The 65,889-nt window shown below is 28.3% G+C and overlaps 6 protein-coding genes across 7 annotated transcripts; 3 read left to right on the forward strand and 3 right to left on the reverse strand.

Moving 5' to 3' along the window:
• Nucleotides 1–2,564: 2,564 nt before the first annotated feature.
• Nucleotides 2,565–4,675, forward strand: LOC119681468. Its single transcript, XM_038094671.1, has one exon. The coding sequence runs from the start codon at nucleotides 2,612–2,614 to the stop codon at nucleotides 4,616–4,618; it is 2,007 nt and encodes a 668-aa protein (XP_037950599.1). The 5' UTR covers nucleotides 2,565–2,611; the 3' UTR covers nucleotides 4,619–4,675.
• A 4,535-nt stretch (nucleotides 4,676–9,210) lies between these two features.
• On the reverse strand, nucleotides 9,211–24,836 carry LOC119678744 (eukaryotic translation initiation factor 2-alpha kinase). The gene is made up of 5 exons (XM_038090759.1): nucleotides 24,183–24,836; nucleotides 12,845–13,550; nucleotides 12,092–12,271; nucleotides 11,094–12,032; nucleotides 9,211–11,017 (listed from the first exon to the last, which is right to left on the reverse strand). Exons 1-5 carry the CDS (start codon nucleotides 24,392–24,394, stop codon nucleotides 9,635–9,637), a joined length of 3,420 nt encoding a protein of 1,139 aa, XP_037946687.1. The 5' UTR covers nucleotides 24,395–24,836; the 3' UTR covers nucleotides 9,211–9,634.
• A 2,093-nt stretch (nucleotides 24,837–26,929) lies between these two features.
• Nucleotides 26,930–40,869, reverse strand: LOC119680764 (E3 SUMO-protein ligase RanBP2-like). 2 transcript variants are annotated; one of them, XM_038093731.1, is made up of 8 exons: nucleotides 40,521–40,592; nucleotides 36,271–37,308; nucleotides 34,288–36,196; nucleotides 30,289–33,485; nucleotides 29,191–30,184; nucleotides 28,703–29,128; nucleotides 27,500–28,651; nucleotides 26,930–27,434 (listed from the first exon to the last, which is right to left on the reverse strand). In XM_038093731.1, exons 1-8 carry the CDS (start codon nucleotides 40,590–40,592, stop codon nucleotides 27,142–27,144), a joined length of 9,081 nt encoding a protein of 3,026 aa, XP_037949659.1. In that variant the 3' UTR covers nucleotides 26,930–27,141. The 2 variants fall into 2 exon arrangements, with proteins under 2 accessions (XP_037949659.1, XP_037949658.1); XM_038093730.1 differs by having other exon boundaries at nucleotides 27,500–29,128; nucleotides 40,521–40,869.
• A 1,940-nt stretch (nucleotides 40,870–42,809) lies between these two features.
• LOC119684568 (40S ribosomal protein S27) lies at nucleotides 42,810–43,784 on the forward strand. The gene is made up of 3 exons (XM_038098631.1): nucleotides 42,810–42,914; nucleotides 43,402–43,621; nucleotides 43,685–43,784. Exons 1-3 carry the CDS (start codon nucleotides 42,909–42,911, stop codon nucleotides 43,711–43,713), a joined length of 255 nt encoding a protein of 84 aa, XP_037954559.1. The 5' UTR covers nucleotides 42,810–42,908; the 3' UTR covers nucleotides 43,714–43,784.
• Nucleotides 43,785–48,340: 4,556 nt separating this feature from the next.
• On the forward strand, nucleotides 48,341–51,247 carry LOC119685713. Its single transcript, XM_038100073.1, has 3 exons — nucleotides 48,341–48,848; nucleotides 48,993–49,363; nucleotides 49,444–51,247. Exons 1-3 carry the CDS (start codon nucleotides 48,367–48,369, stop codon nucleotides 51,243–51,245), a joined length of 2,655 nt encoding a protein of 884 aa, XP_037956001.1. The 5' UTR covers nucleotides 48,341–48,366; the 3' UTR covers nucleotides 51,246–51,247.
• A 4,535-nt stretch (nucleotides 51,248–55,782) lies between these two features.
• On the reverse strand, nucleotides 55,783–58,343 carry LOC119682023 (protein takeout-like). Its single transcript, XM_038095355.1, has 4 exons — nucleotides 58,220–58,343; nucleotides 57,846–58,083; nucleotides 56,521–56,660; nucleotides 55,783–56,091 (listed from the first exon to the last, which is right to left on the reverse strand). Exons 1-4 carry the CDS (start codon nucleotides 58,290–58,292, stop codon nucleotides 55,793–55,795), a joined length of 750 nt encoding a protein of 249 aa, XP_037951283.1. The 5' UTR covers nucleotides 58,293–58,343; the 3' UTR covers nucleotides 55,783–55,792.
• Nucleotides 58,344–65,889: the final 7,546 nt, after the last annotated feature.

Genomic DNA, 65,889 nt, shown 5'->3' on the forward strand with positions numbered 1-65,889 from the left:
AGAAACGAAACATTGGGATTTGTGGTAAATGAGGGAAAAACAAAATACTTTCTGCCAACAAACATATTTTGCTGAGCATCTTGAATCACTATCGACAAATAAAATTCGAAGTTTTGGAAGATTATGACTAACAAAAATTACAAACAGACTTCAGACTAATTTTGACAAATAAAAATTAAACTTATTAAATCTCTTCCATACCCGTTATGATGTATGATGCAGAAGGTTTGACAATAACCAAGAGTGATGAGAATGCTTTAGAATCATTCGAGAGAAAAATTCTTCGAAAGATCTATAGCCCCTTACGCGTTGGCAACAAGCTATACATGAGCTATACAGTGACATTGACATAATTAAACTAAGACTAAAGTCCAGGAAAATTATTTGATTCAGTATCCGCTGATGGTAGAAGACTTTGCATCTTCGTTAGAAAAACCAGGTTACCGACGCAAAAATAAACAGCAAAACTTAGAACATGAACTTCTCATAACGGAAATGCACATGCTGTCTGGATCAGTAGAATGAAAATATTGGAAAGGCACAAAACAACTTTACTCGTGCATTTAGCAAAGTTACCCCAATAGGCGTAAAGTTGTAAGATTTCGATATCCGCTGGGATGGCCATGTAATATGAAAAGTGGTGCAGCAAGTTTTATAGACAAAATAGATAGACAGTGCCAGACAGGCCATTGGAAACAAGGAAAATAGAATTACTGCAATGCAATGGAGGACCATAAACGAAGAAAGAATTTGAAGCATTCGACATCGATATTCCACAGGAGTTCTTATCTAAAATAGATGACGCTGAGAAAAACAAGAGAAGAAATTCAATTATTGAGCATTGAAAATATTATACACAAATAACAGAATAAGAGATAATGTTCACCAAATTTGCATATGATCCAATTAGTACCTTGTGATCAAAAACTTATTCACATGAACTGTGATTCCCGCGCTTCTCGTACAATTAGTTTTTGTTTGGCGTCTATACAAAGTAGTCGAAAAATTTTCGTGTGACGATTTTTAGCTGAATTTCATTCAAAAAAAGCGTCGTTGTGATGTGGCCAAAGAGATGATTTCCAACGCAGATAGTGACTCCACATTCATCGAACGCATCGTCTATGAATTTGACATGCCCACCAAACAACAATCGACCGAATGGTGCTTCCAAGGTGAGCCGAAACCGAAAAGAGAACGCCAAAGTCGGTCCAAAATCAAGGATATGCTGACTGTTTTCTTCGATATTCGTGGTGTGGTGCACTATGAATTCCTTCCGGACGGTCAAATGGTCAAACGGTCAATAAGGAGTATTATTTGGCCGTTATGTGTCGATTGCGTGAGGCCTTTCGCAAAAAGAGGGCAGATTTATGGAAGGAAAACTCATGGATTTTACACCACGATAACGCACCGGCTCACACAGCGTTGGTTGTGTCGCAGTTTTTGGCCAAAACCTCCATCAATATCATCAACCAAGCACCGTACTCTCCAGATATGGCCCCGTGTGACTTTTTCCTCTTCTTCCGACTCATTGCCATTGCAAGGAACTTGTTTTGAGACCATAAAGGCTATAAAAGAGAATTTGCTAAAAGCCATACCTTCAGCGGCCTATAAAACTTGTATGGAAAATTGGATCAAACGTTGGCATGCATATATTGCCGCAGGAGGAGAGTACTTTGAAGGCCATAATAAAGAAAATTATTAAAAATTAAAATTTTGCGTTTTTTTTTAACTTCTCGTTCTTTTTTGATCAAATGGTGTTTCATTCTCTTTTATGTAGTCGATTAATTTAATAACTAAGAGCCTTCTTAAAAAGTGGGTGTTATATATGTACCATATAATGCATTTTAGTCTTTCATCAATAAGTTCTATAAACATCTATAAATATAGATTTATATCTATAAGTTCAAATTTCGTATAAACTGTTCACTGTTTACTGAAAGCGAATTTATTGTTAGGATAACCAAATGAGGAGTATGAATACATAAACGCTAATGTATATGATATTCTCTTCAGAAAATATATATAATAATGTTACTAAATTTGATATTAAATAATTGTATTGAAATTTGAATTGCTTGGTAGGTTTCTCTTTAACATGGATTAAATTAAATTGGACATTTCGATGCGTAGGTCGAAATACAAAATTCTAATACGATAGAAGCAAGAGAAGGCATTATTTCCTACTTTTTCAGCACATTGGATATATAATGAATATTAACTCTTTATTTGATGGTAGCTTACAGTAATCAAATTAAAGATATTATTTATTAACACTTTTATTATTAAATGTCTTTCTTATTTTAATTAATATAAATAGTTTTATAGTACGAATATTCAAATAGCTAAACGTAATTATTGGCTAAGGTCAATTCGATTGCTTTAAAGCCTAATCAATTAAGCTTAAGTCTCACAAGTTCAAAAAATACAAATTCTCTAATGAATTAAAAACGAAATTCTTATCAGTTCCTATAGCGGCGCAATTAAACAGCAAATATTTCGTTCAAAGTTGCAAAATAAAATTGTTTAAAAAAACAGTGCGAAACAAATATTGCAAGTGAAAACAACTCAAAGAAATTATTTAAATTTAAAATTTTGTAATTAATTTTAAAAAATGTTTAAAAAATGGGTAGTTTTATTACTACTCCTTCCTCTTAATATGATGTGGATTAAAGCTGAAGAAGAGGACGATGACAGCGGCATTGTGGACTATACTAATTTATATCGACGAAATCTACACCAAATGCTAACACACAGAAATCCAGCAATAGAGCCCTGTGATAATTTTTTTCAACATGCTTGTGGTGGTGTGCAAAATGGAGATCCAAAAACAACCTCCAATGAGGCAGCGTATGATGTGCCACCTTTTCTTTACAATGCACAAGATCGTATGCAATTCTTTAAGAACACGCGAGGAAAATTTAAAACGAAAGCCGGCCTATTACTTCGTAATTTATACAATGCGTGTAAAAATCGTAGTCAAATATATAAAAACAAAAATGGTCAATGGTTACGTATGATAAGTGCAATTGATTTCTTAGCCGATAATGCTTATATATACCGCAATTTTCCATTTCTTTCTTATCAATGGCTTGAGCTAACACCTAATTACACTCCAAACTGGGTAGAGTTGGCTGCCACTATGGCCGCACATGGCATACCGACGTTATTAAACATATTTTTCGCTGAAAATACTATCTATATTGCACCACTAGATATAATATGTCCCGGTTTTACTACAATTAGGGAAAGTTTAAAACCGCTTATGCGAAGTAGAAATGCGCAAATTAAAAATATAATAGCACATGAGATACACATATTCTGCAGAGAATTAACCGGTAAAATGAATACAGATTCCGAGGAAATTTTGCAAAACTCTCAGCCAAGTGATGAAGAAGAAAATACTTCTAGTGAAAAAACTACAAGTATATTGATTGATGAGACAATCACAACATATTTTGAAAACTTCTTCTACATTAATCTCAACTTTACCAAGAAAGAATTTGAATCCGCACGTAAGCTACCCATTGATATAGAACGTTTAAGTGAAATTCTGAATATTATGCGTAATGCCGATACACGTATTATGCACAATTATCTACTCTGGCAAGCCTATGAGCAGCTAAAATATGAAGATTGTTTCCTGTTAACAGAAGAATTCGAACGCATACTATTCTCCGAGTACTGGGAATGGCACGTATTTTCACCTTACTTTGATCGAAATGTAGCCATAGCTTCCTTTCTCCTTCACACCACACGTTTTCAAAAATATCGCCGTGACACCTACATGAGCGGTACATGGGATAAATTTTTATTTAAGAAACTCCGACGTAAAGATTTCAATATTGAACGTGTTATAAAACATCATGTAAGCAAGTATCTGAGTCCTGAACTTGTAGAAAGTGTTTATGTTGATAATACAACCAAGACTAATAGCAATAATTTTTATACAAATTTACTTAATTTACGTAAACGTCAACTACGTAATACATTCTTCACCCATGTCATAGACACGGAGAATCTCAATCATCCAGCATATTTTTTGCAACAATTCCTCTTCTTTTGCATTTTAATGGTTCATCAGCCATTATTTCATTACTACGCTACACAAAGCTTTGATATGTGGTACAATTCGAACATATTGTACAGCTCGGATGGTTATTATTTTGCCTTAGATTGTTTAGTGGAACAAAATACTGTTCAACGCATTTACGAAAATAGCCAAAGTGAAAAAGTTGATTTCAAAAGTGAAGCTTATGATACTAATATCGATTCTGATGACTCCAACAATAGCTTATATAATGATCTCAGCGCTGAAGAGGTTAAATCGATATTTCAGTTTTATGGTGCTTTTGTGGAATCATACCGGGACTATCAATTTTGGTTAGAAGGTGAAACCTTTGCTTTTGCTGAAGATTTTGTATTGGAATACTATCATATTAATTCCATAAGCATTATGTTTTATGCTGTAGCACAACTTTATTGTGGTCGTAATGACGCTTATTATAGCACACTTATCAATCGCAGTTTTATGAATGCACTGGAGTTTCAAGTTGCTTTTAATTGTAGCACTGAAGCACCCATGAATCCCAGAGTGAAATGCATGATAAGAAATTATTAAAAACACAAATACGAAATACAGTTAAGAAACATTTTAAAAAACCCGTCCGTTGTAAAAAATTACCAAAACTTATTTAATATTTAACATTTAATATAATAATATTAAAATAAAAGTTAATTATTAATTTTTACTCTAAAAGAAAAACGGAGTTTATATCAGATGTCGAAGAAAACTAGTACCATTTTAGAATACTCTGTATGGGATTCTTTCCCCAATTGCAATTTATTATTGAAATGGTGTGTGTTTGTCAAATTTATTACTATATCTAATTATTATTGCTATGAAGGCCTTAAGTCTTTTGGTAATCCATCCCTTAAAATTTCATATTTCAGTATGATTTTATCATTAATTTTTCTTTAGCGAAATCTACTGGACTGTGTAAATTTAAATTTACAACAATTTATTTTCAAATGTTCGTTGGCTACTGTCTTATCCGTTCTTTTCAACTGATGATAAATATCTATTTGAAGGTATTATATACTACATGTATTAACTTTTAAATTTTGAGAAATTTAATAATATAAAAATTCGAAAATTCATCTGCCCTTCCCAATGTTATTTTCCTTATTTATTAAATCATAACCTCATTTTCCCTCTAGAAATTTATTAGAAAGCCCATTATAATATCTAATTTAAGTATTGCTTCTTAAGATCACCTGCATTAGTAAAGTAATTTGAAATTGTTGCTGTAAAAATGGAATATAATTATCATGACAAATTAAATGTGCCAAAAGATAATCGAACTTCAAAAATCAGACCCATGCTATCTCTGCATTAAAACTATAAAGATGAAAAATTGGGCAGTAACCCAATTTAATGAAATCTTAATATGTGTACGATTAAGATCTTAGATGTTAAAATATGTAGAAATTTGTAAACGTCTTCTACATCCTTCTCTATATTTTATACAAACATTTTAACTAATGTTAACAAAAAAAAGTAAGATTACGAATGTACCATAACAAAGTCTTGATCACCTATACCAAATATTTCATATGTATAATTTAGCATTCATATTGCTTCAAATATATGAAAAACTAGTCGAAATATTTCCATGTGCTAACAACGTACCATATTAATGTGTTGATATGGAATCGTTATAAATCAAAAGCTTCAATTATGCAACATCATTGCCGTTTGTATAATAAGTTTATCCCATCTAACTCATTACATTGCCTTAAATATCATGAATTAACTGTTTCCATTTTTTTTTTCATGCAGTTCATTTACTAAACAATTAACCCAGTATCAACAAAAACATATCCCAGATTTTCAACATAGCTTCCACGTATGATTTATATATTTTTTGTGACCATTTCTCATTGTTAAATAAAAAATATAATATATAAAAAATGAAAAAAAAAAAATTTTGAAATAAAAACCGTCACACCAATGATTAATTCTCACTAACAGCACCTAACTCCAGTTAGCAAATAACTGATAGTTTGGACACTAAAATATAAAAATTCAGACTAACGCAATCACTAGTAAAAGATACTTATCATATTTTAATTTTTATGAAATAATACCTAAACACTGTTTGGTAGGTCTAAAACCTAATTCCCTCCCAATCACCTCGTGGTCTAACATATGTTCAGAAGGTTTTCAGCCAGCTCATTAGTATGATTAGGATTTCTTCCTATGAAATTTCTTATCATTTGCTAGATTTTCCAATTTCTTATCTTACAAAGAAGCAATTTTCAGAATCTAATGAATTGAGTAGTTTGATACACACCACTGAGCGTTGACAATATTTCCAAGTGTTTTTAATTTAAGTGTTTCTATATAGAAACTACGTACAGCGCCCCTAAATTATAAGGCTTATGTTCAGACAGGTTTAAGCATAACTTTGTATAACAGAATCTTCGTATCCAAACTTAATTAAAAATTTGACACAAGTAGCCAATATATTCTCCTTGTTTTTATTGTCCCTAAAATCTAATAGAGAATATATGACAAACACCGAAGAACTCAACCACGAAACTTAACTTCAAAATATTGCCAATATAGCAGTATATCTTCAACCAATAAATATTGGTACAATTTCAAATCAAAAATTCACTATTTTTTTACTACATTACTATCTTAGTAATACATTTAATGCTTTTATTTTTATATACTAAATTTTAATTTAAATATACCTAAAATTTAACAATTTTATATCATTAATTATAATTTAATTAGTTGCCTAACTTATATATATTTATAAACTTAAATCTTTTATTCACAATATCTGCACAAAATGCAAGATATGATAATTATTAATTACAAATAGTTAAAGAAATAAGTTATCTTCACAAATAGTTTATAAAATCATTTTATAAAAAATCAGTATCTTTATCTTATTAAGGCGATTTTAACAATCTTTTAAGTTATATTCACAAAATTCATTGAAGTTTATGGTTAACTAATAACAATTTTTAAGGATGCGAAATTTGACTAACTTATTTCAAAAATTATAATTTTTAAAAACTTTGAAAATTATTATACATTTGTTCATAATATATTATTTTTTCTTATTTTTAATTTAATTTAAAAAGAAGAAATTAATTAATCATTTAAATTAAATTGAATGAATGTAATACGTGTGAAGTATTTATTTTTTATATTAATAAAATAATGACAATTGAGTATAAATAACTTCAGAAATTTTTAAAATTCTTCACATTTTACATAACAATTTTCAATATTTGTATTTTAATATATTATATAGTTTTATTGAATTTATTTCCTTAAAATATTTATTTTACTTTAACTTAACAAATATTCTTTCTATTTTAAAATTAATTTTTAAATCAGAATTGATTTTTTTAAACTTAAGATGGTCTTTTAAATACAAAAAATAATTGTAATTATAATAATAATTATGCGCATAATAATAATTTTTATAAGTATTATGATTATAATAATTATAGAAAATAATCTATAAATGTATATAATTACACATAATTATTTAATTACACATAATTATATAATTACTCATAATTTTATAATTACACAATATTATATAACTATAACTACTCATAATTATATAATTACACATATTATATAATTACACATAATTATAGAATTACAAACAATATTTATATATTATCATAATGATAACAATTATTAATATATTGAAATATATATTATAATAATAATAATAACTATTAAAATAATAATAATTATTATTATAATGATAATAATTATTAATATATTTATATATATATTATTATTATTATAATAACAATAATTATTAAAATAATAGTAATTATTGTAATAATAATTATTATTATAATAACAATAATTATTAAAATAATAGTAATTATTGTAATAATTATTATTATTATACTAATAATTATTATAATAATAATAATTATTATTATTATTATAATACTCTATGTAATTATTAGAATTATAACAATCAATGTAATTATAATAATAATTAAAATAATAGTTAATATAAAACAATAACATAATTATTATGTCATAATAATTATGATCAATACGTACATAACTATTAATATGCTATTATTACATAATAATCATAATACTTATAGCAATTACTGTTTTATTTTAAAATTTTAATTGTATAATTATTTATTTTTTATATTAATAAAATAATGACAATATATACCTATATATATATATATACCTATATATATTATATATACCTAAATCAACAGCAATTGCAATAATTATTTCAATAATTACAAAAAATAATCATTTTAAATAAAGTAATTGTTACAATAATGTAGTAAATATGTAAAGTACAATTTATAATAAATTGTGAATTGAAAAATATCTTGAAAAATCTTGAAAAATATCTTGAAAAATCTTGAAAAATACGAAAATGCAATAAATGTTTAATTGCTATATATTTAAATATAGTAAATGATTAATTATTTATAGTTTTTTTTATGGAAAAAGAAAATTAAAATTATACAGGTGTTTTTTCTTTCCTTCTTTTAATTGGGTATTAGTACAAATAATTATAAAATATAAATAAGCAGATTAAATCCTACTTATTTAGAAAAGATTAAATGTTTGACTTAACTTTTAATAAATAAACATTTAATATTTATATATTTGGTTGTATGCGTTGCGTGAATAAACAGCATATCCAAAAACTACCTTATAATGAAACAGTCTACATTTTACAGAAAAACACAAATAAAATACTTAAAACATATAATATAATAGTTATAATAATAAAAACCAAATATTTTAATTAAATAATAATTTTAAAAGAAATCTTTACAGTTGGGAACATTTTAAATAAAAACAAATGAATTATCATAGCCTTGATGTAAAACAAATGAGTCTTTTAATCAAAATATAAAATTTTAACTATTATAAAAATGCTAGAAGTCGGAAATAATTGCAATGAAATTTTTTTTATGAAATTAACTATTATTCGAAATTAAATATAATCGAATGTAATAAAAATTGCATACTTGAGGAAAATTAGTAAAAAATCAGACCGCATATCAGCATGATGTTCCATAAAGTTATTAGGATTTCAGTAATTTTATTATTCACAAAATAATAAATAGAAATTAGTTTGTATAATAGTTAAATAAACGGTTAAATGAATTTAAATTGTTAAGAATTGTTAAGAAAGGTTTGACTAAACCGTATTTTAAGAAATGTATGGAAAAAAGAGATAACCTCTTTTAGTTCAATAGAAATATAATAAATAAATGAATCTACATAAACCACATATATACATACATAGATATTAAATTATAAAATTGGCACATTACTAAACATTTTTAATTTTACAAGAAAAACAGGTTTTTCAATTCTATTACAGCAATTTAAATACAATGTGTAATAAATTATGGTGTTTTACATAGATACACTTACTCAATTACACATTTTGACACTATTGATCTTTTGCATCTACAGCATTTGTTAAGGTAAATAAAAAGTATCCACATATAAAAATGTATGAAACAAATAATGTCATAAAAGTCAAAAAACAGCTTGCAATACCCGTAAGGCTAGTTGCAAGAGATATTCTTGACCATTTTATTCGCTACCACTAATAGTACGACCATTACTGAGTCTTCTAGCTACCGCTGCCATAGCAGCTGCGTCTCCATCGCCCATCATATCGGGTACTGTTAGCACATGTTTCAGCTCTTGTTTTAAATCGTGCGTTGACGGTCTTTTTGCTGGATCATTAGATAACATTGAATTAAGCAGTTTATATTCTTCTGCATGATTAACTGAAAAATCTTTTGGATACTGCCCACCACGAAGTCCACGCATTGTTACGATGCGTTCCATTTCAGTACCAAAATGAGTTAGTAACTCAAAAAATATTAAACCTAAAGAGTATATGTCAACTTTATAGTCATAATGTTTGCCGAGTAATTGCTCTGGTGACATATACAAATGTGTGCCCACTTGTTGTGTATGACGCGCACAGGAGGGCATTCCAGTCTGATCACTACATTTAGTTACCAAATTAGGTATGTCTGACATATCAGTAACCAGCCCAAAGTCCCCAATTTTTATTTGTCCATTTTGTGAGAAAAATATATTGCTTGGTTTGAGATCTCGATGTATTAAACCCTTAAGGTGTACATAGTCTACTGCATCCACAATTTGATAAAATATACTACCTACAAACTGTTCGCGCTCTTTTATTTTAGTGATACGCAGCCATTCACGCAAGCTTTCCTTACGACACAACTGCATTTGTATATATAAATAAACTTTATTTTGTACTGGTTTCGGTACATTAGAGTTTTGTAATGGTATGAGACTTCTACAACTATTATTATTATGCTCATTTCCTAGCTCCAATGAGAGCGGCCTTTGCTTTTTTGTTGAACTAGTTTTAATTGCTTTATTTGACTGCGATTTGGATTTATCTGCATCATTTGTACTCTCATCCCATATGTTTTGACTTTGGGGTTCATTAGAGTAACGTACAAATTCGATTTGAAAAGAATCGGAAAGTTGAGAATAGTCAATTTTTTTAGTATTTTGTTTCAAACTCATATCAAACGAATTGGAATGTATGTCAATAGATACGGCATCAGATTTGACGGGATTAACGTTTGCATTAATACCACTATTGGTATCTGATTCTTGAATGGCTAATGATTGCGAATCGCTTCGAAAAATTATACAGGAATCTTCTTCATCTTCATCAAACTCATTATAACCATTTTTACATTCAAAATCTGAGCTACATGCTGTACTAGTTACACTAGACACCCATGATTGTAAAAATTTCTTTTTAGCGATATGCAATTGTTCATGCTGTGCTACTCCATTGGGAAAAGACGGTAATGTACTACCATCTGGAGTCTCAATTTGAATAGAAGTAGACATTTCATGCACTAACCATTTGCTGTCTTCTTCTTCCTGCCAACCAATCGGAGGTGTTTCAACCCAAGCCTAAAATTTGTATAAACATAAATATAATTAAAATTTGTTTTTAAAATATTGTTTATAATATTCTTATTTTACTTACTTGAAAATAACGAACTATGTTCTGATGTTCACAGTGTGCTAATGTCTTTACTTCTCGCATAACGCGATCTCGCGATTCTTTCTTATTGGGCAATGTTATACGTTTCACAGCATATTTACAATCGTCTATTTTATTTTTCGCTTCGAAAACCACACCAAAACCACCGCGGCCCAAACATCGCATTAATTCAAAATCACCTTGAAATCTTGATGAAAAATTTTCACTAGAATTTGATGTTGATTCAGATAATGATCTGTATACACCATTAGCACTTGTACTATTAGTTTTTGTGGAATTAGTTGTTGGTCCCAATAATAATTCAGTAGAAGTTTCTGTAGCTTCAAATGCTGTTGGCACAGGTATATGCCGTTCAATAACCATTATCTCACGGCGTCCCATTATAAAATTTAGCAATAAAGCCGAGGTAAGGGCAATAACAACAATCTCCTTCCACCAAAACCACAAGGATAAAATTACTACTTTAACTGGTGCATCAACATCGTCTAAACTGAAACCTAAATCATCAACATACGTTAAGTTTGATTCATTATTACGTGGTGCATCCTCAATAGCTGGCACAGTATTTGTTGATTCGCACAATATATTTCCATTAGTTTTATTTAGATCATCAATTGTGTAGAAATAAAAGCCATTGCCATTTACATATTCTGATGCATTTAGTACAGATTGCGCTGAAACTGCAAAATGTTCCTCATCGTATGGTACCAATTCATTACCATTTACTTCCCTTTCTTCTCTATTTGGTGGTATTGTGCCACTGCTGCCTATGATTTTATCATCTCGGACAATAGACAATGAGTTACTGCTTGCAGCTATAGGACGCCAAGGAATTTTAGGCAAACGTGTTTCAACCTTTGATAATTGATTGTACAACTCTGATGATTTATAGGTAATTTCTTTACGCAAATTAATTGATTCCTAAAACAAAGAAATATTATAAGTTATATTATCTATAGAAAGTTATTATTGAAACTTACTTGTATATATAACTGCTTTTCATACATGCCTAAATATATTGATGGAGCAGTAGATGGATTTGGTGCTTCAAAAATATTTTCATCATGATCCCACAACCATTGTGCTGAACTAAACATATCTATTGATTCAAGCTCATCTGCAGGTCCTATCTTCCAAGCACTAACAATTGGATGATCAAACTACAAGAAAACAATAAAGATTTGTAATAAAAAGAAAATAATATAAGATAAAATAAAATAAAAAACCATGAGAATAAAATGGGTATGTAAAATTAAAAAACTTGTGCTACTGTACTTGAAAATGAGAAAATCCTATCAAATATTTAAATAGTTAAAATTTGTTTAAAAAACTGGAACTGGAAAGATATAAGAGAATACCCTATATGTAATATATATTCTTAACACACTAAAATAGTTTCATTATTGTAGAAATCTTCACACATAATGTATGATTTTTATTATCAATCGCAAAAATTTTTCTCGACGTGTGGAGTAACAACGAGACACTTATATGTATGAATAGGACTAAATAGAAGAATTATTATTAGACATCACTTGCTGCTATCACCAAAATAAATCATCACTTAACCCTAACATAACCTACAAAATTCTTTATCTTTTTAAAAATAGTATTAATTGCGCTGCTTTTAATCCTTCTTAATCATATTTCATCGACTTTTGCTTAAAATAAGAATTAAACCATTTTAAATGAATTATATATAATCAATTTTTTAATAGAATTTTAATATTTACTTTATACTTCCACAGCATAACATTTGGATCAGTGGTACTAAATGCACACACAATTCCTTCGGGTACAATGATTTTTACATCCACATCCAACATAGCTAAATCCAATTCACTAAATTGGCTATCATGGCATTCAGATGATTTAAGCAAATCCAATTCATGTTGTCCCACACTGAAGTTCCAACGTTCAACACCAGTTCGAGATTCTACAGCGCGTACAGTTTGAGTTTGCCTTCGCACTACGATAACATCATCCAAAGCTGGATCATGCTCAACAGTGAAATTATTCTCTTTATCTTTATCCTTGTAATTATCAACATTTGAACGTGTCAAATCAGCATGGGTGGAGTTTATACAACCATTCATCGAACATTCATACAATAATTGTCCAGTACGTGCTGACACACCATAGGTACGGGTCTCTTTACCACCAGAAATAACCAAATCATCCGAAAATTTTGCAGAAGAACTAAGCAAATGTTCGGTGGTTATTGGTATCGGATCAATAGATTCACCATCAAATTTATAAATTCCGCCACTCAAAGAAGGGATCATACGTACAAACTGTCCATTGTTAGTTAGTTCAAGTCGATGAATACTTGATGAAATTAAGGCACCGGGGCTTGTTGCTAAGCTCCAATGTAATTTACCAGATTTCGATATATCGAGCGTGGAGAGGCGTCCATCTAAGGTTGTAACATACAAAAGCCTGAAATTTAAAGCAAATAAAATATACTTATTTTAAATTATTAATACTTAATACAAAAATTATATTGTAAAGCGAACAAAATACATATATGCAATTTATAAGATCTGATATATGCGTTGATATTAAATAAAATAAAATATTTATTTTAAATTGTTTCACTTATTAAATAATACGTTCTTCATCAAAAAACTTTAAGAAATCTTCTATTCACTTATACATTTTTAATTTATTGCTATTTTTGTTCTTTGAATTTCCCCTCTCGTGTATGTGGTTTTGTTTATTTTAAAAAAAAAATAATTTTAGATAAGGCAAATATGATTTTTTATTGTGTGCATAATTGTAGGCTTACATTTTTATATTTGTTTTTATATTTCTATATTAATATGCAATTAAATATACGTTTTTATAAACATATGAAATATATACTTTTGTATACTTTTGGAATATACATAAAAATATATTGATCGACAACCAAAAAAAATATTTTCATTTTTAAGAGAACATTGTGGCACAACAATTAAAATGTAAGTATTACTCCATATCTTCAAATCGAAAGATGCAGAAAAAGGTATTACTGCAGGTAAGAATAAGTAAGTTTAAGTAAGTAAGTTTAAGCTGAACGCTAAGGATCTTTGCTACTTAAGTATTCGGAAGTTTTTGAAGATTCAAAAGGATTTTACTCCGCTTCAGAAATCAAAACTCAACTTTATAATGACTAGTTAAGTTGTGTTGAAAGTATTTCCTAATAGTACCGATCTGAAAGCTGAATTTTACAAGGACATACAGACCGCTGTATTATATTTCAGTTTACACATATAACCATTAATTCTTACTTCAGTATATGTTCTATATGATAAAAATGTGGAGGATCGAAATATGTTGAACTTAGAGAGCATACATTGATGGTTCTGCTGTCGTCACTTTCATTAAAAAATATATCACTAAGCATGTGATAAGCACAAAGCTACCTCGTCAAGAAATAAACACGAATATCAACAGAAGCTCAAAACCAGTACACCAGGCAATATAATGCGCCGCTGTTGAACTAGTTATATGGTAAATTAAGGAAAGAAATAACTAGATTTACAAGAAAAAAAAGAAAATATACACCATCACTAAACCAGAACCAGATGTGTAACCTAAGAAAAAACAAAGGGATCTCCTCAGCCAACCAAGAAAAGACATATCTAAGATCTGACGCATTCTAAGGCTGCGAGTTCCCTCCTATGTATATTGTTGACACTGTTAAGTTGAGAAGGAGAAAGAAACTGTGGTACGCCTCTTCTGCAGCTACCTACTTCTACCCAAGAGCAGAGAGTTTCTTAGGTAATAATTATTTAGCTTTCTCACAGGTGTGTCCATCAGTTAAATTAAAAACATTCTATGCTTTATTGAGCTCTCACGAAAAACATTTAGTACGAGGATCACTATTTATATTTTAAGTCTAATAATGAAAAAATACTAACTTTTTAAAAATTGCTTTATTATTTCTCAAAGTATTCTTATGAATTCTTCTTTTTATAATTAATAAACTTTTGCATGCGTTCCAACCATTTGTCAAAGTATTTTTTGCAATCTTCAATGACTTTTTCCGCCGACAAACATCGTTTCCCACGCAATTTATTCTTGACGTTCGGGAACAAGAAGAAATTATTGGGTGCCAAATCAGGACTAATCAGGGTGCCAGAATTCAGGACCGATGACCCATTAAATCAATTTTTTGAATGTTCAAATAGTCGGTTGTTAAACGAGATGTGTGAGCACTCGCATTTCACTGGACTACCGGTAAACAAGTGGTTGTGTGCCATTCGGAATTGATGGTTTTACGCTTCTGCAATGGTAAGTTAACAATTGTTCTTGTACAATTGTTGTTTTATTTAATTTTCATGTCTTCTATGAAGACTTTATACACAAAATTAAACAAATTTAAGGGCCCCACGTTGGGCGCCAGTTAACAATTGTTTTAGTACAATTGTTGTATAGTCAATTTTTCTGTCTTCTATGAAGACTTTACCCACAAAATTAAACAAAACACGTTAGCTTACTATGAAGCGCTTTTCTAAAACTGAAAACGCATTTATTGATTTTTTTGTTCGACACGTACTTCAGCATAAGAATGCAAAAAGATATATGATCTTATGCTGACGTAGTGTCTGGAAATTGGTTAATATTATACGATAAATAAAATAAATAAATATGATAATATTTATTAAAAAATATATTATCCGCTGACACCAGTAAATCCACAGTGCTTCAATGTTTACGTTATTAACTGGTATAATTGCCACATGACAAGTTTTCCCAAACAAAACAAGCGACCATTTGTTTCGAAGTGTTTCGAGCGAAAACATCTTTTGTTGGATTTGATTCATCTGTTTACGTTCCGGCTCATACGCATATATCCATGATTCGTCACCTATTCCAATCTTATATACGTCTTTTGAAGCACCGCCATTGTACTTCTTGAGCATTTGTGTACCTTTTTGAGATTTTTTTTAAATGATAGAGGATCCAACGAGAACAAAACTTTCTCACGGCTAAATTATCGTTCAATATTTTATATATACTCGTGATACTAATGCCCAAGGGTGCCGTTAATCTCACAATATGTCGCATGACGATCTTGCATTATCAGTTTTTGCACAGCATCAATGTTTTCTGGCACAACAACTCATTTTAGACGAATCATTGTTAACGAATTTTGTCAGTGAGCGAACTGCGGCCACTATTAATATCATTGTACCAGCGTTTCACAGTAGCAAGAGATGGAGCTTCATCGCCATATGTGGCGTTGTGGAATTAAGTTGATGGATGCACTCTTGTCTTGATACTCGTAATCCATGTCGAAAGTCATAATTTTTTTCGTGAACAATCAATTTAGAAATCACTATAAATAACACAAATAACATCCTTTTGACAAAAAGTCTCAGGTAGATTATGGTTAATAATGTCAAACTTCCGTATGGGAACGTCAGACAATAATAGTAACTCTACAACGTATGCTAATATCTCAAAACCAAAAGAAAAATTGATTATTTCATCTTAACCCGAATACAATATAAATGAAAACTAAATAAGAAATGAATTATTATATTTATTTTTAAAGTATCTAGATTACAGAAAAATCTTTTGATACAGATACATACAGATATTTATTTTAAAACGAACAATTTTTAGTCTGTAAGTAGGCAAGAGAATCAATTAATACTATACCTACCCTTGAAAAATGATGCATTCTTAGCAAAAGTTGCAGCTGCAAATATAGTGTGAACAGATGTTAACACAAAATAAAAAAAAAATAAAATAACGCGATCAATGATTACAACACAGGCAACTGGGATGGACAAAAAGTATGCGGCGTTTTGATCAAAATTGAAAATGTTTTGTCTATCATTTGAAAATAATTTTATTTATCGAAATATCATCCTATTTTTCGGCGGTTTTCTGTTATTTTTCAACTGAAACTTATATGTTTTTATTGTAGAATTTTGAGTATTTGAATATAGAATATTTGAAAACTTTATGCAGACAAATCTTACAATTTTCTTTAATTGGGATGAATGTATAGTAATCTTACAACGTATATGGCATATACCATGACATAAATTAACGCATAAAAATTCAATGGCTTTGCTACTTTGGTCTTATCATGTGAATGGAAGAAAAGATTCCGGCTAGAAAGGTGTTTGATTCGGTTCACACTGGTAGAAAATGCGGTTGTGGACGTATGTATCATCAGTGCAAAGACTGGGTGACCAAAAATATGAAGACACTCGGTACTACCACCATGGGGCCTTTAAGCCAGCTAATCCAATACCTGAAGGAGGCTAGTGGATGCGATAGTAACCGCGTATTTTACTTCACTAAACACACAAAAAAATAATAAAACCTATTAAAAGTGCATGCATCACTTCTGGTCTCAGTATTTTACATATTTGCTTTTGGTAAGGCAATAAATAGTTTGTTAAAATGAATGATATCCTGAAAATTTCTTTTAATACGAAGCATCGCCATTTCAGGTTTTTTATTTTGAACTCCTTTGATCAGGAGTTTTATCTTTCTTTGATGAAATTCAATTTCAGTCAATATTATTATATGTGAGTCACTTTACTTGATATATTTTCAACGCAATTTCAGTTAATTAACGATATTGTTTCTCCACAAATATTTAACAGGTTTTTTAAGAATCTTATCCATAACTTAATTGCCTTTCCCATTAACAGACCAGATATAAATTTTTAAAACAAAACCGACAGTAATATTTTTTAACAGTTGATTGTAATATAATGCAGGCATCATAAACAACACAAATCTTGAAATACACCTGTACACCATTCTCTATTTTATCATATCAAAACTGTAAAGTTCCCTACAATCACGTTTACCAATAAACCAATATCCACAAAAGAAAAAATAAATTACCAAATGCATTTCATCGTTTTAAAGTTAAAACCAATCTAACAGAAAAATTATTACAAATTATAGCAAACGCTTGTATATCAAATAAGGAATTTTTATTTTTCCTTTTCCATCTAACGTTCGAATATATAGCATATAATTTTCCTCCACCATTTAATACTATTCCTTAATATCGGTTATAACATATAGTTGTAGAGTACCTAAGCAATAATCAAATATAATACGTAATATTTCATTTTTCTATGTATATATTCGTAGTGGAACCCAAAGTGAACAGGACTATTTAGAAATAGATTTTTGTAGGGTGACTATCTTTTGACAATTCCATACACAGGTAAGTTAGATCTTCACTAACATATTCTCAGTATGTGTAACATTCAAACGAAAAAAAACCAAAATGATCGAATTGAGTTGAGAAATGAATAATTATTTTACAATAAAAAATGTTTGCAAGATTATAGGGTATTGGTTAGTAAGTTTGGAAACTTAGTAAGAATTTTATGAAAAATTAGGTCTTTTAAAAACGTTAAACAATTACAAAAAAAAAGTTTTAAAAACTTATTTATTTGCAAAAACATATTAAGCATCAAATTAATAAATTTTTAATAAATATTGTTACGAATTCGCCCTTTTATAATTATTCTATTTCCTTTTGTATCTCTGGATTGTCAAAAAACGCCAAAAGGATACACGTTATTTTAGTTGTTGATAACTATATAACCTTATTTACTCTCGCAATGCTGTTTGACGATCAAAACAGCTCAAACTTGTGAATACAAACTTGAACTCGAATCCAAAAACTGAAACTAACTAATTGACTAAATTTCACTAAACTCCAACCTCATATCTGACATTAGTGTTTCTTATTGCTATCAGTTTTTCCGTGTTGCTACGATTTGATATTTTTCAAACCAAATTCGTCACAATATGTACAACTGAAGATGTATTTGGATAAACAGTTATGATGTGCATATTGAGCTAAGCAATTCCTGTTGCTTTTCCTAAAATTCTCTTAAACTCCCTTTACTCGGTTTATATTGAAATTACATATCACTTCATATATGATGAAATGTATTATATTAGATCTGTTCCACGACCTTCTCGTAGTAACTTTGAGTAACACTGTGTATACACAAGTGCAAATTCCAGTAAATGAGAGCATCTGAAAGAGCGTAACATCTATGTAGAAATTTGAAAATATTACACAGATTTTACTCGTAAATTTTATTCCAAGTAAAATTTGTGTGATGTGTGAATCAGCTGTTTTGGTTTCAATTTAAATTTTTGTATTGTTTATTTGGGTGGCACTGGTGTTCTTATCAGACTTTACGCAAAGCTGTTCCATGAAAACCTGTGTAAAGAGCGTAATTTGGCACTTTTTGTATTCCGCTCTCAGTTTGGACTTTACTTGTGTTTTACTTGGGTTTTACTACGAGAGTTGCTCGTGGAGCAGACCTATTATATTTCTTAAATCAAGGAGTCACTTTTCGAGACTTAACATAAGAGCGTATTGGTATGCGCTCTGTATATGGTTTTTTTTTGAGTATAGTTCTCTTAACTTCCCTGTACTAGGTAAATATTGAAAATATATACCTCTTTCCATACAATAATTGCGTTTCTTGAAGAATTATTTCCCAAAGTTAAAGAACATTAGTATATACACTCTATATATGGGATTCCTTCTTTTTTTTTAAATAGAGTAATCTTAACTTCCCTATATTTGGTAAATATTGAAAATGTATATCCCTTCCTATATGATTTTTACGTTTTTTGAATCAAGAAATTACTTTCTGGGCTTAAAGAACGTTGGTAAAAAAAATCTGTATATGAAAAAATTTCTAAAGGTATTTCAAAAATGAATAAATTGTAATAAAATAAAGTAATTGCTTATGTTTCATCTATTATATATCACAATTAATATTTTGTTTATTATTTATTTGAATAATATTTGTTTAAAGTCTACTCTAAAAACATGAATAAATTTTGACAGTTGGCTGGAAATTTCCATTTATTTTTAAGCAGTGTTTACATTACACATATAATCAATGTTGTTATTTAATTTTTTCTATGACTAATTATAAAATTGTTAAAAAATGAAAGTTAATTATATGCTGTCTTGTAACCGAACCCCCTTTCTGCATTTTTAAAATAGTTTTTGTAGTGATATATCTTTATTATCATTCACAATTCAAAAATAAAAACAGATTACTTAAAAACAATTTTTTAAATTAACTAAATATAAATACGTTGATATTAAGAGTGGAAGTATCTTTCCATTTAAACACTAACCTACCTCATTAAATTGGAGAGAACTAACATAACGCAATTGCCTTTTAATAAAGATAATGCGTGCACAATTCTTTCTGACTTAAATTTTGATTTTGCACATATCTAGGTTTAAATGGTATGATTATTAAACACAAATGTATATTATAAGATACACTATAAAAAAATTTAAGATAAGATATTTTGGCCTAAACATACATTACAAATTTCGTCTGCATCTATTTTAAAAAATATATGAGTAATCGTTTAACTTGACAATAGAAACCTTCGCAGCAGTTTTGTTATCAGTAGAAAAAGAAAATATTTAAAAAAAGAAAAAATATTTGTAATTAATAAATAAAATTAAAAAAAAATTAAAATTTTTAAATCAAAATAATACGTTGCAGTTTTATTTCCTACTGGGTATGTGAAACCAATTTTAAAATTTAGAACCCAAATTGCATCATCATTTTCAGTATCCTTACTCCACTTTGCTTGCCTTTCAGTGATTCAGTGATATATGCGGGCTACAGAACAAAATAAGAATATAAAAGCAAAACAAATGAATAAAGCGGTTGAAATGTGCAAAGTCAGAAAAAAAGCGCGCCAAAAGAATGCTTTAACAGATTGTGTTTGTTTGTTATTGTTTATTTTCCCTACCGGTTGAGCAAATGCACACACATTCACATTTCTCTTTTACTCTCTTTTATGAGAACTAATGGCAAAGCTATACGCAAACTCTTTACAATGGCAAGTGAAAAATCAACACATCAGCTTTTGGAATTAGAATACGAGACACACATTCTACGGGGCGGAAACGAAGGTAAACGTGCCTAATAAGCAAATCCTCAGCTGTTTTCTGTTTTTATTTTTATTTTTATTTCTATTAAGAAAAGTTAAACAATTAATATGAAAGCTAATACCACAACAGAAATATTATATATTGTACTGTACTTTAAAACATGATTATGCATGCCAAAGTTGTGCAAGTGCATTTGAAATAACTTTTTTTTTTTATCAATTTCAAATATTTGTTGTATTTTTTGTCATTGAGGAGAAAGTTTTTTATTTAGTTTATAATTAATTTGTTAGAAAACTCAATTCATTTTCATTTTTTAAAATCAAAGTTATTCATTTAATTTGCTTCACATGATGAAATTCTTGAAAGAAGTTCTTCCAAAATACTGAGAACAGATACTGGCGTGCCATGGTGCATTTGAAATAATAATATCTATTGAAATGAACGAATTACTCTTATTAAATCTGAAATTAATAGCATTTCAAAGATATAAAATAGAAGACTGACAGAACATGTCAACTTCTTACCTAGAAATCTTACAGTTACAGCGTTTTCAATATATAAATCTAAGGTAATTTTTTCAATCGAGATATGTTGCTCTTTTAATGCACTTTTGACGAAATGTATAACAGTCGTGATTTATTTAAGACAGTCTAGATATTTTACCAAAGAAGCAAGATTACCCTGAAATTAACAGCTGTTATATATGATTTGATAAATGAACTGTGATTTGATTCGCTATATGTATTTGTCAAAAATATAAATATCTAGTAACACGAATAAAAAAATATTAGATTACTCTAAAAATGTTCGATTGAGTAACAAAATTTGACAGATCGAGAGTAAATCTAGATTGAATTCAGATAAACCAATAGAAAGCGCCATTATTTTTAAGTATTTTTCGTTTTAGAAGAGCTTCAGTCAATCCAGTCATAAAATTATAAAACCAAAAGAAGCAGTATTACAATTCACATAATTCAGAATAATTCATCTATCATTTCTCCTTATGTAGTTCAAGTAATTTAAATGATGCTCATAATTTAAGTTGTTTACATTTTGGCAGTGTGTGAGTTTGAGTAAATTGAGGTAAAGTAAATTAAAATTCCTAGGGATTTTTTGCATTACACTTATGTAAATTTATTTATTTATTTAATATCCAATTTACTCTACTCGAAATTCTGATAAATACCAACATTCGACGCCATACTGACATAATTTACTATTCCCCTCAATTTACCATCAATTTACTCGAACTCGCACACGGCCTTTATATTATTTTATAGTGTAGTTGATATACAAATTATTTCATGTTTAGTATTTAAGTTTAAACAAATTATTTTTAGTAAGTAACAATCGACGAGGATGACAAGGACATGCATTACTTTTGAAAATTAAAATTTGTGGATAAAGTTTTACTTGAGACACGCTAAACAAAAATCAAAATTTAAAAATTTATGTACATAATTATATACATAATTTATATATATAATTTATATAAATTTATATACAATATATACACTGTCCTTAATTCATTTGTTTAATAGGTGCTTTATTCAAATTTGAACCGATCGTTGCCGAATGGACAAGGATAAGGATGGATAAAGACATAGTACGCTCCTTTCTCTCATAAGAATAAACGATAACCAGAATAAAAAAAGGGATAATATACCAGGATTAACACAATCCAAATCACTTATTGGTACCTATAACAATCAGACATACCAGGATTAACACAATCCAAATCACTTATTGGTACCTATAACAATCAGAGATACCAGGATTGTATGAACCTATCAAAAGAAAAACTTAAACTTAAACTAAAACAACACCTTAAAGGACTGGATATACTTACAGATGATTACAGATATACTTACGGAAGAGGCAATAAAATTCTGTACAGTAGGTTATATTCTAAACGCAGAAGGGGGCACAATAGACCCGACGGTCCCAGTGCCCCTCCCCCTAACAATAATAATAATACATTAAATAAGAATCATGACATGATAACGTCATGTTCATTAATCAGATTATTGTTTGTTGATACACAGTTACTATGTTATATGTATTATATATAATAATAAACTCTGAACTGGGTAGATTTTGTTTTGAAACCATATATCGTCGTAAAAATAAATAATAATCCTGAATAATAATGCTTTAAGGAATCGTTAAGTACTTTGTTAGAAAAAAGCCAAAAACCCTGTATATATAGGTTCTTATAGAATGATTTTTATAAATATACTATAATCTTTTTACACTTTATATACAAATATAGAAAAGGAAATGATTGACTAACTTGGAATATTCCGACCAATGTTTAAAAACCAGTCCCTTAAATACAATTTGTATAATAAATGAAATCATTTATCGACATAGATTGATGAATGGATAAGGCTACATTGATTTATACTATCAACCTGACCAAGATAACACAGTACATGTTATCCAATATCACATTCCCACGTAAATAAATATCTTGATTGATAAAGGTATACCTTTCGAATGGTAATAATATAACAATTAACTGATTTATTTTATACACCCACCCCCTATTTTATAAACGTTCTCCGTTGCCAGCTGGTTTTTAATAGAAAAGTTTATTTAATAATATTTAAAAAAAACAATAATAAAATTAAAAACTTTCAATTCTATATTTTTATTTATTTTTAGTATTTAAAAAACAAAACATACTTATAAGAAAAAATGAAAGTATGTAATTTAATTTAAAATAAAAAAATAAAAATAACAAACAAGCGGTGAAGGTTCTGTTAGGCCACATAATCAACAAAAAAAGCTATCTAAATGTTCGAAATATAATGCAAATAAATATGTAAAAAAAAGAAGAAGAGAAACAGGTTGGTATGACTCAACACATAACGCAAATTGAGCATTTTGTTGTTGATAATCATTATAAGAACAATAATAAAAGAAGAAACAAAACAACTGTAAATAATTAATAGACAGCACTGAAAACGGTTTGATTAACACACAATTAAAGAATAAATATATAAACAAAAAATAAATTTACACAATTGTAAAGCAAGCAGGAAAGTGAAAAATAACCTTAAAACCAATTGGATAGAAACTGCGAGAACATTGCATATACAACGAAAAAAAAATAAACTAAAATACACGTTCTTGTAACTTACCTACGTCCAATCGTGCGTTCATTGCTATCAACACAATACGGTATAGCTGGCCTATTGTGTTCCTCTAAGTGTGGCACATTCTGTGCATTATGCACATTATCGGTTGGAGTGGCAGAGCCGAGTGCTGCTGCCACAATAGAAGTTAGCATGGTGAGATGTAATAATGATGGTTGACAATTTCGTCCAGCATTCAAATTATTATGAATGCCCATATCTAGACTTTTTCTATTAACACACTGCTATTGCCTAGGGGGGTTCGGGTTGTGTAATTAGCAAATGCTAAAGTGGACACAAACATGGAGAAAAGAGCACCCACTATTTGTAGTGCGTGCCGTTTCTGCATAACTTTTGCACTTATCAGTTTAGCACTTGAATTTAAAAAAAAAATTTCACACTGCTGGTAATTATTTTTTTCTTATAATTTTATATTTAATAATATTATATGATATAAAAAATAAGTTTAAGTAATATGTAGACGCAATGCCACTTCCGTCGCGCACTAGCGAGTTTCACAACTAATATACAACTGTCAGCTGTCAGCGATGAAGGCATCCCTGATTTTAAAATGTCTTTCTTAAAACTGTGGAACATTCGAGAAATGGAATGAAACATCATACAGATATTTTCTAATATAGCAATATTTGAATTTTAACAAAGAATTAAGTCATGGAATAAATTGACAGTAAAATTTAATATATTTCAATAAATAAAGATTACCAACCATTCGCTCGTTTTCTTTTTAATTATTGTACATCAAATTTTAAGCTAAATATAATTCAATAAATTTCAGTGTAAGCGACTTTATGAATAATAAAAGTTTTGTTACAAAGAAAATACAAAGTAACTTTATTATTGAATTCACATTTTTAGCTTTTGAAATCCGATTTAACCGATGCACACATTTATTTTCTAAATTTCTAAAAAGTTTTTTATCCAAATGGTAAATTTAAATATTAACCAAGATGCTGGATATCTCGAAAATGATTTATTGAAATAAGTTCAATATTATACACAATGTTAAAGTACATTCACACTGTCTCATTTAGATACTTGCTCATTTATATTTGTACGATTTTTGTTCTAAGAAAAATTTATATTACGCGCACGGGCGTTTTTATTGTAGCACACAGACTAGTTACAACAATCGAAAAAATTAAGAAAAACAAAGATTTAAAATTAGGGCATTGATCAATCAAATCATTCATATACATTTTATTTATCAATTACTTATTTAATTAATAAAAGCAAAGATTTTATTAAATATTTGTTTCCGCAGTACCTTTGTTCACAACTCAATTGTTGTTTGTTAACATTTTACATATAAAATATATGGTACATATTTGAAATTTTAACAATTTCCCTTGTAGTACATTTATTTTTAAAGATTGAATTCAACATTTTTCACGTTAAATGAGCTGATTTATTGATAATGACATCGTTTATATGCAACCATACAAATAAATGAGGTAAATCATCCTCATTTCGCGGCATTAATGAGCAAAACCACCTAAATGAGACAGTGTGAATATGCTATTAATTTATTAAATCATCTTAATTTGATGCCTAATGTTTTTGTAATTAATTGTTTACGATTCTATCGATGCGCACAGTAATTCAGAATTACATTCTTAATTTCAGACCATGGGCTCTATTGGGTGCAGATTTAGTTATAAAACACTATAAAAACATCAATTACACAATTTTAATTTGTTAAAGAAACAAATACAAAGAATTGGCTTTGCATTGCCTCAGACTGTTTAGTCTAATATTCTAACAATTTTTTAACATCAATTTTTAATCCAAATCTAAATAAATAATTATATACATTGCATTACAAGCTATATAAAATAAATCTAAAATACAAAATAAAACTAAAAAACAAAATAAAACTAAAACACAAAATAAAACTAAAATACAAAATAAAACTAAAATAAAACAAAATAACTAAAATGGTGCTAAAAGAGAGAGTTGTTTCCCCTAAGCACATAACCAGTCTTTGACTCTATGTAATCACATCCTTATTTTAAAAATGAATTAGAACATTCTGTCCTCTAGGAACAGAATAGTATTGAAATTTAACAATTGAAAATAAAAATATAATTAATTAATTAATTCACACAGCAAGTAAAATTGTTAATAAAAACTTTCATAGTAATAGTAACAAAACTCCAGAAAAATATGCGAACAAAAAAGTCAAGTACGGCTTTGGATCATTTGGTTAAGGTGCGCTGATTCTGAGCTTCACATTTGGCAGAACCCGAGTTCGATTCCTGGTACTTGCAGTCTCAAAAATAATTATTTACGAATAATTAAATATAAGAATTATTTCTAAGACCACTGATGATGGGTATTTGGCAATACTCGAAACAGCTGTATGGCCAGCCAAAAATTCAATTAATTAAAATAGTATAAAAAAAAAAAATAAAAATTTTTGTTGTTGTATTTCACTACTGTTCGAAAAAACTCCTTTAAAAAATTAATTAAAAAAACAATAAATTATACGAAATAATATATACAAAACAAAATTGCTTTTTAACGATATAAACAAACTAGCATTTTTGAATTAGTTTTGTTAAAAAACAAAACGTCCACAAGTTGAAATGTATAGTAAATTAGAAGTACACTAAAAACAAAGTAATTCTAATTTGTGCCCATCTATTGTATACACAAACCATTTAATATACCATCATCAATATAAATATTATAGCAAATATTTTTAAAACATATATTAATTTATTGACGTATAATTAAGTTTTTAAATTTATGTGTGTTTATAATCACAATTTATAATATATAATTTTTTTTATAATCAAATATTTAGTTCTCAACTTTAATGTGATAGATAATGAATGATTTATGAGTTCACTTAGCGACAACGCTGTTAGAATGTCAAATACAGGGTTGAAGTAAAACTTTTTATAACCGTGCATTTAAATTTACTATGGAAATTAGCTCAATTTTAATTTTGTCGACTCTTTGCATCCTCAATGCAACTATTTAATTTAGCACTAAATTGTTTTGCTATTTCTTCCTTTTTAAATCGCACAGCCAATTGTTCAAGTTCTCCGCTGCTATTTTCCGCATAGTTTAACCCACCCCAGACATAACTTTTAACATTATTATTCATAAGCTTTAATACAAAATCAGCTCCAACCGCTTGATTAAGCACGAGTTTGTGTACTTGTTCCCGTCTCATAACCATGCGATAAGTATTTTTCTCTCGATGCTTTAATATTTTTATTTCACCCACTCCTACAAATTTAATTAACGATAACAATTAAAAATATTTAAAAAATTATAATTTAAGAATAAAGTACCTCGCTCCTTCCACTGTTTAGTTGTATTATCATAGCGGAAAAGTACAGCTCGGTCGCCAAATAACTTGTCCTCATTTTCTTCACCAGTCGATACAACAATTTCATCGGGTAACTCAATTATGGGCTCATAATGTGGATCATAATTTTCATCGTTCACATTATCACCATCATCACCAGCATTACTCGCTGATACGTTTGTATTCGAATCATTTGATTTAGAATTATTTAGTGAAGTGTTTGAATTTTTATTCTGAAAACTGGAGAAAGCATTTTGATTAGTTAGACCGAAGAAGCCACCAGGTGAAGATTTTTGATTTTCGTTTGCAAATGTGGAACTATTTTTTGCAGTTGCAGCAAGGCTTGCAAAATCAATATCACCGCCTTTTATAATAAGATCTGTATCTGCAGACTCTGTCGATGTTTTACTTGAATTATAATTATTTTTATTCTCCAAATTTCCGAATATTGATTCTTTTGCATTAGCAGTAGCGGTGTTCGCATTTTGAGCTAAACTGCCAAAAGTAGGCGTTACTACATCAGTATTAAATCCCCCAAATAGCGATTTATTATTGGAATTATTTATATTAGCATTTTGTCCTACACTACCAAAAATAGGCGCAGCATCGGTATTAAATCCCCCAAATAGCGATTTAGTCTTGGTATTATTTGTGTTAGCATTTTGTGCTACACCACCAAAAGTAGGCATAGATTCAGTTTTGAATCCACCAAATAGTGGTCCAGAATTATCTGGTGGTTTTTCTTGTACTTCAAACAGTTTACTTCCTTCATCTTCGTCAGACTTGTTACTCGATTTATCCGTACTACTACTATTAAGACCAAAAATGTTTGTGCCTTCAAACTTTGAAACTGGTTGATTAAAACCACTCATACCACCACCACCGAATATTGTTTGATTCGAATTATCGCCTACCACTGGTTTGGCTGTACTATCAAATATCGATGTGCTGAAAAGATTGGTAGGCGGTTTGCTATCTGTTGTATTTGCTGTTAAGGTAAATATATTAGAACCACCAAAAATATTTGTACCACTCTTATTGTTTTCTGTCATTGTGTTTCCAAATAAACTAGATCCAGTATTATTTGAGCCACTGAAAATACTTGCGCCACTCTTGCTATTGTCTGTCGTCGTGCCTCCAAACAAACTAGATCCAGTACTGACCTTGTTTATATCTGTAGCCGTGCCTCCAAACAAACTAGATCCAGTACTGACCTTGTTTGTATCTGTAGCCGTGCCTCCAAACAAACTAGATCCAGTACTGACCTTGCTTGTATCTGTCGTTGTGCCTCCAAATAAGCTAGACCCAGTACTGACCTTGGTTGTATCTGTCGTTGTGCCTCCAAATAAGCTAGACCCAGTACTGACCTTGCTTGTATCTGGCGTCGTGCCTCCAAATAAGCTAGACCCAGTACTGATCTTGCTTGTATCTGACGTCGTGCCTCCAAATAAGCTAGACCCAGTACTGATCTTGCTTGCATCTGTCGGCGTGCTTCCAAATATATTAGCACCAGATAATAAAGGCGTAGGCGCAAATATGGAAGTATTTGTGTCTGTTTTAGTTGATGTGTTAGTACCAAAAATAGAGGGAGCTTGTTCAAATACGGTTGTATCTAATAAAATAAACAAATATGTTTAAAATATGTTTTAACAAAAAAAATTCTTTTTTACTTACTACTTGAAAATAGAGGACCCGTTTTAGCTTTAGTTTCTACGATGTTAGACATATTTTTGCTATTGTTTTCCTCCACTTTGGTTAGCTCTTTAAAAGCATTTGTAAAACTCAACGGCGTAGAATCATTATTTGAACCACCAAATATATTACTGCTATTATCGTCGGAAGTACTTTTTGTTGCATTTAAATTAGATTTTGCTATTAGTGGGCTCGCATTTGTTTTTGATTTAGCACTAGTAGCTTTTTCAGCACTTGCTATAGAAACATTTTTATCATTTGTTGTAGCAGGGACTTTATCACCTTTTGCTGTGACAGCAGCTTTATCGTTGACAGAAAAAGTGACATTTTTTTTATTTTTTCCAATTTTAAGTGTACGAACGTTTTGATATAAATCTTTTAATTTATTAACACAATTTTCATCTGAAGGATGTTCGAGTTCTGAAAGTATTTCATTAGACAAAATTGTTTTAATTTTTTGACAACCAGCACATTTTTTTTCTGTATTACATTCCAGTTTTGGCATATCTTCTTTTTGAGTTATTTTAGAACTTTGTTCTTCGATACTTGGTTGGCTTGTATTTGCAGTTTTTTCAGTTGATGAAACTAATTCGGAGCTCGGTAGAATTGGTTGAGCTGTGCCAAGTAAAGCTGATTTCACAGTTTCCATAAATTCCTCTGCCATTTCCTTTGTTTTAAAACGTAAAGCAAGTTTCTCTACTGAAACTTCGCCTTCACTAAAATCATTTGCAAAAAACAACCAGGATTTTTCATCTTTTAATTTATAATTAATATCCTCCGTTAAAGCATGATTTAAACATATTTTAAAAACACGTTCACGGCGCATGATAACACGCAACTTTTTATTTATTTTGTGACGTAGAATTTTAACATCACCAATTCCCCTTTCTTTCCATTCACTGTCAACAAAACGAAACAATTTAGCGCGATGTTCATACAGCACATCCTCTTCTTCTTCTCCAGTTACCACATCAACCTAAAAAATGCATATACCATTTTAGTAAACAATAAAGAACAATAAAATTAAATTGGTTTGTGTTTGTGTAACTGTAAATTTTTAAATAATTTAATGTGACTTACCTTATCTGGTAGAGGTATAACTGGTGCAAAATATGCATTATTTTCTTCCTCAGTATAATCGTCATCACCGTCATCATTAACATCTTGTTTTGTAGGGAGTAAATTTACAATTTTAGATTTATTGGCATTATCCGGATCTTTTTCTTCAACTAACAAATTTGATTTACTATCACTTATCTCTCCGCATGCTATAGGCATTTGGGGATTTTCCATGGAACTGGATTTTAGTGTAAATGAAAAGGTAGGTTTGCCTAAAGACGATGTGCCTGAATTGGTAGACGTACTATTTTGAGTTGTGAAATTAAATGATTTTACGTCACCAACTGTTGCGCCCATATCACTCGTTCCATTTGTGCCTGCTGTCGTCGCTAAATTTCCAAATGTAAACGGTGATCCGGTAGGTTTGGCTGTAGATGTATCATTTGTTGATACTCCAAAACCAAAAGTGAATTTTTGTGTTGGATTTGATAAAGCTAATATATTTGTAGTTGTTTCTTTTTTAGAAATAGTATTATCTTTTGGCTCTTCACATGCTGTACAATAATCGGAACCAGCTTGATTGCTTAAATAGCAACTTTGACAAGTCCAAGCACCTGCTTTGGGTTTAAATTGATCACCAAAACCAATTTTCGAAGAAGAGTTTAGTGAACTATTTGAATCATGTGTGACACCCGAATCAGACAAGTTAGCATTTAAAGATGTAACCGAAGCCGTAGATGCTTGCGATGCATTTAAAATGGAATTCCCACTGGATATGGATGTGTTATTGTTTTCATTGGAACCGGCTGCTGCAAAACCAAAACTAAATGTACCACTAGGTACGGTTGTCGCAAGCGGGTTTATTGTCTTTTTAGGCACAGTACTATCTTTAGGCGCTTCACATGCTATGCAGTAGATTGCATCACTGATGTTATTTGTATAACAACCCTCACAAGTCCACGAACCAGCTTTTGGCTTAAATGCGTCCCCGAAACCTTTGACTTCTTCTTTACCACTTGTTGTTTTGATATTTGCTTTATTTTCTTTATTCTTTTCATTTAACTCTTTGTTTTCAGTTTCATATTCTTCAGTATCATTATCATCGTCTTCAGCGACAGTTGTCATTTTAATTTGTGCTGCTAATACAGCATCCAAAAATGATTGGCAAATGTCTGGCGTCTTAAAACGTATCGTCAATAACTCTGTTGCTAATTCATTATCTGAATAATCTTGACCAGCCCAGTTCAGTGCACATTTTGAATTTTTAGCAAATTTGAACGAGGTATTCTTGTTAAGACGCTGATTACAACATAGCTTGTGTACTAGCTCTCTTCTCATAACTATGCGTACTTGATTCACATCATTTTTATTCTGCAAAAGCTTGATGTTGCCCAAACCTCGTTCTTTCCATTCACCAGTGTTCTTATCAAAACGCAGCAACTTCGCACGGTGTTCAAAGAGCACTAATTCGTTTTCTTCCCCTGTTGTTACTTCAATCAAATCTGGCAATGGAATGACGGGCTTAAAGTCAGCAGTGGGCACGTATTCATCTTCATTGTCTGATTGGCTTGTTCTATTTCTTGGTGTATCAGCTGTATTTATAGGGCTGTCTTTAGAACCACCAACTGAGGTATTTAAAGTTTGAGTTAGTGAAGTTCCAAATAAAGGTGAAGAAATTTGATCTGTTGTTGATTTGGCTATGTTATTGAAAAGATTTGCAAATGGTGATGGACTCGTTGTAGTAGATTTGCCAAAATTAAAAGTAGCAAAGGGCGATGAAGCTTGTGTTGTTACTGGTTCCTTAACAGTAGGTGCAACAAAAAGCGTTTTGGAAGTTGCACTGGTTACTGTAGTTGTTGTTTTGGGATTTGATACAGTATTGTTGTCTTTGGGCGCTGGCTTCACTTGTTCATTTTTATTGGCTGGTGTGCTAGTAGCAAAATTATTAGTATTTTTTTGCACTCCAAAAAGTGATGTCTGCACTGGAGATTGTGCAGTTTTATTATTTTTTATTACAGCGGTCACAGCAGGTGGTTGCATATTTTCCTTGCCTTTTTTCTGTTCTGAGTCATCCTTTTGTGCATTTTTAAAAGTGTCGTAAAATTGTTTGGCTATATCGGCTGTCTTAAAACGCACAAAGAACTTTTCTGGCTTTATTTCACCCTCAGAATAATCATTTGCATACCAAACGTAAGCTTTAGGTTCAGCACTCATGGCCTTAATAACCAGCTCACTTGTGATAATATGATTAGCACATAACTTATGTACTTGCTCGCGTCGCATTATAAGATGATATGTACCATCTTTATTATGTTTCAATATTTTCATATCACCAAGACCTCGTTCCTTCCATTCTTTTTCAACGTGACGAAATAGTTTAGCACGATTACAGAAAAGTACTTTCATGTCCTCCTCACCAGTTTTGACTTCTACTTCATCTGGTAAAGGTATAATAGGTTTAAAGTCTGGACGTGGATCATATTCCACTTCTGAGTCGGCATTAAAACTTTTGTTTAGATCACTTGATATGCTTACATTCGTTTTATCATTGTCAACCGACTTATTAGCTGCTTGAGCAGCAACCAGATCTTGTTTGAAACTAAAGGTTTCTGGATTAACTGTAGTAGTCGATGGCACAGTAGCTAAACCAGTTTTGTTACCAAAAAGTGATACACCAGCGGTCATGTTACCAAAAATGGGTTGACTTGTCGTTATGTTTGCCGAAAACATAGAATTGGTTGAACTGGTTGTCTGTGGGCCCATAATATCCGGTGTCTGTACTAAGCTGGGTTTAATATGATGTGAAGGTATTGTCACACTTAAAGTTGGTTGCTGTGTCTGCACTGAAGAACTATTGGGATTTGGCAAAGGATCAGAACTTGTAATAACCACATTTGCAGGTGGCCCTTTTTCCACGGGTTGGTTATTTAAAGCCTTATTAAACTGTGGAGGCATGACTGGAGCCGATTGTGGTAGGTTTGTTGCAGGTAATGTCGTTTGTGGGGTTGTGGGTGTTGGCGGTAATAATTGTGGCAACGACAATGATGTAGGAAGTGGTAATGGCTGTGCGTTATGTGTTGCCTGATTTAATAAACTATATAAACTGCTATTACGGGTATCTTGATTTGGTTGTGATAACATTGACGGATTTGGTGGCATATTAAAATTTAAATTAGTTGCCGGATCCATGAATGGCATAGGCAAAGTACTACGTTGACCTATAAATAAAAAGTATTATAATTAATATAAAAAACACGCAACTATAAAAATAATAATATAGCAATTAAATTGTAAAATAAAAATTAAAACAATAAAATAAATAAATAAAAATTATCTATTCTAATTTATAAATAAATTATAAAAAAAATAAATAATACAAATAAAACGAAATTGATGAATAAAAAAGAATAATAAAAAAATAATAATAATAAAATATTAAAAAAACAAATAATAAAAAAAAATAATAATAAAAAAATAATATAAAAAAAAATAAAAAAAAAAATAAAAAAATAAATAAAAAAAAATAAAAAAAAAATAAAAAAAAAAAATAAAAAAAAAATAATGAAAAAAAATAATAAAAAAAGTAATAAAAAACAAATAAAAAAATGATAAAAAAAAATAATAAAAAAAATAATAAAAAAAACAAAAAAAAAATAATAAAAAAGAATAATAATAAACAAATAATAAAAATAAATAAAACAAAATAATAATTTATATTAAGTAAAAATATCAAGTAAAAATAAATCAAACTCACAAATTTATAAACTTGATATATATATATATAAAAAGAGAAGAAATTTATTTATTTGTCGAATTCAATACCCTGCTTCTTTTTTGTTAAACATTTTGATATTTTAATCTCAACATCGACAACTAAATGTTCCTATCTATGGACATAGTAATCCACCAAAATTTGAATATTTAGTTTTCAGTTAGCTAATATTTTACATTATTCGAATCACACTTTTTCTTTTGTCTTTTTGTTAAAAAAATAAAAAATATAAGATTAATTATTTTTACCTAATGCTCCACTTGCTGCTGCTGCTGCCGATACCTGTGGATTCATCATATAAGGTGACCCATAAAAATTAACTGGGAAATTTGGATTATATAGCGGTGTATTGTAAACAGCGGCCGCTGCAGCGGCAGCTGCGTTTTGAATTTGCATTGCATTTGGTGGATTGAGACGTTGGTGTTGCTGTTGAGCAAAAGGACTTGAGACATTTCCACTCATTGATAAATTACCTTGATATAAATTTGGTTGAGTCGTTAAAGATTGCTGTTGCTGTGTTGGTGTAAACAATTGATTTTGTATAGCTTCATCCAACAGATAAATATCATCCAAGACATTTGTAGCTTCATCACGAGAAGGAGAATTTGAATGTATATTTGATTTTTTCATAGTTTCTTCCATAGCACTAATTTTTTCTTTCATGTTTGCAACTTCACTGCGCATGGAAATCAACTCTGGTTTAATAGAATCAACAATTTCGTCTTTAAGAAATGTAAGTGTGCTGGCCATTTGCTTGATAAGACTATCAACTTCAGTGTCACGTTGTGAACGATTCAAAGCAGCGTTCATATTCAGTGAAAAATTGGTTAGCTCACCATGAGCATCTTCATAAGTACTTGAATTATTATGTTGCCCAATATTGGAAAATGAAACACTTTCATTCAGATACAAAGCCGAAACTTGTTGCAAACGTTTAATCTCACCATTGATAATAGCGTTCAATGGATGGTTTGGATTAATATTTGATTTTTTTAATAATTCTTCTGTCTGATTTAGGTAATCGGTGGCACTTTCTAAATATAAACGCTTTTGTTTTTTAGGAGTTTTACTAGATTCATCCAATTTTCGATATGCTTCAGCTTGGAAATAAGTGGCAAACGGCAGTTGTACTCCTTTAATTTCTTCAATGAATTCTTCGTATTCAGCTTTTTGAAAGTAACGTGTGGCTAAATATTTAACTGCTTCTTCAGCCGCCGAATTCAATGCCCGCTCAACTTCACTTGTATGCAAATTGGCATATTTGAAATATTTACGAAAAGGTTCCAAAACACATTTCTCATTCAATTTAAGCATTTCAAGACCATATTTATAAATTTGTTCAGCACGCACTTCAATTAGTCCTTTGTCAACTGGTTTACTTAAGTGTTCACATCGTGAAATAAGTATTTGACCAAGCTTGAAGAAAATAAGCATATCAACTTTTGGACCACTTACACCACGTACTGCTTCCAAACCAAATTGCAACGCAGAACGTAATTCTGTAGTCTTTTCATCACTTATATTTCTATAAAAAATATATGCAGCATTCCACCAATATGCCTGTTCGTCGGTACACAGTTTGCGATGTATATTTAAGAATGGTAAAATACGTGGTCTGCCATCATTGGAATTCTGTCCGTTACCATTATAATTATCGCATGAATCATATTCAACTTCTAGTAGTCTTTTCGCTTGTAAGGTAGTAGCATATAGGAAAGTGTCTACATCTAACTGGTTGAGTGATTCCGCACCACAGTATGTTAGGTTTTGTGTTGAAAATGGTAAACGATTAAAGAATTTGGCACGTACATCTCCTAAATTATCATTTCCAATGCAAAGGTACGCTGTATGCTGCAATGAATTTGGATTCAAAAACTGAGCTATTTCTTCATACGTTTCAATATCAGCGTAAGTTGGTAACTCATAAACTGGCTCAGAAAAATCTGCACTATTCATAAGCATGGAACTTTTCTCTTTAATGCGCTGATCACTATTGCAAAATAATAGGGCAAATATATTACGACGCCATTGCTTTTCTGCGCAAACTTGACGCACTTGTGAAATCAAATTGTTTGTATCCGTCCACAAAGAGGTGTTTTTCGTATTATCTTTTACAGCATCATCTGCTGTAACACAGGAATGCAGTGTACGACCCATCTGAAAATTATTTTAAAAAATGTTTAAAAATAGTATTTATTTAAAAATATAGTATTAGTACTATTTAAAAATACCTGAACATTACGAAAAGCACCTTCTCGATGCCATAATTGTAACAATTGTATGCTGTTTTCATCACAGTGTTTAGTCCACGGTTGCTTTGTATCTGGCAGTTTAATTTGTACTGCCAATAACATTAAAGGTAATACCATGCGTACTGATTCCTTCCATTTATTTTTATTTTGCAATAATTCCCGCTTAAATAGCAATGATGTTGCATAAAGCAGAAACTGGCCACGATAATGATTCATAAAGACATTAATTAAATCCGGTTTAGCTTTAAACTTTGCTGATAAAGTTGAGATTTTATATAGATTTTGATCAAAATTAAATAGCAAATTAGCAATTTCTGTATTGCCTGACGAATTATTAGCTATTTCCGTGCAAGTAAAACTTAAATATATCTGCCGCTCCAGACATATAGTCAACAACAACCAAAATTCCCAGTTTTTATCAGTATTAGGCATTTGCTCGTACTTCATTAACATCAACCAAATCGTGTCGTACCATTCAGTATTACCAACAAGAGAATCGTTGAAACCCATTTCAACATTATATGCATATTTAAACGCCTCTTGTATATTATTCTGATCTAAGTAAAAACGTACAAGTCTAATACGAAGACCAATGTCTTTAGATTGAGCAGAGATTTCTTTAAGTATTATTATCTCAGCTTGACTATCATCTGCTTCATTTTCGCTTTTGATTAATTTCAAACGTAATGAAAATACAGCATCATGATGAACCTTTTGCGATTCCGCAAGTTCACACCAATGACGCGCCTTACTGGCATTGTATATATCATCCTGGATTAGCAAACTGCAAATAGCAATTAATAAATCATTCTGCTTAGGGTTCAGTTGGAGTGAACGCTGAAATGACTGCAAAGCCTTGTCTGGTTTCTTTAAATGTTGATAGCACTGACCAAGCAATTTGTATGCCTGGTCATTAGTTTCATTTACACTAAGATACAAATTTAAAAACTGTTCAGCCGTTAAGAACTCGTTTATTTTGTAATATTGTTTAGCAATTATATAACCACGCAAATTACGCTAAAAGAAAAAACAAAAAAAAAGTTAAATATATAAAAACAATTCTAACAATTATAAAGAAAATATATGCAATTTTTTAAATCATTGATATCTCTTCATGCAATATAAGTAAATTAAGACTATGATCAATTGTTTTTTAATTAATGAAACTTGTTAAGAAAAATAGTTATATACCTGTACTACATTATGGTCTCGAAAAAAAAAATAAACAAAAATTAATTTGTAAAGGAAGTATACAAGGAAAGAAATGAGTATAGACTCACAAGGTATCAGAAGAATTGCTGCCTAAATAAATCTCATACACTTAGTTAAGAAAGAGATGGCTTGCGGAAAGTAGAGCTTTTCTACTATAATATATTGTGTCCTTTAAACTTGTCGATCAGCTACAAAAAACAACGTCCGTTCATTTAAAAAAAAATGTCTAAAGATATACCCTGAAACTGATTATACACAGAATATAATAAAACTAATTTAAGTTAAGTTTAACATTAACCAATTAAAAATATGTAAAAAAAAGTATCTTACTGTTTAATTTGAAAAGTACTTTAATACGGGTTTATCTTATATTGATTTCAATTGTTAGTTCAAAAAATTGTGTTTTAAATGCTTACAAGGTTTTCATGAAATGAGACGAAGTCACACAATAAGTGACCTTAAAATGGTACCTGTACTACAATAATTGAACACGTATGAGAAGTCAGAGAAAAAGCATTTAGAACGACTATTTAATAAATCAGTGATAAATGAAAGATTACTTAAATGGATTTTAGTTCTTTTTATACATTGTGAAAAATAGGATTCTTTCAGCCCCTTTAAATATTCATTTTTTGGAGGGATTATTGATATTTTTCCATTATCAGAAATCTATAAAAATCCGATGAAGACAAAATTGATGAGTAACGTAAATGTAGTATTATAGTGAACTGTATCAATACTTCGGTTACAATTAAACATTGACGCCAAAACCACTATTAGATTTATCCATAATAATTGCAAAATATATATGCTTAGAAGTGGAATTTTCATCTGCTGTTAGTAAACTCGGTACCCATGTTGCTAAAAACATTTGCATAAACAATGTTCTTGCACTTGAATTTCAAGTCAAGCCTGAATCTCAAAACGCTATTATTACATTACGGATTTTAGCCACCATATCCAGAATTGTTAGCTTATTTAAGCGTCTTTGTCGGTCAACTCTTCAGCATCCTCAGTTCTCATACAAAATAATGGAACTCGGTGTACCACTACTGAATCATTCCAAATGATGAATTTATTACTAAATAAACAACCTAAAGTTAACAAAAAAAATATAACTTTTTTTTGAACTGCGTTTATTAGAAAATGCAAGAATATTATATACATCCAAACATATTATAAAGAAGAATCCTTTTAAGAATAAAGCTTTTAGTATCATCTTTCATTTAGAATTGTTAATACAAAGCCAAGTAGTCAACACCAACTACAGATTAAAACCAAACAAGCCTTGGTATTATTACTCTAAGGCAAATATAGAAGATTTTTTTTAAATCTTTCTTCCTTATCTATTTATTGTTTGACTATTTATTGTATCTTTTATTAACTAACCCAAAAAAAAATAAAGGTTTGAAATCGGAGTTATCTTCGAAAAAATTTTATTGCTGGAATTTCCTCTTTTAACTTTAACTACATGTAATCTTAAAAGTCATGAGAGTAATAAGAAAGAAAATAAAATGGGTAAAAAGAAAATATTGATGTTATTGTTTTAGTAACCTGGTGAAAGCTATCGAGCAGATAACATAAAAGGAATTACAAATACTTATACATGAGGAGTTGAGATGTAGGTAAGTGATAGTAGTTCGCGAATTGAGGAGATTGTTTAGAAGCGAGAGTGGATTATGAGTAGGTGAGATTTTAATTACAGTCAACCCGGGTAAAGGCGCAGTCAGTCAACCTGTATGCAGTTCTAATAGATAAAAATTTAAAAACCCTACTCAATTCAATTAATTCCAGGAACGACCGAGTACACTCATCTACAACAATCTGGTTCACCACAACTTTTATTAGAATTTCACCGATCCACAAAAAACAGAATAAAATCGGTTACAACAGCAATATGTATCCAATTCATCATTCAAACTACTCGAATGCAATAAATTGTTGGGTTAACAGCAAAATCAACAATAAAAAACTATAAATTACTAGAGATGTTGTTGTAAATAGTAGTTGGACCTGGTAATCATACAAGATGCCAGCCTACTCGTAATAAAGGTAGAGAAGTTTGAATTGTCTAGAGCAAGAAAGTAAAGTTGAACATATCTGTGATTCTCTATAGTACTAAAGTTGTCATTAATTTTTATTTATGACAGTCCCGTGACAGTTTATATAATTATATTATTTAATCACGTAAATGCACATTTGTTGCAAGTGCAACTCTGATATATTTCTTCTTATTTGGCACTACAGTCCAGTGAACCTTGGCCTCCTTGTATTAATAAGTATGGATTCGCGGCATAAGATTCTGAGTTTCATATACTATATATACTGAAACACACATATTGATGAAAAATTAGTTCCAATTGGAAAAAATATTGAACAACAATGTCAGCATATTTTTTGTATACATTTGCAATTATATTCAGTCATATATCAAATATTATAATTTCACTTTTGAAAAAAAAAAAATATTCCTCTCCAGAATAGATGAATACAGTCGTCCCTACTTGTTGTCCATATAATTATTTCTGCTTCGCATTTATATTTGTCATCTGCCGGTAATAATTAATAAAAGAAACAAAACAATTGCGAATTCAGAGACGCACGATTGCGGCGAAAATTCGAGGCAAACACAGCGAAACATAACCTAAAAACAATTGCGGCATATATTTATTATAATTCTAAAAATATTAGTTATATTATTCAAGTTCATAAAATCAAAATCTAAAATAATTTTTATTAAATTATTTCATTTCGAATTGCCTTAATAACATTACTTTTTACCAAGGTTAGAGAATTTATATGTGCAATACAAGAGCGCATACACAGGCAGACAGCCACATTATTCAGAAGAATTTGAGGCGCCGTTTTGCTGTATTTGCAAAATATTTATATTTACAACAAATGCATCATGTTGCAACTACGTTGCTATAAATTATTTCGATTATATAAGTATTAATAATATTTCATACTAACACACACAAATAACATTAATATATTTGAATATGTATAATCCTTACCTCCTTTTCGGTACGAATTTGAGACAATGCTTTTCGCACATATACATCGACTTCCTTTTTGGTTTTATACATCTTAATCGCGTTATCTTGCGTACCCAATTAATTTTTGGTTTTTATAACTTTTTCAATTTTATTAAACATGTAAATCATAAAATATATTGTTTGCAATATTTTACTGTATTAATACAAATATTTTTTCACTTAAAACTTCCACACTTTTCACAAACAATCTTGACGAGCGAGTACGACTTCTCAGTTATTTTTCGGCGGCATGAGCAGCTTTATTTCGCAATTGACTTTTCTTTCTATCTCGGATACTATTTTTGGCTATGTTCAATTTAAAAATCATAGATTACTTATATAGAACATGTATCCAAATTAAATATATTGTTCTTTGATATTATTATATGATGAATAAAAATATGATTACTTAATATATAATATAAAATTGGATTCAATTGTTATACTTAGCCGTGAGTTTTCAAATTTATTTATTTATTTATTAACATCTTATAAAATTTTGACAGTGGAAACACCTAATTTTTATCTAATTTATCCTACTCGAAATTCTGATAAATAAAAACATTCGCTGCCATCAATTTACTCGAACTCGCACACGACCTTAATTATATTTCATTACTAATAAAAGTTTCTTTAACCAAAATATTAATTTAATCGAAGCAAGGTTTCAATTTTCAAAACAAAATCTATTTAAAAACGGAGTTTACTAAATACAACTATTTTAAATAACTACTTCCACTACGCGATATGTCAATATACCTTAATTTTCAAGACATCAGATTTTCAAATTGAAAAAAATAAAAAACTTAATGAAGTTATATATAGTAAGTATATATAGTAAGTTTAAGTTTCAATGTACTGAAATTAATACAAATCCTTTATCACGTCATCGAATCATGTTCTATATTTTACGATTTTATTAGTTTTTAATTTTGATAATGGCACTATAATTACCCGATAGGCGAATATTAAAATTATTTTTAAAAAGCTTTTAAATTTAAGTTTACAAATTAAGCAAATTACTAAAAATTTTACATCTTTATATTATATATATATATATATATATATATATATATATATATAATTTATTTAGAAAGAACAGCTGTGATAAAATGACGTACTACATTACGGAAACAATACTGCCTTTCAAAATCTATTAAGGCTGATGGTTTTACCCTGGGGTAAATCACTGCTTAATTAACCGTAGATGTTTCTTAACAACTGGTTAAGAATGACTGACTGGTTTATAGTATGTTATAGTATAGGTCTTGTTTTTAACAATTTATCTTAAACAACATTCAGCTTAACAACATTTAACATATTATATATTTATTTATATATATTTATTTATATATATTTATTTATTTCAATTAAGCTTTACTTTCTTAAACATTTTTCAATATAACTAAATGTTGAGTTTTTAATTATATATTATTTTAACAAAATTCGGTATTTTCGTAAAATTTTAAAAAATTTTAATAAATTGCAAAATGAAAATAAAAATATCGATTTCGTTCAGTTAACGAAATCTCTAATTATTAAATCAAATAATATATTCTCCGGTTAAATGCTCTTTAAATCAGTTTAAAAGTTAATTGATGCTGAAATTAATGATGAGCGACCTTATATATAAAATTGTATCCGATTGGTATGCATATAAAAATAACTGGTATAATGAAAAATTGGTATAAAAATGTGCAACCCTGCTCGACTTAACAGTTGAAGAAAAAGAAATGTTCGTCAATTGCAAACATGACGAAATAATATAAAATAGTAAAGCGTAATTTTATTATCTTGTGTTGAGCATTAAAGTTTATCAGTTCAAATAAATTTTGAAAAATTTTTTTTTGATCATATTCAGTTTCTTTTGACATATAGTTCAATTATATTGAAATGAGAAATAGCAAATATCAAATTTAATATTTTTCTAATTTTTGATAGAGCATAAATATCTTATCCTTCTGCAACTAAATGCTTTTCATATAACATATCAAATTGCAAAATTATGTTGTTATAATGGATTGAATTTAATTGTTATTAAATGCTTTATATTTTATTATTAATATTATATACATATAAATAAACTTTATTTAGTTCAATTTTAAAATATGTTTGTTGTACAATGTTTGGAAATTACATTTTTTTATGTAGCTGAAATTAGCATATGTATTATTCTAACATATTTCACAATATTGCTTATAAGTTATTTCATGAATATGTGAAAATTTTGTCTATTTCTTTAGTTTTTGCGGCTTTCGCTATACACCACTAGGTGAAATGTCATGTTTGACAGACATTTATAAATACAAGTAACTTAGCTTGCCTTTGTATTACTTCCTTTTCCGTGTTAGCTGTGAAAGAAGAAACATGCCGGTTTGTGTCAAAATTATAAAAAAATTACTTATTTGACAAAAAAATTGCAAATTTTGTTTAAAATTGAATACTAACAGTAACTGTGGTGCATAAACTTTAAGCCAAATTAATTTTTCCGAGATTTGAAAAGTGGAATTGAAAGAATTTGAAGAAAAAAAAAATTGTATTTGTGTCTACTTTTCACATGGTGAATGAGTGCAACAACAACATCTATCAAACTACTACAAAATTTGTGCAATCTATGAATATTAGCAGAGCAGTTTTACTTATTTAAAACTATATTAAAATAGTTTGTGAAACAAAAGTCGTACGCTTTTAAGACAATAAAATATAATTTTGTTAGTAAATAGTTGAATTTCGTAAAAAAAATATATATTTGCAATTTTCTGTCATTGAAATGTGGGTGCTTCGGGCACTTAATCAATTATACTTTGTATATATAAAAACAGTGTTAATTCTTTTGGTTTTTTTTTACTTTTTTTTGCAGCTAGCAAAAGATTTATTACACCCTTTACCCTCTGAGGAGAAACGTAAGCACAAGCTAAAACGCTTGGTGCAACATCCCAACTCTTACTTTATGGACGTGAAATGCCCTGGATGCTATAGAATTACGACAGTATTCAGTCACGCCCAAGGTGTAGTTATTTGCGCAGGTTGCTCCACAGTGTTATGTCAACCAACTGGAGGACGTGCGAAATTGACAGAAGGTATACAATTTATTTGCCTATATATTTAATTGTGTCCACACTAATATTTTGGTATTCTTATAGGATGCTCTTTCCGCAGAAAGCCTCAATAAATGAAACATCTACGCTGTTAAATACTAAAAAATTTTTTTAGCTACAAAATAAAATCGACTTAAATCCTTTAGCCACTGAAAGTTCTATGAAACATTTTGATTGCTGGACTTAAAATCAACTTAACATTCTGTATATAAATGTTGTGGAGCTGGAATAATATCCAAATAATTTATAATTGTTAAATAATTATGATTTAAATTTACAAGAAAGCTATGCGTAAAGCAAATTTGATTTTATTTTATAGATCTTTTGGATGTTATGTAGGAACAGTATAATAAAGGTATAAAGCTTTAAGTCATCAAATACACTACAATTTTTAATTAATTTTAAAATTTTATAATATAGCACCAAGAACTAGTTGAAATAATAAGTGAGATGCTATTTTGCAGAAGCCTTTATTAATCTGCGTTGATACATTTTCTATTGAATGAAAATGAAAAATATTTTAAGCAAATCAGCTATCGAAGATTGAAAAAAGTGTTTAGTATTGCGTGAACGCAGAAGTTCATCATTGTTTTATTAGTTTTCGTACAGACAGACTTTATGATAGGCAATTTCTGCACTGTTCAGTTGTAATTGTGATACGAGTCGTGGTATTGTTTTCTGAAAATACTAATAAGTGTTGAAAGCAGACTATTCGTTGAATATGAGGGACTACTTGTTAAAGTTGTTGTTGTTGTAATCCGTTAGAACCTGGAAGCATATAACATGTAAATTGGATGAAGTCGAGTATTACTGCTTATGAGGCTATATCTATGACTTAACTTCAACACTAGCTCGACGTTGGCAAGATATTTATATTGAATGCAAATACGTATTATGAATATTCAAATTTGGTCTGCAAACAAAAATGTAAGAGTGTAAATAAAAATTTTACCAAACTCTAACAAAAGTAGACTTAGTGTAACAATCGCTAGATTTCATTAAGAATTTTAAAAGGAATTTGGTTATAAATGATAAGGGATTATTTGTTTAGGTTTTATAGGTTATTTTTTATTTTTATAGGTGTTTAGGTTTTATAGGTTTATAGGTTTAGGTAATTCATTATTTTTCTGTACCAATAAGAACGATTATTTTGATACTTATTCCTAACACAAATAACTTTATTCCTATTCATTTAATAGCTAATTAATCAATATATTTCATAGAATTTTTGTATCATATACTCTAAAGATAATAATAATGGTAAAAGCAATATATTAAAAGTTGATCACTAAAGATGTTTTCTACTCAGGTAACTAAAAATACATACATGCGTAATGTTTGTAAACGCATTGAACTCCAATAGAAAGTGATGAATGGTAAATAGAGATCATTGATAAGTGATTTAAAGCATTAAATGGAAGTATTGATGGATTTTGTTAAACTAAGAATAGTTGGATTTAGTAATCAGTGAGATTTTCTAATAGGTATCATTTTATAATTTAAATTTCACTGATAAATCTATAGGTTCATAGGAAGCACTGGCCGCTATAAGTCACCAAACGATTCGCTACAAATATATTTTCTAGCTAAGATTTTCACTATTTGAATTTTGGATTAAACATTTATGTACAAAAACCTTAAATTAAAAATAATTAAGATGCATTTAAAATGATATATTTTTGAAAATTTATAAATCATATTTTAACATTCGAATATGTCTATAGAGCAGTTTATTTACAATGATTTTTGAAATATATGCATATTTTTTAAAAGTTTTACTTAGTATACAGTTTTGTTGGTGTTTCATGAAATCTATATTAAGTGTTATTTTGAAAGTATTTTAAACTTAATGAATGAATAAAAAACTGGAACAGAATATTTTAATTTAGTCTTAATATTGTTTGTTGTATGCCATGTGTAATAATTAACTATTTGTAATGAATTTCAAAATTTTCTAATATATGGTATAAACTTATATTTAATTTTTGTGTTCTTGCATGAAAACGTCTTTTCTGACGTCCCCTAATAATATAATATTGCCAATATATAAAAACTAGAATAAATAAAAATGTTAAATCTCTCATAGATAATAGAGTACTATTGAACATGATGACCATTCATTCGTTTCATTCAATGAACGTGAGTCCCTATATTAGGATTGCTGGCGCTAATGACCTTATTGCTTGTGAAAACTTTTAAACACTGCAGGAAATGAGCGACTGCCAAATTATGGCTCATTCAATGTTAAAGATACTAAACCGCTTTTTAAATAAAAATATCAATAAAAATTAAACAAATCAATTACATCTCGCCCTATTTTAAATTCTTGGTACGATTCATATGCTAAAGTTTTTGATATGGACGTCTACCACCGATTTACTGGAAAATTTACAATAATTTGATTAATTCTCGAATTATGAATATTGAAGTACGCTACTCATCGCAATTGCAAAAAATAATTAATGATAGTATATTGAAAAGGAGATCGCGCTGTAATCTAGAATTGTAACACAAAATAGTGCTGCCAACTCGGCAAAAAAGTCTTGCAGTACGGACAGCATTATGAATGTTCAATAATACATTGTGTGTCAGTATTATGTATGTTCAGTGTAATATTTTTATAGGAGTTCAAACACACACAAATCAGCTGATGTTTTGTCGAATACTAAAGATATTATCAGACCCTAAAGCATGATATAGACGATGCCACATGTATGCAAACCAAGTATACCGTGCTACTAAATCGTATATATTATACTGTGTATATTCACGCATACATACCAAATTTCGGTCTGCAGACATGTATGCGTTAAAATTACACTTTGTTTCAAAATGTATAGCAAAGCGCATATTTGGTGTACATATATGTAGTATCGTTTATATTATGCTTAAGGTTTGGTAATTCGTTAACTACGTAACCTTAAAATAAAATTTTATCAGATTTCTTCAAAATTTTTACAATGATTTGCAAAAATTTCAAAGATTTCATAAATTCAGGTGGCTCAGAATAACATTACTATTTTGCTATGCTTATGTCATGATAAACAAAAATATTTCTTAGTACTCTTTCAATATCTTTTCAATTTCTTTAAATGTAGAACTTTAAAGTTTCTGAATTTATTTACCTTCCACAAAATTGGAGTTTTTAGTTTACAGTTTATAGTAGGTCTGTTCCACGAGCTACACGTAGTAACTTTGAATAACACTGGGTAAACTCAAGTATGTTCCACCAGAAAATTTTCAAGAAATTGAGAGCACCTGAGAGAGCGTATTATATTATATATGTTATATTTTTAACTTCAGACATATGGTTCATATTTTATCAGCATTTTGTCATGATACTTACAAAAATCCAATTAGAAAACAAAAGAAACAATCAAAAGTATCGAAAAATTAAAAATATTTTTTTTTTCATCAGACTATGCATGACATGGTTACAAATTTTGCTAAGATTTGGATGAAATTTCACAGGTTCGCGCATGAAATCGACAATTAAATACAATGTGTAATAATATCTTAAAATGTAATAGCTCATACGATTTTTATTTTTGCCATATTTTTATAGTTATATTATCCCCTTATGATCATTTATCGTTGACATTTGTTGAGGGTTTGAATATATGTAAAAAAAATTGGGCATTATTACAACATATGATTTCAAAAAATGTTCGTAAACATAGCATTTGTTAACAAATGTACATAAACAATGTGTTATAATTAACATTAAATAAATTTACATCAAATATTATTTATCATTTTATATTAATAATCAATTAATATTTTTGACCTATATTTCAATAAAATTTGATTTAATTAATTTTTAATATTATTATTTTAAAAATTGAATAGAAATTTTATTCAATTTAAAAAAAATTAAAATATTTTATATATTTTGTTGCAAAAATAATTAAGAATGTTTTATGTTTTGTTGTAAAAATTAAATAACAAATATTTTATGTTTTATCAGTTAAATTAATAGTAAAAGTTAAAAAACAACTGTTTCCTTTAATTTCAATTATTTAAAATATTATAAAATGAATTTTTGTGGTTGTAGTTCACTACTGTTCGAAAAAACTTAATTTAATTTTAATAAACAATGTTTTTAAATATATTGCTAAGTCTGATTTTTAAAAAATATATAATTTAATGTGTTCCCTTAATTACATTTAAATAAAAAATTACTTACTATATAAGTACACAATATAGAAACACAATCTAACAAGTAATAAAGCCTTTTTTAATACAATAGTATATACTAAATATTTATTATTATATATATTATTTACTGAAAATATATTAAAGTTTTAAATTAATTAAATTTTTCAATAACAACGTGTTTTCATTTATTGATGTTTTGTAGTTTATCTTATATTCGAATTAATAATAACTAATTCTTACAAGTCATAAATGATGCGTTCGGTAGAATATGAAAATATAATTAAACGAATTTGAAACTGTCAATGTTATTTGCTCTTCTTACCCCTATTCTTTGGGGCTGCATTTGTCATATGTTCTTTGTTTTGCAATTTAAAAATACTTGGCATTTGTAACCGTCGTTAAAAAGAAGCGGAGACCGACTCATTCGTTGGCGGGAATCAGTTGCCGACGGTTATTAATTTGTTGGATTGAAAATAATAATTAACGGCGCAAAGAATTTAATATAATAAAATACAATTAATAATTATAATTATAGAATTATAATTGATATTTGATATAATATCTCAATTATGTTGGCAACCAAAATCAACCACAATAGCTCCTCAAATGATATATATAAAATATATAATTTAATACATGAATACGATAAATTACTAAAAAAAGATGCCTTAAGTATTGTTTCGGTTGGTTCGGAAAACGGTTGCGGTGAGGTAATTATTGATGAAAAAAGTATATCCAAAACACGTTCGAACGCTGATCGAGAATTATGTTTGATTAATGCAATAAAATATAATATAAAAAAGAATGGATGGTGTTGCAATAAAGATCTAGATGGCCCAAAACCTGCATTCACCATACACTTTGCTAACAAACCAGAAACAATTATGTTCAAGACGCCAATAATATGTACTGCAAAAGTTACGAAAAATATGTTTTCCATATGGAACAGGAATAGGATAACAGCTCCGCGTAGTCACTTATTTAGAAGCAAAAGACACCACGACGTGGTTAGCGATGATGTAGACATCAATTTAGCGCTGCTTGAAGATGGGTTCGTAAAATATTTTATTGTAATATTTTAATATTATATATGCATATTAATATATATTATATATTTAAAATATATCAATTTTTTTAAAAAAATTTTTTATATTGAATTTTATTATACAATATAATATATATTTTCCGATTGCAGTAATTTTGAAAACAGTATCGTGTGGTTTCTTTTCAAACTTTTAAACGACTTGTCTTTGCTTTTGGAAGATAAATTTGGAACCGATCAGTGTTTTGCGTATGACAAATATGATAGATCTTATATGAATCAGAAATCATTTGCTCTACCATCCAGCTTGAGATTAAATGTACAGGTAAAGAGTGTCTATGCTAAATGTAAGACATTCCTTGGGGAAATGTATATGATAGCAAGTAAGAACAAGGTATTTGATAAATTATTGTATAGTGAATGTGAACAGAGTTTAAATCAGTTAAAAGTTAAAATTGCATTTCTTGGGCCTTTTCAAAATTGGAATGCTGCCTACGCTAATGAAATCGAAGAAAAATACATGGGTATGTATATTTATTATATTATAACAACATTCCAAAATAATATTTTATTTTATTTTATTTTATAATTATTATATATACAGAAGGTGCACAACATTTAGCACAAATATTACAACAATTATGCGATTTAGTCGCAAACCTGAATTATAAGATACACATTTTTGATTGGGCTGTTAAAATAAAAAGAGAATTCCTTTCCGACAATAATAACATAACAGATTATTCAAATTACAATACACTAAATTACATAAAACGTCATGTCATATCAATTAATGCGCTTACTCAATGTGGTAATGTTCAAGATTACGATTTTGCTACAAACTTAGCAGGCTTGCAGATGCGCACGGTTATAGGTGCAGCTACAGAAGAAGATTTTATAACATCATATGTTGCAATTAATAAAAAAGAAGTACAGCGTAACCAAAAAAATTTCGCAATCAACGTTCCAAATAGTGCGCAGAATTCAACAAACTACTTTGATGCATCTCATATAGTGCATGAAAACATATCTAGATTACAAAATAAGAATAAAGACGTTGAATTACAAACACATCGGGCACTAAGTTGTGCTTATTTGCAAAATACGTTGTTTGACAATGCCGAAAATTTAAATAATTTTAAACAAAATACAACTTTTGCCGGCCCTCAAGCTAACGAAAAAGTTGTTCCACGATATGTTGCTAATATGCCACTTGTTGTGTGCGATACTTCAAGCAACAATTCATTAGATATGTGGCAGCAAACATCAAATCGTAGTCAATCAGCAGGTGAAATTGTGCAGTTTGAAACGAATCAATATGATGAAATTGCTAAGGTTTGGAATTCACAAGGAGTACTTTCAACAAAAAGTCAAACTCTAATACAACCTAATAAAAACCGTTCATTTTCGCAACAACGTTCGATGCCACTACATGTAAGTGCTACAAGTCGTGCAAATTTAATTGCTTTAAATGACGAGTTAGATTTGGTTAAGAAAAGTTCTGGACGGGGTTGTGTTCATAATAACGACTTTAAAACTATTCAACAAGTTAATACGCCGTTGTCTATAAGTAATAATAGTAGACAGTATTTAACTGATTTATGTCAAGAGATGAATAACATTGATGTACCAATATCACAAGAACCATTGCCTAGGTGGCGTCAAAATTTACGTTGTACAAGTAACTACAATGAAGCTGCTGCGCAGTTTGTTTCAAAAAATCAACAGATTGGTGATGTTAATAAAAATCTAGAAATGACATCAAAACAAATTGATGGTGCAATTACGTTTGAAAGAAGACTACATAAACCAACAGGCAATAATGAAATGAATAAGATAGCAACGAAGTTTTTGAGTAATAACGAAGCACATGACGTAGCAATAGGTTATAGTAAAAATGCTAATGAAATAAAACAATATTTACTGTTTGCTAAACCAGACAATGCAGTATGTCAACTTTCACAAATACAGAATGAAAATCAAGTTAAAGCAGAATGCTTTGGTAACCAAATGCTTCAAGATGTGCGTGCAAATTGGAATAACATTGGAAGAGAAAACACTGACAGTACGCCTTTTGGTAGATCTCATTCTAGTGAAAACCATTTTGATGATTTTAAAAATATGTGCAACAACAACAATGTAATGCATAAAGTAAATGCTGATCGTTCAAATTTATTGCACACGCAAAATACAAATATTTGCAATGTTGCTAACATTTGGTCTGATAACAAAGCAACAGAACAAGGAGTCTCATTAGCTAACAACAATCAACAATTGCATGTGACTCAGCAGCCTTTAGCTGCTTCAGCACCAAATGCAAATGCGCAAAGTATTATAAACACAACTGAAGCAGGATATCAATCGGGTATGTACCCACATAATTCATTGCGTTACATGCGCTATTAACAGCGTTTGTACATACATATTTATTTTTGTTTTTTTTTATTGAAATTTTGTTGGATGCATGTTTGATTGTGCATAGAAAATTATTTTTAATTTACAGTTATAAGTTTTTCAATGTTTGGTTAAACCAAAGCGTATTTAGGAATTTTTTTTAAATTTGCTTTTATATCAATTTATATAAAAGCATAAAAATGTAATTATTTATAAAATGATCTTTTTGTTAAATGTGCAAATGCAATGTTCTAATTTATACATTTAAATGCAATTTTTAAATTCGATAAACAGAAATTCAGATTCAGATTCCGTCAAATAAGCGAAAAAGGCCTAATTTTTATTTTATTTTGAAGAAAAAGTGCACGAATTGTGATTATACACTCATACACATACACATACAATAGACAATGTTTATAATATGCAACGTTAAAACACAAACATATTTAAAATGGTAGACATTATGGCGCCATAACATAAAGCCATAAACATAAAGTAAAGAAACATAAGAAATAAAGTGAAGTGAAGGCGCTAAAAAGCGAAACAGTTGGAAATGAGAGACAATGTGGCGCCAAAACAAACAAGCGATTTGTTAAACGTTGTAACGCTTAGAAAATAGTTGTTATAATCTAAACAAAAGAACACAAACATGAAGTTTAGAAAAATTATAGAAACGGAATAACAGAAAGCTTGATGTCGAATGTAGTGAATATCAGACGTAGGAGTTGAAAGCGTACAAATAGAAAAAATGAATTATTTAACAGAGTTTTGCCAAATTTATGCTTTTCACTTTTTTTTTATTATAAATTTATAAATTGTTGCTTAACGGAATTTTATTATATTTACGTTTATTGTATGTTGTATTGCGTGTTGGTTTGTTTTTTTATTTGTTTGTTTATTAATATAATTAACATAAAATTTATAAAATTTTAAATATTTATTTTGATATTTTAAAATATTTTTTTATTTTGAAAACTTTACACTCTTGTTTAATTCTTAAAAGTATTAGAAACAAAGAATGAACCATTATTTTTTTATTAATTTAAGGAAATTTAATAGTTTTTTTGTTTGTTCTATATTTGTTGATTTGTGCCAAATAGATTTGAAACTTAAAGAATGAATAACACTTTTTAAATCCTGATAATTTTTTTTCATACAGAATTATTGATGACTAAGAGAGTCTGTAATTTAACAAATTCTCTATTTTTTAACAAAATTAATTAATTTAAAACAGTAAAATAGTAAATTCCAAATTTTAACATCAATTTTTAAATAAACAAAATTATTTAATTTTATATATTTAGTAATAAATTTATATATATATATATATATATATATATATATATATATAATATTATTACATTAAAATTAAAAATATATATATAAATATATTTTGAAATTTATTACTAAATATATAAAATTAAATATTAAATATATATTACTAAATATATATATTACTAAATATATAAAATTAAATATTTAATTACTTAAGTGATATTTTTCACAGTTTCTTGTGTTTGAATACATTAAATTTTTTAATTAACTCTAGAAACCGATATAATTTTTAATCATAATAAATATACCATATAACATAATATATAATTACTTAACTTGGTTTTTTATAGGCTAATTGGTCAATAGTTAAATAATAAACTTTTAAAAAAATATAGTCACCTGATGATGACTACAGATTATAGTTGAAATATCGGTTAAAATAAAATCATTTTAAAACAAATATTTTATAAAAAGTTTATTATTCAACTATTGACCAATTAGCCCGTAAAAAACAAAAACAATAAATTATAATTACTAAAGTAATAATATTTTTTTTCATATATGTTTTTTTTTTGTTTTAAAACAATAAATTTTTTTAATCAACTTTCTAATTTCCAAAATTTCTATTATATTATTTAAAAATAGAAACATAAAAAATAATAAAATTGTTTCTAGAAAGTTGATCATGTGTCTTACGTACAAAAAAAAAAAAATAAAATAAAAATGTTTGAAAATAATAAGTTTATTAAATATTGTGCTCGTCACATAACCATATGTATTAGTTTAAATAAATAAAATCATATAAAAAATAATTATACAATAATTTGTGCGATACTCAACTTCAATAGATTTGTTAAATCTATTCAAATCGATTTAGAAAAAGAATCTAAATAAAATAATTTAAAGAAAAAAATCTATTTTAAAGAATATGAAATCTAAAATAAAAATATTTGAAATAAAATAAAAATGAAGTTATATTAAAATTTTCATTAACTACAGATTTTAAAATGATCAATTATCGATATACTTTTATTAAAAGGATTAACTCATTTTTAAAAATAAAACGCTAAAAATTTGAAAATTAAATATAAATTCTAAAAGAATTAAATAAAACTAACGAGTTAAATTGTGATATATATGAATTTAAAATAATATAAAAAAGAATGATATATAAATAATTAATTTTATTGGTATTAAACAAATTAAAAAAAAAGAATATGTGAATATATATAAATATGAAAACTTGAAAAAAACAATATATAGTACATCTAAAAATTAAATTATATAAAATTGGCAAGAATTGTTTAAGTATTTCGATTAAAAAAATTAATATGAAATCAAATTTTTTTTATAAAAATTGAAACAATAACATTCAAAATATAAATAAAATAACTAATAAAAATTAAAATAAATATTTACAATATAGTGTTACAAATACTAATTTGGAAATATTTTAAAAAACTTGTTAACATATTTGATTTATATGTAGTAAATAAACTTTAATTGTAAAGTTTTAAATTAAAAAAATTAAAAAAATATGTATGTTATGTTGTAATTTTTACATATTTGTATAATTGCATAAAATTAAAAACATTTGGAAGAAATAAGATTTGCGAAATACCTTTTAAAAAGAATGAAATATATATGGTAAATAATACATATTTTATTTTAAAATGATTTTAAAGACACAATTAGTTTTTAAATTTGATTAATTAAGTTTAATAGTTTATAGCGAAATATTTTCGAGTGTTATTATTAGGATTTTTTTATTTTAATTGTTTGTTTCGTTTTGCGATAAAAATATTATCTTAAGTTTTGATTCGTGAAACTTTTTTTTATTTGTTTTGTATTTTAGTTTAAAATTTGGATGGACCGCTATTTTTTTAGCTAGAGTTTTAAGAATTCCATAACCCTATAACTTGAAATTATTCTCAAAAAATTAGTTTTACAATGTACATTCTTTTGCAAGATCAGAGTTAGTAATTGTCGACTACAAAATAATATCATGTTGGAGTATAATAACAATAACAACCTCTTTGGTTAGTATTGGCAATTAAATGGCAATTCTAAACTTTAATATTATCATTTTAATTGAGAGAATATTAGAATATTAAATAATATATTAAAATAAATCATTTTAAATTTAAACAAAAACTTAATACAAGAATAAAAAACTTATGAAGCTTTAATCGCTCAATTATAAAAAAAAAATAAAATAAAAAATAAATAAATTATATAAACTATAAATATTAGTTATATTTTTATAATTAATAAAAAATTATAAAAATATAGAAAAGTAATAAAATTTATAATTATATATTTAATAATTATTTTTTTTTGTTACTAATAATAGTAATGCATAATTTAAACTCCAAAATAAACATAAAATAAATTTAACTTAAAGGTCGAAATTCATTTAAAAAATTAATTAAATAATTAAAAATTCAATTTAACAATTAGTATTTAAAAGAATATACAATTTGAAACAAAGAAGTAATTGTAAAGAAACTTGAAATTTGAAATATTTACAAATAAATATGATAAAAAAAATATTTTATGTATTTTAATAAAATTAAATACTAATAAATTGTTTTATTAGTATATTAATATTGGTGTTTTGTTTACACACAAAAATGTAAAAATATACGACAGCTTGAAAATGTCCCAAGAAGGGAGTCTTATTTGTTCGTTTTTTTTTCAAACAAATGAAATATTTGTAAATTAAATAAAGTGTTTTGAAATTGTAAAAGAAAATATATAAACATTGATTGTAAATAAATAGAAATTTGCGAATTGTAAAATTAACAACACATATTTATATATAAATACAGATTAAAAAGTTCTCAAATTGTTAAAAAACCCATTGTAATCAATTTTATTTTTAGCTGATTTTAACAAATTTATAATAATTATATTTACAAACATATAACAAATAGTGTGAATTTTAAAAACAATCGCAATAAATCATTACATCGCCAAACTGAGTTAAATAATTTTATATCTGAGAGTCTGTTATGTTAGCAGTAATCAGATACTAACAAATAGATAATTATAAAACAATTTCGTTAAATTTCTAAAATAAAAACACAAAATATTCATGTATTGTATTTTAAATATATTTTTTATATGTTTATAAACAAATAAAGAACATTAAAAAACGTATGTTAATTTTTTTTTCACAGTTTATAAAAAATATAATAACAATAATTTAATTAATATATATACAATGCAATTATCAACATACAATTATTGTATTTTTTGTATAATATATTTGGTGTTAGTGTTTAAGCAAAATATTCTTCATAGGGGTATTTTGCAAAAACATTATTTATTATAAGTTTAATAATTAAACCCAATGCTTTGGATATTTCTGGTTTTAGTTCATTAAAAATTTCACTCCAATTTTCATTCAATAAAGTATGCATCGTATCGCTTAGTTGCTTATCATTGTTGAAGAGACCACTTAAACTGAATGATACATGTTTTGGACTCAATTCTAATTTTATGCTCTCAACTTCAGCATAAGTCTTCCCAGACTTTTGTACAGGTTTCAATTTGATTTTAGCTGCAATATGAGTATTGTCTGTGAAAAGAAAATAATTATATTATATTATATTATTTAATATGCCAAACGAACTTCGGCAACAGGTTTATAAGTTAATGAAGAATATATCGTGAATCCTTTAAAATATAAACATTTTTGGGATTGGCCTTTAAGGATGCTCATTTAAATGGAAGAACTCATTTTGTTCATATAAAATATTTTATTAAATATTTAATTTAATATTAATACTTCTTCGCCACAGGTGCTAGGTGGTTTTAAACCCTGAGTTTTTCCTATATATACTGTACCACAATAGCCCAATAGGCCTAAGTGGATCCACTAGAGATCGCCGGTATAACTTAACCTAATATAAATACTTAATATCTAGTGTAAAATGTTCCGAAATATTAAAGAGGATTTTAATTTAGATTAAAACTTTTAAAAAGAATTTAATTCATTATTTCTCACCTAATATAATTTTGCAATCTCCTTTTCCAACAATAGGTAGAACCAAAACTTTTCCATTTATTGAATATGGACCTTCTAGAGACAAACTTGGTACTTCCGCCTCCACTTCTGTTATTTCTTTTAGGTTTGCATCAAGACCTCTGCAATTAAAGAAGTGTAATATTTTATTGCATTTAGTTAGTAAGTCATATGAAAGTAGTTATAAAGAATTAGAATCAAAGATAAGAATCAATAACAAAACTCATTAAATGTCATGCCATTTGTTTTAAATTTAAACTGTGATAATAAGAACCGTCATATGAGTAGTTGTAATTGTATGGTTGCTATTGTTAGTTCATATATTATCGACATTTGTTTAGATGTCGGAGAATTATGAATTATTTATTCAATATAATGGCTATTGAAAATAACAGTAAACCAATATTTGTACTTGTAGTAACATAATTAAGAAGCGAACTAATTGTAATGTATTTAAAAAGATTTTTGGATAATAGGTGTGTCAGGATCTGATTTTAGCGAATACCTTATTTTAAAGGTAATATTTAGAGGGCTGGAAAGGATCCTGCGAAAGGATCGCAGCAATTATAAGTTTATTTTGATTTTCTCAGTGAGCTGTTTAGCACCAACTTATTAGATTTTAAATTTTTTCATTACGTTATTGTTTTTGCAAGCCATCGGATTCTAGAAAGCAAGCACATAAAAGATGTGAAAACGTGTGCAAAAGGAATGAGAGTGGATTGTATAGAGAGTTGAAAAGGATAAAGCAATACAGGGACGGGTGGAAATAGTAAGATCTAATCTATGTTCGTAACCGTAGCCATCTCAATAGAACGGATCATTAAATCGATAGGACTCAGATGGTTGTGTGTATGTTAGGGTAGTCAAACAGATAAGCGACTTTATGTGGTTTTGAACTGCTTTAGGGTTAATTGTTTATTTCATTTTCTTCCGTTTATGTATTTTAACACACTATTAATATTATATTAGTTGAATGCACTTAATCACAAATTTATACACATAATTTAAATAATCATCTTAAGACATGACGAGTTTCCTAGACAGCACAATAGCAACAAAAATGAAATGATGAACTAGTTATTAAATATAAACCGTTCCTTATTTGATATATAATCAAATAATTATATATGTATATATTATATATATATTATAATTTATATATATAAAATTATAACTACTAATTGAATATTAGAATGAGATAAATATTTTAGTTTAATTAGAAAATGTTCTAGTGATAATATTAAACTTGTGTTAACACACTATTTTAAAACAACAGAAATTATAAGAAATATTCTTTATCAACTCACTTTAGTTTTTTGATTTTTAAATTTTGTAATCCATTCAAATTGACGTCATTAAAACTTAGTTCAATATTCACAGGACTTGCAGGATTTTTTTCCAAAACCATACTTTTGATGTGTAAAGGGTCAAAGGGAGTTAAGTTCAGTTCTCGTAATCCAGATTTGGCATAATTTGTAACGATCATTTGACCTGTTTTCGTTAAACAGCTTTCATCACTATTAGCACATTTCTGCATATCTTGAGCTGTTTAATATTGCATAGTGCATAAAAACAAATTGTAATTTTAAATAAAAACTTTTTATAATTAATTATTTTAAAATAATATTAAATTTGTTAGAGTTAAAAATATATGGTAGTCGTTTTAACTCTCTGGACTTACGCAAAACATTTGCAGCATTGATGGTTGAGAAAAAAATGAAACAAACTATAGTATTTAAAACTATTTTAAACATGTTTATAATATTCTTTATTTAAGTATATATTTTAAAAAAAATTATTGAAATAATTTTGTTTGAATATTACACTTTAAATGAATTTAAGGATATCTTTTTAATGTTCTGAATAAATACACTTTGTAATTCTTTCTTCGATCTTAACAAGTTGAAACGACTTTTCGAATTGAGCGATAAAAACTTGATAAAATTCGTTTTTATATCATTGCTAACAGAATTTTAAAATATTCTATAGCTTTTTTAAACCAGAATACATATACTTTTTTTACATTTAATAAATGTATTATGACTCTACTTTTATTTCTGTCTTATACTGCAATAAAAAAGTTAGTACAGGTATTAATTATTTTATAAAATTAAAATGACTTGAAATGAATTGTTTATTAAATAAAGTCGAATTTTGTAAATTTTGTTATGACTGTCTCTAAAAATATTTTTTTTAATTGTTTATGTAATATCATGGTAATTTAAAATTTTCTTTTATTTAATTTTATGCACTAAAAGTGTTATTACAGTAAAACTTGTATATTAAATATGCCATTAGTATGATAAGTTCATTTGGGTATATTAATTATATTTTTTATCTGAGATCGCAAAAGGCTATATATAATATTTTTTTTTAAATGGCATAACAGTTATTTTGTTTTTGTCAGTTGAAATGACTATATTCTGAATTAATCGTTAACCTATATGTGATGAAAGGTTGTAACACTTTAAAATCATTTCCTGATTTCCTGATAATAGAAAAACACTCCAGGTAGACTTTATTATATAAAATGATAAATGAAATGACTAACATCTAGATGAGTGGAGTGATAGGAGACTAGCAGGAAGATTACGCTTTTTTGCTTTTAATTATCACAATTTTTTTTTTAAATGTGAAAATGTTTTGCATAACATGTTGAAGACAGTAAAATACTTTAATGTGAATTGATAAGTACAAATTTATATATTTTTTAATGTGAACCAAAATCTAATATTCTGCAAAAACGTCAACAATTAAAAAAAAAATTCTGTGTTTATGTACATATATTTAATTAAAAGTTTTAGTTGGATTATAAAAAGTCAGGCCGCCCTTAACGAGGCAGCTCGACTTTACATTAATTACTCATTATACTAGTACGATCTTATAATTAAGTTTGATTTACCTGTGATTTTCTAGTAAAAAGGAGCGTATTATAACCAGGAATTTTTTTTTTAAATAAATAATTTTCACAAATAGTTTTCACAAATTCAATTAATTACAAATATAATTCACCTAGCTTTGTTGGTTGCATTCGAAGTACTCAACTTGATTGATAATAAAATTGGTTTTTCATTATAATATAAAATTATTATTTTAATTATTTTTAAATATTTCAAGTAAAATTTCAAAACCACATCTCTATTTGTATAAATAATAGGATTATATAAAAAAATTTTAAGACAACAGAACGACGTACATAAATACTATTATAATATTGGTAATCAACCAGCAAAACCGAAATTATTACCAAATTTTTAAGAAATAATATTCCGTTTTAGGCTATAAATGTATTCTTCTTTATTGACAAAATGTTAATAAAGAGTCAGTACACACTAGATAAAGAAAAAATTGCAGAACAATGAAATTCTGTTATAGAATTCCCTAAATTGAATTGATATAGTCGTATTTCTGTATTAAATCAATCTTTAGTAAATTATTAAAAACCGACTGTTACGAGTATTAAGAAATGATAATGATAAGCTACTTACATGGGGTTTATATTGAGAACCCTTTGATACCCTTTGATATTATTGTATATATATTATTTACATTTAATATTATTAAAAACTGTTTTAAAAACCAATAATTCGAACGACAAGTTCTTTGTTCTATTTATTAAAATTATCCAAGAAGATAAATTTAATTAGAAAGATTTTAGATTAATCATAGATTTATCGTAATTTTTATATTTTATAATAATTAAATTCGTATAGTTTTTAAACTGTGTAAATTCATTATTAAAGAATAATAAATAATGGAATATTTTGAACTTAGTTGAACTCATTATAATGTATTTACAAATATTAGAGTTAATTTGTATGTCCTTGGTTCAGTATCTATTTACCCATCTCATTCTGAGAATTGCATATTAAAGTATCAAGTATTTTAGTTTATGCTAATATTTCTTCAGCAAATTTTTTATATAATTATTAAATATTTTTAATTAAAAATGCTTAATAAAGAATATCCGGGCAACGGAGCTCTGTGATCATAGGTTTGTTGCTAGAAACTACAAAACTAATCATACATATAAAGCTATTATCTATATTTAATTTTGGATTAACTGAATTGACTATTATAACAGTAGTTTACTATTTGGTTACGAGTATGCTGTTTGATTAAACGAGTATAAAAGTTCAATTTAATAAATAAAAACAATTTTCATATTCTATTGTACTTTGTAATGATAAATAAATTTAGTACCATTCACCCAAATTATTATTGTTACTGGTTAATTAATAAAACAATTAGTATTTTCTATTTACTTTGATTTGAGTATTACTTAATTTACTTACGTTGTTAATGTCTTATTTTTTTTGGTTGATGAAAATTTCTAATACTAAATTTTTGAAATCACAAATTTAGTAATTTTTAATATTATATCAAACTTCAACAATACTTTCCACATTAAAGTGAAGACTCGAAAACTTGCTATCAACATATATGTATAACATATATGTATGTATATTGAAACCCAAATAATAGTAGTGTAGTTTGACAGCAAAAATGAACATTTATAGTATTTTCTATATGGATGTGTCAATCATTCAATGTGTCATATTTAAAATACAGTTTTGAAATAATTTGAAGGATTATCCCTAGAAAAAAAAACATTCCTATGTATCACTGGTATTGAACTATTTGGGTCTCGATACACAACTGAGTAGATTTATTATGTTTCTTTGCCAAAACCAAAACTAAACTTAAATTAAAAGAGTCTTGTGAAGTTATATTATTGTCTACAGATAGAGAATGTGTGTCGCTTTATTTATAATGAAATATATTGACACGTGTATATTGACACAGATTAACACCACTTTAATAAAGAAAATATCTATGAATATAATTAATTTTTCTATAGTTTTTAATAGATAATTCATTATGGTAGTACAAAATTAAACAAGTCAGTCTACATTATATTAATTACCAGATAATCAAAAGGTTGTTAATTAGAACGATATAATGACAATATTAAAATCATATTAATCATCACTAATAAAAACAGCAATATATTTGTACATATGTATATAGTATTTACTACTAGCAATGAAATAAATTTTACAATTTTATATCTTCTTAATATTATAGTATTCAATATTCAATTAAAATGTATGCAATTAGAAATTATTAAATTGTTCTAGGAATTATTATTTCATAAAAGCTCGCATATTGTATTGTGAATATGAAAGTTATTACTGCATATTGATGATATGTTTCGGTGAATATCACTGTAAGCAAACAATATACCCTATAGATAAATTCAATTGTGTAAATAATATTATACCATATGGATAGATTTATTTTATTATTAATTGTTATTGTCTATTTTTCATATCAAAATTAATATAAACTTATCTTACTGTTAAGTTGTTTTGATCCTAAGTAAAAATTCAAACGATTTGTTTAATATTTTATTTTACAATTATAATATACACAAAAGCTTCTGATAATTGTTTCAAAAAATATATTTATTTTTTTTTGGAAATAATTGATAAACATTTATATAAATAAAAGGTAAATAAAAAAAATTAGAAATATACAACAACAAATTCCTTATGAGGTTTTTACCCTTTAGAACGCATACAATAGAAATTAACACTTTATTATTTGACTTTTATAGAGATTGTTAGAAAATAACTTTTTATAAGAAGAAAACACGTTTACTTGGGCTGAGTCAGAAAATAATATTCAAATAATTAAAAATGAACTTAATTCGAACTTGCTAATGACAAAGAAATCAGATAAATTCATAATCAGATTTGTTCATAATTTCAACAGAAATTTGTGATGTTCGTTTCTTGTCCACGAATCAAAATTCTATAATCATTCACTGTAGAATTGTTAGTATTTGTTGATTTTTAATACCTGAATGTGACGTTGTATTGTATTTCATACCTTGAACAGCTTTTAAATACTAATTTTTGTAGATTAATAATTAGTTTTAGATATCGAATTTTATTCATGGCACCCATTAAACTCTACATTTTATGTTAGTTGCCTTTCTTTTGGTTTAAATGTGACTTCATGTGACAAATCCAGGTAATTGATGTAGCAGCTTGTAATTATAAAATTACTATAAGTTAATGGAAGAATGTTCTCACATTTTATTAGTTAATTATTTTTTTTTGTTAATTTTTGTTGAGGGCCTTGTTGTCGTAATTAAAGGTATCGAATCAGATGTACAACCCATTGAGATAACAAATGCCCTAAGCGAAAAAGGCTTTAGCGCTAGAGCAGTAATAAATATTGTTAACAAAGATAAAATCCCACAACCTATGTTCAAAGTTGAACTTCACCCGGAAGCTTCTAAGCTTAAAAAAATGAGAGCCATCCCATCTACAACCTACAGTATTTACTTCACCGCAGAATTAGCGTTGAGGAGCCCCACAAAAGAAATGGTCCGGTGCAATGCACAAACTGCCAAGAGTATGGCCATACTAAGTCATATTGCACTCTTCGTACAGTGTGTGTAGCTTGTGGCGAGATTCACCATAGTTCCGAATGCGATAAAAAAGCATTAAAGGATACCAACTCCAAAAAATGTAGCAACTGCAGTGGAAATCACACTAGCTCTGCAGAAAGAAGCGTTGCGTAATCCTACAAGAAGCAAACCCATTAAATTAGTTGAAGTACCTCAACCTTTAACTTGTAAGCCTGTTACACCAGGTGTTTCATATGCTAATGTCGTTAAATCTCACAATCAACAAGCCCCTCCAGTTCAAAGTAATAGTTTAGAAATAATGATCTCCACTCTCACTCAGAGCTTAACTCAGTTCATGTCAATCATGCAAACTACTCTTAACGAGATAGTTAAAATGCAAAAGCCAATTAATGCAAATGTTTTTGTCTAAATAATGAGTACTTTAAAAATTTGTACATGGAATGCAAACGGCTTAAACCAACATAAACTTGAACTCACAAATTTCATGTCCCGAGAAAGTGTGGATGTAATGCTTTGATCAGAAACACATCTAACAAACAAAAATTTCTTTTCTATTTCTGGTTATTTGTTCTATAAAACCACTCACCCAGATGGCAAATCACATGGTGGTACAGGTATTTTGATACGAAGGCGTCTAAAACACAATTTTCTAGGTACATATGCTCATAATTATATGCAAGCCACATCAATATGCCTTAAGCACAAAGGGAAAAATTTAACTTTATGGGCAGTTTACTGCCCCCCTCGCTTCAACATTACTGAGATCTAATTTACGGATTACTTCTTATCTCTAGGTTGCAGATTTCTTGCAGCAGGAGACTACAACGCCAAGCACACGTATTGGGGTTCACAGCTCTCTAATCCAAAAGGTAAACAGCTTTACAATTCTATTCTAAATAGAAAAAATGCACTAGACGTAATCTCTCCTAGGCAGCCAACATATTGGGCTATCGATAACAATAAAATACCAAACCTAATAGACTTCGCCGTGATCAAAGGTATAAGCAGAAATTTTATCCAACAGACACAATCTGCGATTTGTCTTCTGACCATTCTCCAGTTACATTTTGCTTAGTTGATGATCCTCAGGTCCGCTTTAGCGAAAAACTTATTTAAGAAAGCCGACAGGAGACTTAGATCTGCATTAAACAAGGAAACCAAAATCAGGCAGTATAATTTTATTCAAAATCTATATCCAAATGGCAAAAACCATTCATCCTTGTGGAATGCTAGAAAAGGTATAAATTCCCCCATAGAATCAGAGTCTCCAATAAGAAACTTTCTCGGAAACTGGGCGCGAAGTGATGAAGAAAAATCTAACGTTTTTGCTGATTACCCAAAAGAGGTGTTCCAACCAAATCCTGCAACAAGACATTATGACTTTCCCACTCAGGATCTACATGCACCATCTATTGATATGAATATCACAGTCAATGATCTTGTTCGAATAATCACAAACAAGTTAGATTGCAAAAAGGCACCGGGATATGATAATATCTCACCCATCACGATTAAAAACTAACCCCTTATGGCTATAAATTTTATCACAAGACTTTTTAATGCCATTATTAAATTTGGTTTTTACCCAACAGAGTGGAAAACATCCATGATTATTATGATTCATAAATCAGGTAAAGATCCCAAGCTTGCCTCTTCATACAGGCCAATAAGCTTATTGCCATGCCTTTCTAAACTCTTTGCAAGAGCACTGCTTTTAAAACTAAAACCGTTCCTTGACGATCAAAACTTAATACCCTCCCACCAATTTGGTTTTAGGGGAAAACATGAAATTATTGAGCAAGTGAAACGTATAACGAACGAAATAAGACACGCATTTGAGCTCAAAGAATATTGTTCCGTGGTATTTCTCGATGTTAAACAAGCCTTTGACAAAGTATGGCATAATGGACTCATATATAAGATACGCTGTTCATTAGCTTCAAATGTCCACTCAGTTTTAGAATCATATCTGCATAATAGAAGCTTTAAAGTGAAATGTAAGCCATATACTTCTAATAATTTCCCAATAGAAGCTGGCGTTCCACAAGGAAGTGTTCTTGACCCTATCTTGTATGTACTTTACACATCTGATATCCCAATAAGTAGCTCAGTCGTCACCACAACGTTTGCTGATGATACGACAATTTTATGTCGAAACAAAAACGTTGTGCTAGCTTCAAACCAACCTCAATCTCACTTATTTCGGGTGGAGAAATGGTTGTCAAAATGGCGAATTAAAATTAATGAACTAAAATGTAGACACGTCACTTTTACCTTAAATCGGAGTACATCTCCAACAATTTCATTAAATAACATTCCCATACCACAAGCAGATAACATAACGTACTTAGGTATTCACCTAGATAGACGACTAACTTGGCGTAAACATATTGAAGCTAAAAAAATTTAGATGAAGTTCCAAGCCTCTAAGTTGCATTGGCTCATTAATAGCAGATCTTCTCTGTGCCTGTGTATAAAGTACTATTGTAAAACAGCATCATAAAACCAATATGGACTTATGGTATCCAGATATTTGGTAATTCTAGTGCTTCAAATATTAAAATTGTACAAAGAATTCAGTCAAAAACACTAATAATAATCACTGGTGTCCCATGGTATATTAGGAATGAAAGTATACACCGAAATCTACAAATTCCCCTAGTTAAAGCTGAATTTGGCAATATAATAAAAAATTACAATAAAAAGCTGACGGAGCATATTAATCCCTTAGCAAGAAATCTCGCACTTCTATCAATTACTTCCCGCCTAAAAAGAGCTGATCGTCCAGCCAATAATTAATATTCAACAACTTTAAGTAATAACCGCACCTTTCTTATTAGTAATTTGCTAAAGTTGAACCACTTTCTTAAGAAATCACCTAACATTCACTCCAATGAAACAACCCATTA

This window comes from Teleopsis dalmanni, chromosome 2, assembly GCF_002237135.1.
Source record: "Teleopsis dalmanni isolate 2A chromosome 2, ASM223713v2, whole genome shotgun sequence".
Classification (NCBI taxonomy): Eukaryota; Metazoa; Arthropoda; class Insecta; order Diptera; family Diopsidae; genus Teleopsis; species Teleopsis dalmanni.

Bases quoted from the DNA above. Each gene is read 5' to 3' on its own strand.
- LOC119681468 (XM_038094671.1), top strand. From the start codon at position 2,612: ATGTTTAAAAAATGGGTAGTTTTATTACTACTCCTTCCTCTTAATATG.
- LOC119678744 (XM_038090759.1), bottom strand. From the start codon at position 24,394: ATGGGCATTCATAATAATTTGAATGCTGGACGAAATTGTCAACCATCA. The intron at 13,551-24,182 runs GTAAGTTACAAG...TTTAAATTTCAG, and splicing joins GAACGCACGATTGGACGTAG to GCTTTTGTATGTTACAACCT. The intron at 12,033-12,091 runs GTAAGTTTCAAT...TCTTTGTTTTAG, and splicing joins AAAAGCAGTTATATATACAA to GAATCAATTAATTTGCGTAA.
- LOC119680764 (XM_038093730.1), bottom strand. From the start codon at position 40,592: ATGTATAAAACCAAAAAGGAAGTCGATGTATATGTGCGAAAAGCATTG. The intron at 36,197-36,270 runs GTATTTTTAAAT...AATAATTTTCAG, and splicing joins GTGCTTTTCGTAATGTTCAG to ATGGGTCGTACACTGCATTC. The intron at 30,185-30,288 runs GTAAGTCACATT...TGCATTTTTTAG, and splicing joins TTATACCTCTACCAGATAAG to GTTGATGTGGTAACTGGAGA.
- LOC119684568 (XM_038098631.1), top strand. The intron at 43,622-43,684 runs GTATACAATTTA...GTATTCTTATAG, and splicing joins ACGTGCGAAATTGACAGAAG to GATGCTCTTTCCGCAGAAAG.
- LOC119685713 (XM_038100073.1), top strand. From the start codon at position 48,367: ATGTTGGCAACCAAAATCAACCACAATAGCTCCTCAAATGATATATAT. The intron at 48,849-48,992 runs GTTCGTAAAATA...TTCCGATTGCAG, and splicing joins TTAGCGCTGCTTGAAGATGG to TAATTTTGAAAACAGTATCG. The intron at 49,364-49,443 runs GTATGTATATTT...TTATATATACAG, and splicing joins AATCGAAGAAAAATACATGG to AAGGTGCACAACATTTAGCA.
- LOC119682023 (XM_038095355.1), bottom strand. From the start codon at position 58,292: ATGTTTAAAATAGTTTTAAATACTATAGTTTGTTTCATTTTTTTCTCA. The intron at 58,084-58,219 runs GTAAGTCCAGAG...AATATTAAACAG, and splicing joins CAATGCTGCAAATGTTTTGC to CTCAAGATATGCAGAAATGT. The intron at 56,092-56,520 runs GTGAGAAATAAT...TTCTTTTCACAG, and splicing joins AGATTGCAAAATTATATTAG to ACAATACTCATATTGCAGCT.